The 72,089-nt window shown below is 33.4% G+C and overlaps 5 protein-coding genes across 9 annotated transcripts; all 5 read right to left on the bottom strand.

Annotated features, from left to right (window-relative positions):
• Positions 1-12,808: 12,808 nt before the first annotated feature.
• LOC148191222 ((+)-neomenthol dehydrogenase-like) lies at positions 12,809-15,183 on the bottom strand. The gene is made up of 5 exons (XM_088102188.1): positions 14,988-15,183; positions 14,652-14,898; positions 14,134-14,208; positions 13,554-13,730; positions 12,809-13,368 (listed from the first exon to the last, which is right to left on the bottom strand). Exons 1-5 carry the CDS (start codon positions 15,005-15,007, stop codon positions 12,988-12,990), a joined length of 900 nt encoding a protein of 299 aa, XP_087958314.1. The 5' UTR covers positions 15,008-15,183; the 3' UTR covers positions 12,809-12,987.
• A 624-nt stretch (positions 15,184-15,807) lies between these two features.
• LOC124828181 ((+)-neomenthol dehydrogenase-like) lies at positions 15,808-23,382 on the bottom strand. Its single transcript, XM_047301408.2, has 6 exons — positions 23,226-23,382; positions 18,125-18,179; positions 17,757-18,003; positions 17,221-17,295; positions 16,684-16,860; positions 15,808-16,341 (listed from the first exon to the last, which is right to left on the bottom strand). Exons 2-6 carry the CDS (start codon positions 18,142-18,144, stop codon positions 15,961-15,963), a joined length of 900 nt encoding a protein of 299 aa, XP_047157364.2. The 5' UTR covers positions 18,145-18,179; positions 23,226-23,382; the 3' UTR covers positions 15,808-15,960.
• Positions 23,383-26,949: 3,567 nt separating this feature from the next.
• On the bottom strand, positions 26,950-29,295 carry LOC124828183 ((+)-neomenthol dehydrogenase-like). Its single transcript, XM_088102180.1, has 5 exons — positions 29,103-29,295; positions 28,767-29,013; positions 28,249-28,323; positions 27,669-27,845; positions 26,950-27,483 (listed from the first exon to the last, which is right to left on the bottom strand). The coding sequence occupies exons 1-5, from the start codon at positions 29,120-29,122 to the stop codon at positions 27,103-27,105; spliced, it is 900 nt and encodes a 299-aa protein (XP_087958306.1). The 5' UTR covers positions 29,123-29,295; the 3' UTR covers positions 26,950-27,102.
• Positions 29,296-37,693: 8,398 nt separating this feature from the next.
• On the bottom strand, positions 37,694-45,993 carry NAD-ME2 (NAD-dependent malic enzyme 2). The gene is made up of 19 exons (XM_047301412.2): positions 45,663-45,993; positions 45,030-45,126; positions 44,726-44,844; positions 44,434-44,601; positions 42,757-42,885; positions 42,318-42,378; positions 41,480-41,583; positions 41,284-41,367; positions 41,077-41,183; positions 40,846-40,948; positions 40,438-40,545; positions 40,194-40,259; positions 39,953-40,025; positions 39,772-39,858; positions 39,626-39,680; positions 39,461-39,532; positions 38,872-38,934; positions 38,363-38,477; positions 37,694-38,144 (listed from the first exon to the last, which is right to left on the bottom strand). The coding sequence occupies exons 1-19, from the start codon at positions 45,792-45,794 to the stop codon at positions 38,073-38,075; spliced, it is 1,815 nt and encodes a 604-aa protein (XP_047157368.1). The 5' UTR covers positions 45,795-45,993; the 3' UTR covers positions 37,694-38,072.
• Positions 45,994-54,623: 8,630 nt separating this feature from the next.
• Positions 54,624-71,670, bottom strand: LOC124828185 (P-loop containing nucleoside triphosphate hydrolases superfamily protein). 5 transcript variants are annotated; one of them, XM_088101727.1, is made up of 17 exons: positions 71,335-71,670; positions 69,723-70,207; positions 69,213-69,482; positions 68,849-69,027; positions 68,583-68,765; positions 67,721-67,897; positions 66,835-67,226; positions 66,273-66,453; positions 59,014-59,136; positions 58,825-58,941; positions 58,556-58,660; positions 58,084-58,224; positions 57,924-57,989; positions 57,172-57,330; positions 55,305-55,386; positions 55,129-55,210; positions 54,624-54,988 (listed from the first exon to the last, which is right to left on the bottom strand). In XM_088101727.1, the coding sequence occupies exons 2-16, from the start codon at positions 69,898-69,900 to the stop codon at positions 55,155-55,157; spliced, it is 2,409 nt and encodes an 802-aa protein (XP_087957853.1). In that variant the 5' UTR covers positions 69,901-70,207; positions 71,335-71,670; the 3' UTR covers positions 54,624-54,988; positions 55,129-55,154. The 5 variants fall into 5 exon arrangements, with proteins under 5 accessions (XP_087957853.1, XP_087957854.1, XP_087957851.1 ...); XM_088101728.1 differs by having other exon boundaries at positions 54,624-54,975; XM_088101725.1 differs by lacking the exon at positions 54,624-54,988 and having other exon boundaries at positions 54,990-55,210; positions 69,723-70,210.
• Between the last annotated feature and the right edge of the window lie 419 nt (positions 71,671-72,089).

Genomic DNA, 72,089 nt, shown 5'->3' with positions numbered 1-72,089 from the left:
ATATGTCAAATAATAATTAAAAGTCCACACTCTTTTTCCCTTTTTATGCTTTAAGGCAGGTCCAATGTTTTAAGGTCTAAGCATTGTATATGCAACCTCATGTTTTAAGGTCCAATGTTTTAAGGTCTAAACCTAAAATTAAGGCCACCAAAGTTGTGGTCCTTTTCACAACATTTTCCACAACAGTTGAGACACAACTAGGAGTGAAATTATAAGTGAAGAGAACAAACTCTGGTTGGGGTTCTCACGATAGCCAAACAGGATATAGTCCTAAGTGACACTGCTAGACAATCCCTCTAATTCTATGTTACACTCAGACCCAGGTACATGGTTCCACTCATGATATGCAAGTAATAATTATTTCAATAATAAAAATAAGAATACGGATAAAATTATAAAAATGAATAAGAACCAATCATATAGACAAATAAAGTGAAAATGAAAATATAAAGAGAAATCACATCAATTTGCACATCTAATTAGCGATGTATGATTCTCTAGCATCCTTAGTAGAGTCGCAATCGGGATCACGACGGGACGACAAACAAAAAATAAACGAGTTTAAGAAGAAATTAGGAGTCACCACCATAATTTATTCTATAAAAACAATGGAAAACCATAAAATAAGATATGATCTACAAAAACTGAATTTTGGATTCGAAAATCAGTTACGCGTAAGAAAGGTATTAGCACTCTATCGCATTTGTCCAAAGGCAATACCTTTAATTAACTATACAAAGTTGACATGGTTTTCAAAATATTTAATTTTCCCTAAAAGTAATACTATAAAGAAACAAAAATATTTTTTTGTTTTATAGGCCCGATAAGGATTAACCTCGCTTCTACGTATTCTAGGGTTATGTAGTTCTTAAAAAAAATTAACAATATTTATGTTTTTGGTTTTAAAAATTTTTGTACTTTTTTTGGTATGTTAGGAATGGTGGGAAAAAGAAAATAAATAAGTAATAGACCGACGCGAGTGCTCACATGAGTACTTATCCCTTTTAAAACAATATTTAATTATTTAGAGAAAATAAACACTAGGATGTCGATATATATATATATGAAAACATCTTTATCTCTTATTTTATGATTTATTAACTTTTTTTTAAATAGAAAAATATGTAATAAGAAAATATTCTTTATTTTTTCGAATTGTTTATTTAATATATATTTTTTAAGAAAATTTGAAAATAAATAGCACGTGATACAAGGGATCACAGGAATACCAAAAAAACGAAGACCCTTTTTTTATGATTTAAAACAAGATATTTGCGAATAGTAAAAATAATATTCTTAGAAGAAAATTACCAAAGTGATAAAAGAAAAGTGCATACAAAATAATATAATATCCAAATCAAAAGAAAAAGAATGGAGATGACATACTTTCCTAGCTTTTGGTACTCCCTCTAGTTCTTCCTTAGTAGTTGTAGTTGACAGAGCTCCTTTTTTGTGTGAGAATTTATTCTCCTCTATACTTTCTTTCTATGTTTCTATCTCTCTATTATTTTTGCGTTTCTCTCCTTATTTTTTGCTTCCTTTTTTCTATGACAAGATGCGTATTTATATACACATATTGCAATATTACGGTAATCTAGTTTTAATTGTGAATTAATTGACAATGAACAAAATAGGGAAAGCAATGGTCTTCCATTATATTTAAAAAAAAATTCAAATGATATAATATCTAAGACATTAATTATAATTATTGTTAGAAATCTGGTCAATTTTTAGGATCATATCGTTATCTTTAAAAAAGAAAAAGAAACTGACGCAACAAATTATAGTATAATACCAAGATATTATTTCTAATTATCATCAGGAATATTGGTTATAATTATTGACATAATATTTATTCAAACTATTACCATATTAGAAAACATTCATTTATTTAGAAACAATATTTCAAACATATTTTCTAATGATTGTCCTCTCAGGGGTATGCATAAAACTCTTGGGCTAAATTAAAATTTGAAAATTTATTTTCTTTTTTTCCTTTTTTTTACCCACTATTAATTATTATGCTTTTATTTTTTTTATTTTCTTACTTTTTATTTTTATTGACTTATGCAGATGAAATTGAGTATTGATAAACACGCAGACTATTAATAAGTGGATTTTAAACTTAACTCAACTCCACACAACTCGTTTGTAAGGTAAGGTTTGTACCCACTTATATATTATAAATTGGCCTCATATCGAGTTAATGTGTGACTTTCAACACACCCCCTCACGCCAAGATATATACATCTCGAGTGTGAGACTAGACATTAATGGGTAGTCTGATAGTGGCCCGATAGCGGGTAGAACAATATGTACACAAATCTCGCTAGGATAAGCTCTAACCTAGCTCTAATACCATGTTAATAAGTGGACTTTAAGTCTAACTCAATCCTACAAAACCGACTTGTATATATATTATAAATTGAACTTATATATAATCGATGTTTAACTTCCAACACAAACTCTTTTAACTCTGATGCCAATTTGTTAGAAAAATGACACACTCCTATATTCCGAATATGCTTTATGTGTGTTATTTCATTATGTGTCAACTAGACACTTACCATTTATAGACTTACATCTTGACTTTTCATCTCCAAAGTCATAAACTTTACTATTAAGAGATCATTATTATTTATTATTGTCTAATAATCACACATTAAACTCTAAAAAAGACAAAACTCCTAAAAAAACAAACAACTCATTTAATCTTGTTACATCTAAGTTTATCCTAATAGTAATTTCATGACTATTTTCTTATTCGGTACTCTTTGTTTGTTTTTGGAAAAAGATTAAGCACGGATTAAGGTGTTATTATTTCTCTAGAAAACATGAAACCTTTTTCGTTCTTGAATTCTCACTTTTTTTTTTATATTTTATTTTCCAGTTTTATGAATTGTAGTTCAATCCATTGATTAAGGTATAAACTCTCTCAGTTCTTTTGTTTAGGTTGTTGTTGGCCAACAACATAACCATTTTGTTTTTTTTTTCATATTCAAATTGAATTGTTATTACTTTTTTGTTGATAAGATTGTTTAAATACCTTTTGCCTCTGCTCATTATGCAAACAATACTTGGTCAGATATATATTGTACGATGTTCTTTCTTTTTGTGTTTGAAATTTAAAATTAAAATTCTGGTACAACATTCTCTTCGTTCCATTATTTATGAGTCCTAAATGATCCTTATTTGAGGATAGTCTTTATATGTATTCTTCTATTCTTGGTCTATATTCTTTGATGCGGGAATATGATTCTCTTGAAAATAAATTTATTTATCAAAGAAAATGAGATATCTTTTTGGACAAAAAGCGGTCAATGGTCATATGAAAGCGGCTGAATTTTATCCATTTTTTTTGGTGTTACTCCCTCCACCACCATCACTTCTCCTTCCACCTCCCAACCTTCTCTAAAAAAAATTTAATTACAAAAATAACCTTTTTTAATTACAAAAATAATCTTTATTTTATTTTTAATCATATTTATTTACTTTGAATTCAAACCTATTTTTCTACGGGTGTTGCTCCCTCCACCTCCCATTTACTATTTTGCCCCTAAGTAAAATTTTTTTTAGGGTTATTTTTTAATTTTACCCATTCACAATCTATTCCACTAATAACTTATTCCAGTCCTTCGTATATGAGTAAAATATTTTTCTTTTATTTTAACATTATATGTCTTCCTCTCTTTCTTTTTTCGGTGTGAGATACTACAAGTTGTAAAGGTTGATGGTGGTGGAAAAAATTATCAAGTAGTCTCCCTCTCGTGGTGCAGTGTCGCTCTCGTGGTGCAATGTGTGGAGTGGTGCAGTGCGTGTGTTACTTCCTCAAGGTGCGTATTCGAATAAACCTTCAAATAAAACCCTAAAATAAAAAACGTAACCTTTAAACAGAGGTGACATCCTTCAACGGATGTCAAAATCCTTCAACGGATGTCAACATCCTTCAACGGATGTCACCTACGTTTTTAATTTTAGGGTTTGTTTTATTAGTTTATTCTTTATTTTAGAAATATTTTAATAATTTAATTTAAATGTTTTGATTTATTATTCTTGAATATATTTTTAATGTATTTTAATAATGTAAGGAAAATGAAGAAGAAAGAAACAGATGAGGAGAAGTGAAACGAAGAAGACAAATGAAGTTGTAGAGTAAAACTGAAGACAAATTGTTAAACGGAATTGAGAGATGGAAAGATTGAGTGCATGGAGTAAAGTAGGAGAACTAGGTTTGAAATAAATTAAAATAGTATAAGTAAAAAATTTTAATTTGAGGATATAATTGGAATTAAAAAAAGTTGGGGAGGTGAAGGGAGAAAGGTGTGGTGGTGGAGGGAGCAACACCCTTTTTCTACCCACTCACTTTTCACTCAGCCCCACCACCAACTCTCCTTCTCTTTCTTTTAGATTCCCCCCCCCCCCCCCCAACTCCACCACATCCGTCTTCTAAAAACTAATACATCAAAATATATAAATTACATTATTAAAATATCTTTAAAATTAATATAAAAAATAAATTAATAAAAATAATTGGAAAATAAACGTATAATCTTTAAACGGATGTGACCATCCGTCAACGGATGTCAACATCCGTTTAAAGATTATACGATTACTTTTTAGGGTTTATTACGCACCTCCTTCACGACGAATCTTCCCACACCACTGCACCCCACCACACCGATCTTGCATGTTGATCAATTGCTTCCACCACCACTTACAATCTCGCACACTAACTAATGAAAGTCCACTATACTCTCAGACCACAATTAGAATGAGAAGAAGTGTGAAAAAGAAGAAGAAGAACATGAAACAAAAAGAGGAGGAAGAAGAGTTCCCACCGCATGGAGGATTAGAGTGATAGAGGTTGAAAATTATTAGAGTGGTTAGAGGTTAAAAAATATTAACCCTAAAATTTTATTAAGGATAAAATAGGAATAGAAAAATAAAGAGAGAGGTAAAACAGGAATGGGGTGGTGGAGGGAGCAAAGTGTAGTGGTGGAAGGAGCAACACCCCCATTTTTTTAATGGCTTTTTTAACTTTTGGTCCTCCAAAAGTTTGTGGTGCTCAGTGATTGTGTAATTGGAATGGAGGCTTTTTCCTTCTACTTCCAAGTTTTCTTTTTGCACCTCTAAACTTTATCTCAATATTTACCTTTTTTTTTTATAAGGGTAATTTTTTCTCTCTTATAATTATCCCACTTACCTAACATTTACTTTTTCTTAATCTAAACTTAGCACCACACCTCCCTTCACTTAACAGGTTTTTAAAATCCAACTTAAAAAATCATAGAATTTCCAAATTCAATTTAAGAGTTTACTAAATTTTGAAATTCATTTTAACAAGTCACTCAATTTTGAAATCTAGTTTAAGATTTTAAAATTCATCAAATTTCAAAATATGGTAAAGGAACTTACGAATTTCAAAATTCAGTTCAAAATTTTAAAACTCACCTAATTTTAAAATTTGATTGAAAAATTTATCAAATTTTGAAATCTAGTAAATAAATTCACCGAAATCTAATTAATAAACTCACTAATATTTTGAAATCTCCTTAAGGAACTAAAATTTTGAAATCTCCTTAAAAATTTCCTTAGATTGCGAAATTCACTTAAGAAACTCATTTTGAAATTTGATAAAAATATTTTTTAATTTTTGAAATTTGATAACCATTTCTTTTTTGAAATCCACTTAACATTTCGCCCGAATTTCTAGATTTGATATTGATACCTCTATTCAATTCGTACTGCATCCCCAAATTTCAGCAATAATAATAAATTATACTACTTAAAATTATACTAATTAACATGCATTAAATAATAATAATAAAATATAATAATAACAGTAATAATAGTAAAATAATAATAATAATAATCTTTGTTCAAAACTTCACCAAGTATATATATATATATATATATATATATATATATATATATATATATAATTAAGAGGATTTTATATTATATATTAACTAGATTTTATTTTTTAATATATGTTTACATATAATATACTGCAATTTGAAAAAAAATGTTAATGGGATTTTAAAATCTGAAAAAATAAATATCAGATTTAAAAAAATTTGAGAGTAGTATTTATTCAATTTTGAAATTTAGTGATTTTTTAACTAAATTTCGTTTGCTTTTTAAATTGAATTATGAAATTTGTTGGTTTTCTAAATAGAATTTCGGTAATTTTTTAATCAGATTTTAAAATGTTGTTAGTTTCGAAATTTGGTGAATTTTTTTAAGTGAGTTTCAAAATGAAAGATAAGTATCGACTAAATTTTGAAATTTATAAGAATTTCAAAATCTAGTGAGTTTATATTTAGATTTTAAAATTTAACGGATTCGATTTGAAATTCGATAACTTCTTTAACTGAATTTCAAAATCCAATAATTTTCTTAAAATCCGATTAGTTTTAAAATTTGGTAAATTTTTTTAATAGATTTTGAAATTTAATGATTTTCTAAACTAGATATCAAAATCTGATTTTCTAAAATAGATTTCAAGTAACTTTCTAAGTCTGGTTTCAAAATTCAGTAACTTTCTAAATTGATTACGAAATCTCGTTTGTTTCCTAAACGATTCAAAATCTAGGACATGACAAATGAAAGATAAACTTGAACAGAGTAAAGCATTGGAGAGGTCGAGAGGTTTTGTCATTGACAACTACCAAAGAAACAAACAGGAAAATACAAAACACGTGAAGACTTGGGGATAGATGACACACTAGATACGATTTTTACTAAAAGGCAAATCTATGAACTTAGTAATACAGAGAGAAACCTTGAAGATACAAGGAGAAGCCTCATTGGAATGTTATTTAGTTGTCAAACTGGTCATAAAATTAGTTCTGTAAGAATGTTTTTCTATCACCTATAATCCTCTACTTTTTCTTTCCTATGCCGAATACAACTTGGATTTTTGCAGGTTGTGTTGCAAAAACTTCTTCTAGATGAACACAATGCTATTCTTAATGTAAAGTAGGAATTTAAGTTGGAATTGAATGAGAAAAGAAAATTCTTCAAAATGGATTAAAGGATAAATTGACAGAATTGGAGAAAAAAGAAGCTGAAATGAAACACATGGAGGAGAAAATTGGAAGATGGGAACAAGTCTCGGAAGAGACAACAGATAAGTTTGAAGAGGAAAAAAGAGTGTGTGAAAAAAAGTCAAAGCTTTAAAGTATAAATTTTAAGGACAATGATACTTTACAACAACATTTGACAACATTTTGACACTAACCACGTGTCAAAATGTGAGTGGTCCACGTAGAAAACAATATTTACAAATGAGAATGACGTGGAAAGAGAATTGGGAGAAGGGTTTGAAAGTGAGGAGGTTCATTTTCTCTCTTCAGAATTTGAATCTGAGGCAAGGTGTGAGAGAGAACCCAAGCTTAGAGAGAGAAAGCGAACCCTAGAGTGAGTCTCGCTCCCTCCCACCCAGCCAACCTGCCTCTTCCCAGAAACGTGTCGGTGCAAGTGTGGTCCGTCGGAGTTCCGCGTGAGGAAGTGGTGACCGTTCTGTTGATCGGCGGTGTTGAAAGCTTTGATTGGAACCGCCACCGACAAAGGCGTGTTTTGAGCTACTGCCGTTTACGTCTACTCACCCACCCAGTCATTGTGGTTCGTCTTCCAATCAAAACTTCCCCCAATTCTCTTTTCACGTCATTCTCACTTTTAAATATATTTTTTCACGTGAACCACTCACATTTTGACACATGATTAATGTCAAAATGTTGTTGTTAAAGTATCATTATCTTTGTTTTATATACGTTGACATATAAATGTTCACATGATGTGATCAAAACCATTCTAAAACAACCAAAATCAAAATGAATATGATTTTCAATCATAGGGTTGCTATATGAATAAAAACTCAGATAAATGCAATATTTTTCATATTTCATGCACAATCAAATTTATAATGAAAGTGCAACCATGCACCTCGCACATTTTGTTAGTTAGTAAAACTTGAAACATTTATATACATTTATATGTAACCTAAAAATTTATGTTTTCTTAATACTTTTACTATTATTTTTCTTTGTATTTTTGAAGTAAAATTGATCGCCAATTCTTTTTAATTAAGATCCGGTTAAAAAATATTTATTAATATGTAGGGAACATGATTCTAATAACTTACCTATGATTTGCATTGCCAAAGTCCCACATCGATAGAAATTGAAAGCTAAAATACGTTTATAAAGTTTTACGCCTGACCCAATAGTAACTCTGGATTAGGGGAGATGTGATTGGGCCTTTGCTTCTTGCTGGGCTTAGGAAAGTCCTCGGGCCCTTACTGCAGAAATGCAGGCCCTGTAAAGGGTCTCTACGAGCTGGAACTATGTGTGGAGCCCGTAGTAATTGGCCAATTTCACAGTCATCCACATGGTCATCATGACCCCCCGAGTGGGGCTTATTCCCTCCTAATGCCTATTTTAATTTTTTATTTAAATTAACTTAGTTAAAAATAAAATTAATTTATATTTTATTAGGTTAAATTTAATTTATATTTAATTTATTTTTATATTATATTATATATATTTTTTACAATTTTATTTAAAAAATATTTTTTTTTAATTTTTTGCGGGAATCTGCGGGTACCTACGAGTTTTAAAATATCTGTGGGTATTTTCTAAGCGGGTAGCGAGTGGATTGTGGGACGAATATTTTTTTGCGGGTCGGGTTGCGGGTAGGCACTATCCGTACCCGACCCGACCTGTTGCCATCCTTAGTTATATCATTATATGTATATCAGGTCGAATTGGTAAGTTTTGTTAAATTTAGCGTAAGAATGCAAACAATGTGAACCGAATTCACATTGGTTGCTTGTAAATTTTAACGTTTTTTTATATGTTGTCGTGGTGATATATAGGATGTCGTAATATTTTTATAAGATGTGAAGTTATAATAATAGTGTTTTTATAGGAAATTATAGTATTTTTATTTGAGGTTGTGATGTTTCTCTATAAAGTTGTTCTATTTGTTGTTGTGTTATTTTATATGATGCCATGTGGTATGAGTTGTGGTGGTGGATTGACATATTTGTTGTATAAACTTGGTTAATTGTTGGTCAAGTTATTATAAATGTTCTATGTGGTGTTTGATATGATTATCATGTTATTGTGATTAGGTGTTGAATTTTTGTAGTATTTATCGTGTTAATTAGATTATATTTTAAAGTTTATCATGAGATAAACATTGTCATGGGGATTGTTCATGAGAATGAGTTTTGGACATAAGACGTTACACATGTGTAGTGTATATTGAATACACTTTTGAGTTTGGTCATATTTATTGTGGGTGTATATGCACGAGGCAAGAGACTTGTTTTGAATACACATTAAATCATCCGTACTAAAATCTCAATAATCATTATCCAAATTAAGATGTTAACACACAATCATCCAGAATCATTTCATCATACATATATGATCCCTCAAAAATCAATTAATAGAATTTATCCCTAAATGTTTGACCCCTAATATAAAATTTATTAATATTAGGGTTACTACTCTGATGGTGTTTCATTCTTCACACTCAAGAATGGTTTGAACATTAACAGTATCCTAAGTCCTTCAACAACATTCAGGGCCAGGAACACTATATGGGTGCCTGTAGTTAAATGTAGAAAGTGAGTTTCTGTTGCATTGTCCAAAAATACTAAGCACAAATGAAAATGTTAGAGTAGACTTTGCTTCTATGGCATATTATGTTCTTGTTTTAGTTAAGGAAAAAAAAAGTGAAACAAAAATAACTAAGGATTTCATATTTAACATTTGGAATAATAAGCATACATGGAAGAAAAGAACCATTAACATGCTTTTGTGACCAAGATAATCTACATTGACCAAAACAAAAAATTAGAAATCTAGTAGATTTATCTATAGAAGTATGTAACTCAGAAAACATGAATTTCAGAAACCTAGAATCAATGGATGACAGAACCATGTCCCATACTTCTCCCTAACATGTTGCAATTCCTCCTGCAAAGAGATAAATGCACAACATATCAATAAAATGAAACATCTTCTATCAAAGCTCCAAAAATGAAAATTTTTATAACTTACAGTTGCATAGGTGGACATTGTGTTGCCTTCGTATTTCTCAACGCCATCCCAAAACTCCATAAATTTCAAAACAATAACTTCACTATCATATCTACATCAAACAAAGTCCAACATAAAAATAATGTTATTTAACATATCAATGAAACAATAAAATTTTTTATTTTCAGAAATAAACATTAAAAACTTACAAGTTTGGTTGGCTTGGAGTGTGCAAGTGTTGTACCTGCAAGTAGTTGACCTAGTTGTGCAAAACATTTGCTTGAAGTCCCCACTTATTTTGCCTTTGCTACCATTGCAATTTCTGCACCATGAGTTTTACAAAGAATGGTTCCTTGGACATGAAATTGTATATAAATGGCATAATAATTGCGTCGAAAGAACTAAACCAGTAAATGGTCAAAAAAATTAAAAAAGAATTTCATACTTTCCACCCAAAAATGCCATCAACCACTAAATCTTCTACACAACTACAACCCACACTAAACCATACCTTGAAAAATACCCAAAAAACACAACAACACATAAATGCCCTAATAAATTTAAACAAACTAAACCAACTTTTAATGAACAAAGAGAGTCCGACCACGCTTTAATGAACACCAACGCCTCTCGGTGGGTGGCACAGAGCAAGATGGGTGGGTAGGTAAACGTCGACGGCGGCACTCCGACAGACAAAGGACCGCGACACTCCGAGGAAGACGAACCACAATGACTGGGTGGGTGAGTAGACGTAAAAGGCGGTAGCTCAAAACACGCCTTTGTTGGTGGCGGTTCCAATCAAAGCTTCCAACGCCTCCGGTCACCGGAACAGACACCACTTCCTCACGCGGAACATCGGCGGACCACGCTTGTACCGACATGTTTCTGGGAAGAGGCAGGTTGGCTGGGTGGGAGGGAGCAAGATTCACTCTAGGGTTCGCTTTCTATCTCTAAGCTTGGGTTCTCTCTCACACCTTGCCTCATTAAAATTCTGAAGAGAGAAAATGAACCTTCTCACTTTCAAACCCTTCCCCCAATTCTCTTTCCACATCATTCTCATTTTTAAATAATTTTTTTCACGTGAACCACTCACATTTTGACACGTGGTTAGTATCAAAATGTTGTTAAATGTTAAAGTATCATTGTCCAATTTTTAAAGCTTATATATCTAGTTAAAATAACTTCTTAGAGTTTATAAATTAAACCACTACTTAAATATTGAAATTAGTTTTATTTTTAATTTAAAATTAAACAAAATACTTAGTTTAAAATTATAATTTTTTCAAAATTTGATCAAAAGGTGCCATGTTTATCTTATCTGATTTGACATTATTGCTTAAACAGTTTAGACTTTAAGATACAAACAACTCAAGTTTAATAACACATAATATAATGTTTTTGAAATAGGTTCAACAATTGAGAAGCAAAAGCACTCGTTTTGTCCTCAAATCAGGTCAATTATGAAAATGACATTCATTTTAAAGTGCACAATTCTTTTGTTTATACTTAATGGACATATAAGTCATGTTGACGCATTCATTGAGACTTAAGCCAAATATTTTGCACCTTTCATCATTTATTCTACACAGAACCCTGTATATACAAGATTTCCTAAATAATGACATCCAAATTTCGTGGGGACTACAACGCATACATCTAAACAATGATCATTCTCATCTTTAAATTTGATTATCAATAAATGTAACCAATACATTTCTTTGAACATTTCTAACAAAAAATATGTACATTTAGACCTCATCAATACATATTCAAAAAGTTGTAAACAAAACATCAATCACATTGCAAAAATCCATATTCAACAACATCTACGGAATGCCTAAATCTTGCAACACTTCATCCCTCCGCACATTGTCCACATACAAAATCCAATCACAAACATACTTCTTCCTAACCTGTTCTTGTTCCTCTTGAAAAGTGATAAATGCACAACATATCAATAAAATGCAACATCTTCTATCAAAGCTCCAAAAAATGAAAATTTTTATAACTTACAATTCTGTAGGTGGGCATTGTGTTGCAATCGTATTTCTCAACGCTATCCCACAACTCCATAAATTTCAAAACAATAACTCCACAATCATATCTACATCAAACAAAGTCCAACATAAAAATAATGTTATTTAACATATCAATGAAACAATAAAATTTTATATTTTCATAAATAAACATTAAAAACTTACAAGTATGGTTGGCTTGGAGTGTGCAAGTGTTGTACCTGCAACGTAGTTGACCTGGTTATGCAAAACCTTTGACTGAAGTCCCCACTTATTTTGTCTTTGCTACCACTGCAGTTTCTGCACCATGAATTTTACAAAGAATGGTTCATCGGACATGAAATTGTATATAAATGGCATAATAATTGTGTCAAAAGAACTAAACCAGTAAATGATCAAAAAATTAGAAAAGAACTAAAACACATCGAACAAGAACAAACGAATTCCCAAACGAATGCTCCAACAACGACGGAACGAAGAGAAAGCGTCCCATTCGGTGCTCGTTGCTTCCAAAGGTTCCAACGGCGGTGGATGTTCAGCCGGTGAACAACACTTGTCGACGAACTGGACCACTCAGATTTTGACACGTGTGCGCGTGTCTAAATGTTGTCAAAAATGGTTGTTCAAGTATCATTTTCCTAAATTAAACCACTACTTAAAATTAGTTTTATTTTTAATTAGTTTTATTTTTAATTTAAAATTAAACAAAATACTTAGTTTAAAATTATAGTTTTTTCAAAATTTGATCGAAATGTCTATCTTATCTGATTTGACATTATTGCATAAATAGTTTAGACTTTAAGATACAAACAACACAAGTTTAATACAACATGATATAATGTTTTTGAAATAGGTTCAACAATTGAGAAGCAAAAGCACTGGTTTTGTCCTCAAACCAGAAAATTGCATATCACCGGAAATCAAAAGGAAGCGACATCAGTTCTGAAATAGAAGAGACCAGATGGAGAACCATTGGGAAGAAGTGAAAGCTTGACAGGACTAGCAGCACCTTCTTCAACTGTTAGAAAACCAGTGTTTGATGTTATATCTGTCTTCACGTAACCAGGGCAAACACTGTTTATGCAGAATGAAGGATGTTTCTTAGCAAGGATTCTCGTGTACCCATTCATAGCAGCTTTCGACACAATATAGGCACCTAGATACCTTGGCCACCCTTTACTCTCTAATGAACCTTCTTTGTAATCACTTAGAAATTTCTTCACTATTTCATCCACTTTCTCTTCTGTCAGCTTTTCACCATCACACAACACTCCTCTTGCCCATGATTCTTTAGGGAAACTCTGAATTTTACATCAACAAGCAACAACACCTTCAGAAAATTAAAGGAAACAAGATGCAATAGTAAACTAATATCTGTTACAGGAAAGTTTTGAAACACTCAAGGTTACATTGCATAACATATGATTGGCTATTCATTAACTATTCAGATGAGATGAAGTTATTTGCAGAAGAAGTTGTTGCCTACCTCTAATTGCCCGAGAGTGGATGATACATTCACAATTCTTGGAGAGTCAGATAATTGCAAGAGGGGCATAAGGGATTCTGTAGTTATTTTAGCGCCATAGTAATTTATTTGCAAGCATTCTTCTGCTAATTCATATGTTTGAGTCACTGCCCTTGTTGCTTCCTCATCTGGTATCACCTGAAAACAGTGGCAGCTCAATGACTGTTTGCAAATCCTACAATTACACATAACTTTTTAAGTCTCTTGTACATTCAAGAAATCTATGGAGTTGTAGTAACAATATGCAGGATAACCTAATCATTAACACTGCAAAAGAAGAGCCAATTCCAAAATCCTTAACTGTTGTTAAAATGCTTTCATAATTCCTTGACTTTGTGTTGGGCTTAACAACAAATGCAAGTTCATGAGATGAGAATTTTCCAAGCCTTTATAAGCTCTACTTTTACCATTTCGGTAGTTGACATGGGATGGGATCTAGATTTTCAAATTGTCTAGAAAAGTTGCAGACTTTAGGTCACTTTTAGACACTGCAACTTTCCATGTCTATTAATTAGATTTCAGAACACGCTTATATTCTTACCCCACGATTCACGATGACTGCAGTAATTAAGTCTCTGTCTTCAATTACAACTCCATTGATTCCCGCATTGTTAACCTGCATAGAACAACATTTCATATTGAAACATGCTAACACAAAAAGTTACCATATGTAAAGAATTGATTCCCTTCAAGCCGTTACAAAAATTTATCCTAATCAAATGACTAGATGTAAAAGGAATCTGTCAAATTGATTCAATGAAATCTCTTTTTAACTTCTAGTGCCTCTACTATCTTAAAAGTATCATTAAAAGTAATGGTTAATGCACTCACCAACAGCACTGAACAATTTCTATCCAAATCCGATGAATTCTTTTAACAAATGAGCAAAAACAGAAAACTTTTGTTTGAGATGAGATAATTATGGAAATTTAGAAAGAGGAATAATAAGAAATATTCAAAAGTCTTTCACTTTTAACTGAAGCCTAAGCACGGAAGATTTATGAGACAAACTTTAACTTAGAACAAACAAAAGAGAGAAGCATGAAAGTCTGATTTTACCAGAATATCAAGTTTACCAAATTTGGATTTGATAAAATCTGCAAAAGCAGCTACACTTGCAGCATGAGCCACATCTAGCTGATGAAACAACAGTAGATGAGAAAGACCAGAGGCTTTGAGTGTTTCCAATGCTTGAAGACCCCTCTCTTCATTCCTTGCAGTGAGTACCACCTTTATTCCTTCTGAAGCTAACTGCCTAACTATCTCTAATCCAATCCCTTTATTTGCTCCTGTCACCACTGCATACCTGTTAAATTCAACCACATCCCAAAGGTCAAAAGGACTCAGAAAATGTAAATTGGTATTTGAAACTTGCGAGAAAAAAAGCAAGAATACCTCTCTGTAGCTTCCCCCATCTTCAGTTTCAACTCTGAACTGTGGTATGCAGCTTATTACAAACCTGTTATGGTTACCAAGTTGTTATTTATGCATATCTTTGAGCTCTGAATATGAATTCCACAAATTATGGTTTCCTATTCATTACTAAGAATACCAATGCTCAAGCCGGCGTGTCTGTAACTACAATATTTACAGTGCTTGTCGATTATGTCTTGCTTCTTTCCATGCCAAATGAAAAGGACAAAAAAGTTGAAAATAAATTTCATAGAAAAAGAATAAAATATTTACTATTTGCAAGAAAATTTTTTTGTTATATCCATGTATAAGATTATTTTAACTTATGATAATTTATTTAAAATATTACAATTTTAATTTGAACACGAAAATAAAATATAAGATAATAAAAGTAATCAAAACAATTAAGAGTATTAATTTGAGTTGGTGGTAGAAGAAAGTGATATGTGGATGTAACCTTTTGATTAGATGATAAATCTTGACGCAACTCCTTACTTTTTCTTAAAAGATACTAATAAGCCTATTATGAATTAAGATGTTCCAATCTATTTACTAAGCTCAAGTGAGTGGTTCAAAGACTTCACTGAATGAATTTGGAAAAGATAAACAAATATGGATGTATATTATTTTTTATAATTAATATTACTATTTAGATATTTTATGTGAACTAATATTTTTCACAAAATTTGATGTATATTTATAGTGAAATGATATCTTGCTTTTATATCTAAAAATAAATCTACTTTTATTCCTCAAATATTCAAAAAATATTTTGATGTCTCAAAAGTAAAACAAATGCCTATAGTACTTAAATATTAACTTTATTGTTTAGACTTTAAGATACAAACAACACAAGTTTAATACAACATGATATAATGTGCTTGAAACAGGTTCAACAATTGAGAAGTAAAATCACTGGTTTTATCCGCAAACCAGAAAATTGCATAAATAGAAATCAAAAGGAAGCGACATCAGTTCTGTAATAGAAGAGACCAGATGGAGAGCCATTGGGAAGCAATGCAAGCTTGACAGGACTAGCAGCACCTTCTTCAACTGTTAGAAAACCAGTGTTTGATGTTATATCTGTCTTCACGTAACCAGGGCAAACACTGTTTATGCAGAATGAAGGATGTTTCTTAGCAAGGATTCTCGTGTACCCATTCATAGCAGCTTTCGACACAATATAGGCACCTAGATACCTTGGCCACCCTTTACTCTCTAATGAACCTTCTTTGTAATCACTTAGAAATTTCTTCACTATTTCATCCACTTTCTCTTCTGTCAGCTTTTCACCATCACACAACACTCCTCTTGCCCATGATTCTTTAGGGAAACTCTGAATTTTACATCAACAAGCAACAACACCTTCAGAAAATTAAAGGAAACAAGATGCAACAATAAACTAATATCTGTTACAGGAAATTTTGTATAATGTTAAGAAGAGATGGATTGGCTATTTATCAGATCGATATAGACTTAACTAAGATTTTAAGTCAAGAAGAGGAGGTATTGTAAAACTTTAAACTTAACTTTACAAAATTAGTTTATAAGATAAGATTTACTCCGTTTCAACTATAAAATTAAGAATTTCAAAGTTCAATCTCCCGTTATCCTTTCCAGTCAGATTTCATGCAAAACCATTAAGAATTTATTGGCACAAGAAGCTATTATTGCCTACCTCTAATTGCCCCAAAGAGGACGAAACATTCACAATTCTTGGTGAGTCAGATAATTGAAGGAGGGGCATGAGTGATTCTACAGTTATTTTAGTGCCATAGTAATTTATTTGCAAGCATTCTTCAGCTAGCTCGTATGTTTGAGTTATTGCCTTTGTTCCATCTTCTTCTGATACAGCCTGCAGAATATTCACAACACTCTATCAAGAAAGTTTTTCAAACCTCTAATAATGTCCCCTGATCCAATATAAAACATATCACAACCTTTCTAAGAGCTACATTTCTAATGTTCTATGACTTCAACATTGCAAAAAGGGGAAACTTCAACATTCTGAATACTATCAAGATAAGCATGATAATCTAAATTGAGAAATTAATCATTTCTGAAATGCCTAAGCTCCAGCCAGAATTGATAGAAGTTTTCACCATGGTATCAAGTTAAGAATAGGCTGTTTAATAGATAAATATTGTAGTTCAGAGAGCTTGAACAGTATAAAGTCTTCCATTAACTAGCATTTGGAAAAGGCCTAGACACTCACCCCGCGGCTAAGGATAACTGAAGGCAATAAACCAACGTCTTTGGTTACTGTTCCACCAATCCCTGCATTGTTAACCTGCATTGTACAATTTTCCTTAATGAAATATGCAAATATCTAAAATCACAGATTATGAGATTCCCTTTGAAGCAATCAAGAAAATTTATCACTACTCAATAACTAGATATGAAAGAAATCTTTCAAGTTGGTAAATCGAAACTGAATCATACTTAACACATAATGGAAGATGGAAAAGAGCATAACCTGATGCATAATGAAGACGGTTTACATCAAACAAAGAGCAAAATAAAACAATATCTCATACATTCTTAACATCCAGAACCTCAACTAACATTCTAACAACGAATAACAGCCGTAGCAACATGATTACACCGACATGCAAATGGAAAGAACTATAAAAAAGTAAATTTCATGTTCAGAATGATACAAAAAGAAGAACTAACTGCATACATTTCTTTGACAGACTTTCATTTACAACCAAACTAAAAGGGGAGATGAGAATCAAAGTTGAATTTTACCAGAATATCAAGTTTTCCAAACTTAGATTTGATGAAATCAGCCAGATTAGCTACACTGGTTGCATCAGCCACATCCAGCTGATGAAACATTACAAGGTGAGATAGAGCTGAGGCTTTTATTGTTTCCATTGCATGCAGACCCCTCTCTTCATTTCTTGCTGTGAGCACAACCTTGATCCCTGCTGAGGCTAACTGCTTAACTATCTCCAATCCGATTCCTTTGTTTGCACCTGTCACAACTGCATACCTGATAAACTCAAACCCACAAAGATCAAAAGGAATTCGCAAAATGTAAGATTTCAGTTCAACAACAAAATTGAAAGTTGAATAACAAAACTGAAAAACAACAAAGAATGCCAATGTTCTACCTTTCTGTTGCCTCTCCCATCTTCAGTTTAAACTTTCAAGTCTGTTGCTGCAAACCTGTTGAGCTTGTTAATGTCATATTCTTTTTATAATGAGAAAATTTTGACGGTAATAATGCCCCATCAATATGTCTGCAACTCTTGTTAAATATGAAAATGACAAATGCTGCATTTCCTTGTAATTTGTGTATCCTTGTATTAATGATTCTCTTTTTGTGTAAAGATGAAAATACAGAACAGAAGGTTGTGAAAAAGAAAAATTCTAAATTCAGAAGGTCTTTATTTTATTTTATTATTATAAATGAATGAATGAGTAATGAACACAGAATAAATCTAAGAACGATTAATACCAATTTTAGTTAAAAAAAAAGAAAGAGATAGTCTATGATTTATTTTGAGATAGAGAATTGTGAGGGCACTAAACAGAAAAGAAATGCAGCAAAAGATTAAGAAAAACTACCAAATTTTGATTCCTGACTTTCTACTCTTCTAAATTGATTGCCAGTTTTTATAGTATTTCTTAGTGCAAATTTGGCATGCCAATTTTCAAATTAAGGGAGCAGAATCTTATGATAATAATTGTTGAACTCAATTTTCAAAGTTATGGGGGAATATTGGAAAAAATGACTATGAAGATGAGTATGTCGATAACTAGAGGACTTTGTCCTCTTTTTTTGTTGACTTTTTCACTCATGATGCATGAATTACATAGAATAAAATCATATCAAAATGCTTATTTATACTAAATGCTTGTCATTTCAACTCATGTGATATTTAACTCTTCAACTTTTCAACTTATGTCGACAGTGCACACAGTAAGAAACTCCTACTGAATCATAATTATAATTGTAAATAGGTTAAAAATTATAATAAATTTAAATATTTTTAGTAGATTTTTTGGTTTATTAATTGTTTCAAATTTTAATATTTTTTAATAAAGTTTCTACTGTTTGACTTATTTTGTTAATTGAATGATGTGGTGATTATGGCATATTTTGTGATTAATATAAACAATGAAATGATAAATAACTTTTATTGTTATTATTAAAAATGCATTGACTAAGAAGATCTTCATGTTTTTATGATTTTCATGTTATAATGATCCATAGAAAATGTAACATCCCAAAATATAGTGATCACCATAATCAGAAGTAATTACATTAATCATTAAAACAGTGCAGTCTTTACAAAAAGATACGAGGTTCAAATCGTCGAACGGTTTAAAGTACAAATAGTAGTGTAGCCAGCGGTATTCCAAATTCTAAGACTAAACAAAAATACTAACGGCTACCACATGTCGAGCACTCTAGGGCTCGACCTTAACCCCTACTTCAACCGGATTGACATCTTCCGAAATTTCTTCTGCCAGCGCCTCTTCCAGCAGCTCACTTCCATCTGCTCCCATCCACATGGATGATCATCGCAAGGACAAGACGGACGTACAAAGACAATCGACAACACAAAGAAGAGAACACAGGGTAAGCTCATGTAATTTAATTCATACATTAAGTATCAATTCAATCAAGTCAAACATACCAGAATGATTCAACATAAATAAATAAACAAATATCCAACAACTATTTCTAGACGGACCGTCCGGACTGTATGATCTGTGTAGCTACAGGCGTCCTTGCACCCGAGTGGTGTAGTAACTGGGATACACTCAACAGCTGCCACTCGAGGTTAGTCCGTTCTTACGTCGCCCATGTTAACTTATGGACTAAGGACCTCCTGCCATTCCCACACATGAACTACTCTCCTCTACGTGAAGACGAGTGTCACGGAATATCAGGATGGACCAAGCCAGCATTAGCATGCCCACAGTCATACTTTACCAAATTCCACATTCAACATATGTGAGTCGTTCCTCCCTGGAACGCTCGTACAAAATTCATAAACGTTTATTCATCTCATATAATGTTCATCATTCAAAATCTTTCACTTTTATTTTCATTTTTGTCTTTCAGTCCAAGTACATAAATATTGAACTTTCAGCCCTCTTTATAACGAGGACAACCGTGAGGAACGAGACTAAAGAACTTACCCCGTTCCAAAATAAAGTAATACTGACTACCAGATAGATGAACGACCTGTATTAACACGGTGCTCGACACTGTTTGTCGACACAGATGAATGATCTGTATTACAAGGGGGTTCGACACTGTCGGTCGACACAGATGAATGATCTGAATTACAAGGGGGTTCGACACTGTTGGTCGACACAGATGAATGATCTGTATTACAAGGGGGTTCGACACTATCGGTCGACGCAGATGAATGATCTGAATTACAAGGGTGCTCGACACTGTCGGTCGACACAGATGGACGATCTGTAATATCAAGGGTGCTCAACATTGTCGGTCGACACAGATGAAGGATCTGTATTACAGGGATGCTCGACACTGTCGGTCGATACAGATGGATGATCTGTATTACCAAGGGTGTTCGACACTGTTGATCGACACAGATGAATGATCTGTATTACAAGGATTTTTCACGAAAAGAGTAAGAGCGCTTGGTGTAAGACCGAGCACTACCCAATACGATTACTATGTGTAAGATCGACACTGCTCATTATGAGCTCTAAGTGAAAGACCTACATAGCTCATGCTCGACCAGAATCCTTCCCAAATGAAAGTATTCCAATTCAAAGAAGTTTACTAGAACACCAAACGGTCGAGAACCGTTTAATGTCGGACATACGTTATCATAGGGAAGTTGATATTCAAGTTTCACTTACATTCACTCGCTTCTAAGCATGTATATTTCTTATTCACACGTATCACCCATATCATACATTTCAACCAACACATATCATATTCATTCAGTACAGCAACGTTCGATCAGGCATACTCAACCAGCATACATCTCATACATTCAGTTCATATCATGTTTACATACAACATACAAGTATAAATTAAATTACTAAGCTTCCCTTACCTGGATAGCAGTGTACTCCCGAAAAGCAAGGTTTTTGTTCGACCTCTAACAGCGTTCTACCCTCAGGTTTCGCTCAACAACTTTCACTTAATCTAAAACACCAGAAATCAGAAACAACTCAGACCTATAACCCATGCATGCAACTGAATCTTAGTTTGCATGTACTACAGAACAAACGTTCAGATCATCGTCCAGAGTCGAGTGACTTACCGGTTACAGAACTAGGATCTGTTTGGTTCGGATTGAAGCTCACGGTGCCAGGAACGTTCCTACGGTTCTGAAACGTGATCGGAGAAGAAGGTGATGAGTTACAGTAGAGAGAAGGTGAAGGTTTCTAGAGAGAAGTTGGAGAAAACGAAAGGTTGGGTTATGAGGAAGAAGATGAATGGTGCAGGTGAGTGGAAGAGTTTTTCGAAAAATCACTTTTGTTTCTTCCAATTCCAGACGAACGAGCGTCTCGTTTTCGGACACCTGCACTCCCATTCTGACTTCAGAACCTTCCAACGTGACAAGTGGCATGCGTGCATGCAATGCAAAGTGGGTTTTAATTACCCGGAGCAGTGACGTGGCGTGTGTATTAATGGTGATGCGACAGAGATTATCATTGCTAATTATCTAGGGTCTCACAGAAAACAACACTAAAGTTTTGTCTTAATATTTGATTGACAAAGTACGAATTGATAACCAATTCAAGAGAATGTTACCCAAAAATTAGAAGAGTCTAGTTTTTTATGTTAAAAGTAAATAAACAAATAGCTCATTTTTCTTGTACACAAAATTTTAAAAATAAATAAAAAAATAAAAAGTGTCATGTCCTATCCCTTTTCTAATTAACATTAAGGATTTAATAAAAAATTATAAAAACAAAATAAAAAACTAAAAAGATAATATTATATATATGCACCTAAAATTAGAGCTGTCAAAACGGGTAACCTGGCCCGACCCGACCCGACCCGACCCACCATAGGTTGGTCACTTAGTGAGCCAACCCAACTCGACTTATTTATTAGCGAGCCAAAAAAATTCGAACCCGACCCGACCCACCACGGGTTGGTGGGTTAAACGGGTTGGCTCATTGGTTCACTTAATTAACTTTTTTTCACCCTCTTCTTTTGAGATTCTTATAACATATTACTTTGATCGATTAAATTGAAATAGTAATAATTGGACCAATTGATATAAAAGAAAATGAAACAAAAGAAATATATTGTTATATATATTCTAAGCTATCAAGCATAAAATCTTGCCAATTTAGTTTAATGAGACATACACAACCGTTTGACCAAGAAACTACATATAATCGTTATATAGCACAAGATAAAACTGTCATGCTTCTAGATAGGTCTAAAAACAAGATAAAACAAATGATATATTCTTGAATTATCCAATCTATAATATTATCCATCTATTAAATTGGAGTCCTGAATAAATCCATAGTATTATGCTCTCTTGAAGCATTTATCTCCATCTATAATATTATCTAATCTATAATCTTATGGTTTTATTTGCACAGGGGAAACTTTTGGAAAGACAACAACACGAAAGACTCTATTACTAAGTAAAGGTTGTGCGTTTTGAATAATTAATTTAATTAATTTAATTTCAATAAAAAAATTAGATTTGAATAATTAATTTAATTAATTTGATTTAATTAAAAAAATAGGTGGGTTGGTGAACCAACCAGACCCACCACGAGTTCAACCCGTGTGAACTGGGTTCTTAGTTAGTCGGGTCAAAATTGACTCGCATAAAAAATTTTGCATTTTTTTTTCAACCCAATCTAGCTCAAACCCGTGGTGACCCGGATTGACTCATGGGTTTCAACCCATTTTGACGGCACTACCTAGAATGAATGCAAGAAAATATCCCAAATATATATATAAGTGTAAACTTATACATCAATCTACGTCAAACTTAATGAAACAACATTTGTTGCTCGAAATTTATCTCTCACAAAAAAAGAAAGAAATATCTTAGAAAAATGAGGAAAATAGTGGTCCTCGCAGAACCATTATTGAAAGTCATCTTATCTTGAAAGCAACATGAGAAGAACTAAGAAGCATATAAGCAAGTAATTCTAAAACTTTAGTATGAAACTATAAAGATTCAGCCATTGATACGAATATGTGCATGAATAAGAAGAAGAAGAACTGAAGAAACGTACCTTCTTTCCAATCTTGGAACCTTTATCTTCACCCTTTTCTCTTCTCTTTCCTTTCAACATCTTCGTTGTACCTTCTTTTCTTTTATACCACAAAATGAAACGATTATTCCTGCTTTTACTTCTGAAAGGTAAGCCTACTCTACCATTACCATATACTAGTCAGAATGGTGTAAAAGAAAGTCGAATTTAAATCAAATTGCGTACCATTCTTAACCACTACTTTTAATAACTTTCAATTTTTTTATATATATTTTAAACATTATAAAAATTTCAAACTTTCATATTAGATATTTCTACCATAAATAAAATTATATAATTTATATGATTAATATATAAAATTTAAATCTAACTCAAACTCACAAATTTCATATAAAAAAATAAATTTTACAATATATATATATATATATAGATATATTATATAATATAATATGGCCTATATATAGTTTGAATATTATTTTAAGAAAATGAAATTTAAATTTAATATAATTTTATAAAACTGTTTGATACTCAAATCTACTTATTGTGAAAATATAAAAATTTAGATAAGATATACAAGGTTGTTAAGAAGTCACTTGAATATTTTATTAGTGAGAGGCTAAACTATAAATGGTTTCATTATATAAAGTTCATATTAAAAAGCTTATTCATTTTTTTAAAACTATTTTTCCCTCAATCTTCTTTGAGTCTCTCTAAGCTCTCTCAGTCATACTTCATATGTTCTTCAATCAGAAATCACTTGATGATAAATCTCCTAGCCATGGTCAAGCACTTTCAAAAATGTGGAAGTCATCCACGAAGATAACATCAACTCTACCTTGTGGGTCACCTTTGGAGCCATCATAGAGCATGGACTTAAGAGTAGTGTAGGATATCTAGGCCATTGTATTTGGTCATGTGTGTAAGTTTGTTTAAAGCTTGTATTAAGGCCTAAGTAGCATAGGATTTTCCTTAAGTTAGACATCCAAACCAAGTGGAAAGTGTGTGCCATATGTCATGCTTCAGTTGGAGAGAATTTTCTTTTTATAAGTGGTCAAATGGCACCCTAGGAGTATAGATGACTTCTTTTTGGTAGTGGCCACATGTTCCTCTATCATTGGAGAGGATTTGCTTTTAGTAATGACCACATGATACTCTAGGAATGGAGATGATTGTGTTTTGTGAGTGTCCACATGTTCTTCCATCATTGGAGAGGATTTGTGGACATTTGTCCACTCCTTATAAGGCCTCATTTTTGGCCAATGAGAGCAAAGATGGAAGATCATGCTTTTAGGTTCTGGAGACACCCTTAGCCTATAAATAGAGGTGTCTCCACCCTTGTATTTCATCTTGGATTAATGTAATGTTATGCTGCCAAATTATGGTCATACACTTCCTAGATCAAGACTAGAGAAACCCTACGCTCCTCTAATCACCTTCCTCCTTGAGTTGGCCTCACCTTTCTTGGAGCCACCAAACACTACACCATCACCATCATACCTCCTAAAGGTCATGAGCTTCTACACCATCCGCACCTTAGATCATCATCCTTGGATCATTTACCACCACTTTTCCGCATCATCCATCCAAGGAAACACACCTTCATGCTCATTTCCTAGTTTTGGCCTAACCTAGCTAAGGAGGTTGCCATCACCACCTTTGAGTTCAATGAAGAATCTTACACATTCGTCTGATTGGAATAACAATTAGAGTAAGTTTTTCCTTTACCCCTTTTCTAGAAATTCAAACCGTTTGTTTTGTGCATGTGAGCTTGACAAGCTACATGTAGCTCAATCTTCCCCAATTTGGTCCTCTTCATACTTGTGATTCTAGTGGTAGTTTCAGATCATTGATATGAAGTTATTTTGTGTAGATTGAGTCGTCGATACAAGTGGACTGTGGAGGAAGAATCTATGGAGCAATAAGAGTCCAAATTCAAGGTAAGGGAAGCTAACATTGAAGGTTTTTCGGTGCCTTAATTGTGTTTTTTTCACTGATTGGTTTTCGTCCAAGGGCATTCCAAAGGCTTCAAGGTCACCTTCAAACAATGGTAACGAGGCTTAAAGGTGACCTTCCAACGACAACAACGAGGTTGCTTTCCTTGCTCTGGTGTCCCTTTTACTTTTTCGCTCAATACTTAGTTCTCATTAATTGATTTTTAATTATAAGGTTAGTTTTGGTTTCCATACATTTTACTTTGTCCCTTTTCTTTTCGTGTGATGGAATTTGGTATATTTTTTCTTTCCCATTATCTTAGATTATATATTGCTACTAACATATGTTTTCAATTTAATTAGAATTGTGGATAAGTCCAAATCAATGCAAATTCAAGTAATATGTCCAAAGGTCGGAATTCTCTTGATATGTAAGTTATTAATTTTGACACGTCAATTTATGTCCTTAATATATGATTATTTTCTAACATATTTAGTGTAACAAGCATAAAAATTGATTTGGATGTGGCTATTACGTTATGTTTAAGATGAAAACCATTATTTCAACATGAATCAAAGATGATTGGACAAAAATAATAATATATATGCTTAACATATTAGAAATTATATCAAACTTTAAATATTTATATATATATATATATATATATATATATATATAATGAAGTTATATAATTTTTTCAGCGATTCAAGAATTCATCATCTACAACAAACGAGATAATGAAGAAAATAAGACAAGAATGAGTAATATTTCTACTTGAACAATGAAGTTAGGTTTAAGTTTAACATTAGTGAATTTGATTGAAAACTGTCTAAGATATAAATTTTGGATATAAATTTTGGATTATGAAATGTACATTTTGTGTTACAATAGTTTTAGTTTTGAATTACATACTATTCTAGGAAATTTTATGAGATATATACTATGTTGGAAAATTTTCTATTTTTTAGGTTGAAACCAATTGTAAAGATAAATGAAACTTAAGAGAAAAATGCAACGTTTGTTAAAAACATTAACAAACACTAAATATTTACCAATTATTGTTTGAAGTGTCTCCAACTTGACATTGGTGCAATATGATGTCAACATTAAGTGACATCCGCCTTGAGTGTAATTGACATTAAAACACATTAATTTTTAACTCTAACCTCAATTTAATGTCACTAACTTTTATGTTAGTGGAATGATACAGTCAAATGTAAAATAAAATTAGATGTCAAAATATAATGAAAAAAAATCCATTTATTTTATCTATGGTACCCAAAATAAATTATTCATTTTCTTTTTGTTATATCCATGTATAAGATTATTTTAACTTATGATAATTTATTTAAAATATTACAATTTTAATTTGAACACGAAAATAAAATATAAGATAATAAAAGTAATCAAAACAATTAAGAGTATTAATTTGAGTTGGTGGTAGAAGAAAGTGATATGTGGATGTAACCTTTTGATTAGATGATAAATCTTGACGCAACTCCTTACTTTTTCTTAAAAGATACTAATAAGCCTATTATGAATTAAGATGTTCCAATCTATTTACTAAGCTCAAGTGAGTGGTTCAAAGACTTCACTGAATGAATTTGGAAAAGATAAACAAATATGGATGTATATTATTTTTTATAATTAATATTACTATTTAGATATTTTATGTGAACTAATATTTTTCACAAAATTTGATGTATATTTATAGTGAAATGATATCTTGCTTTTATATCTAAAAATAAATCTACTTTTATTCCTCAAATATTCAAAAAATATTTTGATGTCTCAAAAGTAAAACAAATGCCTATAGTACTTAAATATTAACTTTATTGTTTAGACTTTAAGATACAAACAACACAAGTTTAATACAACATGATATAATGTGCTTGAAACAGGTTCAACAATTGAGAAGTAAAATCACTGGTTTTATCCGCAAACCAGAAAATTGCATAAATAGAAATCAAAAGGAAGCGACATCAGTTCTGTAATAGAAGAGACCAGATGGAGAGCCATTGGGAAGCAATGCAAGCTTGACAGGACTAGCAGCACCTTCTTCAACTGTTAGAAAACCAGTGTTTGATGTTATATCTGTCTTCACGTAACCAGGGCAAACACTGTTTATGCAGAATGAAGGATGTTTCTTAGCAAGGATTCTCGTGTACCCATTCATAGCAGCTTTCGACACAATATAGGCACCTAGATACCTTGGCCACCCTTTACTCTCTAATGAACCTTCTTTGTAATCACTTAGAAATTTCTTCACTATTTCATCCACTTTCTCTTCTGTCAGCTTTTCACCATCACACAACACTCCTCTTGCCCATGATTCTTTAGGGAAACTCTGAATTTTACATCAACAAGCAACAACACCTTCAGAAAATTAAAGGAAACAAGATGCAATAGTAAACTAATATCTGTTACAGGAAAGTTTTGAAACACTCAAGGTTACATTGCATAACATATGATTGGCTATTCATTAACTATTCAGATGAGATGAAGTTATTTGCAGAAGAAGTTGTTGCCTACCTCTAATTGCCCGAGAGTGGATGATACATTCACAATTCTTGGAGAGTCAGATAATTGCAAGAGGGGCATAAGGGATTCTGTAGTTATTTTAGCGCCATAGTAATTTATTTGCAAGCATTCTTCTGCTAATTCATATGTTTGAGTCACTGCCCTTGTTGCTTCCTCATCTGGTATCACCTGAAAACAGTGGCAGCTCAATGACTGTTTGCAAATCCTACAATTACACATAACTTTTTAAGTCTCTTGTACATTCAAGAAATCTATGGAGTTGTAGTAACAATATGCAGGATAACCTAATCATTAACACTGCAAAAGAAGAGCCAATTCCAAAATCCTTAACTGTTGTTAAAATGCTTTCATAATTCCTTGACTTTGTGTTGGGCTTAACAACAAATGCAAGTTCATGAGATGAGAATTTTCCAAGCCTTTATAAGCTCTACTTTTACCATTTCGGTAGTTGACATGGGATGGGATCTAGATTTTCAAATTGTCTAGAAAAGTTGCAGACTTTAGGTCACTTTTAGACACTGCAACTTTCCATGTCTATTAATTAGATTTCAGAACACGCTTATATTCTTACCCCACGATTCACGATGACTGCAGTAATTAAGTCTCTGTCTTCAATTACAACTCCATTGATTCCCGCATTGTTAACCTGCATAGAACAACATTTCATATTGAAACATGCTAACACAAAAAGTTACCATATGTAAAGAATTGATTCCCTTCAAGCCGTTACAAAAATTTATCCTAATCAAATGACTAGATGTAAAAGGAATCTGTCAAATTGATTCAATGAAATCTCTTTTTAACTTCTAGTGCCTCTACTATCTTAAAAGTATCATTAAAAGTAATGGTTAATGCACTCACCAACAGCACTGAACAATTTCTATCCAAATCCGATGAATTCTTTTAACAAATGAGCAAAAACAGAAAACTTTTGTTTGAGATGAGATAATTATGGAAATTTAGAAAGAGGAATAATAAGAAATATTCAAAAGTCTTTCACTTTTAACTGAAGCCTAAGCACGGAAGATTTATGAGACAAACTTTAACTTAGAACAAACAAAAGAGAGAAGCATGAAAGTCTGATTTTACCAGAATATCAAGTTTACCAAATTTGGATTTGATAAAATCTGCAAAAGCAGCTACACTTGCAGCATGAGCCACATCTAGCTGATGAAACAACAGTAGATGAGAAAGACCAGAGGCTTTGAGTGTTTCCAATGCTTGAAGACCCCTCTCTTCATTCCTTGCAGTGAGTACCACCTTTATTCCTTCTGAAGCTAACTGCCTAACTATCTCTAATCCAATCCCTTTATTTGCTCCTGTCACCACTGCATACCTGTTAAATTCAACCACATCCCAAAGGTCAAAAGGACTCAGAAAATGTAAATTGGTATTTGAAACTTGCGAGAAAAAAAGCAAGAATACCTCTCTGTAGCTTCCCCCATCTTCAGTTTCAACTCTGAACTGTGGTATGCAGCTTATTACAAACCTGTTATGGTTACCAAGTTGTTATTTATGCATATCTTTGAGCTCTGAATATGAATTCCACAAATTATGGTTTCCTATTCATTACTAAGAATACCAATGCTCAAGCCGGCGTGTCTGTAACTACAATATTTACAGTGCTTGTCGATTATGTCTTGCTTCTTTCCATGCCAAATGAAAAGGACAAAAAAGTTGAAAATAAATTTCATAGAAAAAGAATAAAATATTTACTATTTGCAAGAAAATTTTTTTAAAGTAAAAAATAATTACTGATAAAGTTATAGTGCATAGGTTTGGAAAAAGTCACTATCCGACTTAAAATATATTTGAAGAGTCAAAAGTTAAATTTCTTTGTTTTTTTTTTTAATGTTAACGTCAATCCAATTCAATCTATTTTTGAGCGAATTGGACTATATCAGACAAATTGAACTAAGGTTTTGGAAAAAAAAATTGAAAATTACAATTTTCAAGTATCAATTTAATTAAAAAATAATATTGCTTTTTTTATCAAATTATATCACTTGTAACATCCCATTTTAATAGCATTCAACAATTAAAAGAATTTTATGATAGTTATCCTTATACAACTATAATAACAGAATTGTATGTTTACAAGGTACATACTACTAAGAGTTACATTGGACTGAAACTAGAAGTGTAATAGAGTTTTACAAAAATCACTATACACTGAAACTAAATATCCTACTCTATGTTTCAGCATCATCACCAACTAGCACCTTATCTACATAGATATCTTCCTCTGCTCAGACAATTAAGGTGATCATCAAAAATAAGAAAAAACAAACAAACATACAAACAAAGAAGAAATGGTAAGCTAATGTGCCAAAAGAGGTTTCATAACATATATATAGATTTTAACACACATAAACATCCATATCAATAAATTCTAACACATGCACTCACAAATACTAGACTTCACCATTTGGATACATGTATTGATGTCAGACTCTAACGAGTTCTGCACTATTTGCAAGAAAATTTATTCTCTCGAGAACATTGTGAATCTTTATATAATAAATATATAAATTAAAAGAAATATTTAATAATTATAATGTTTTAAAGTAAAAAGTAATTACTGATAAAGTTATAGTGCATGGGTTTGGAAAAAGTCACTATCCAACTTAAAATATATTTGATGGAGTCAAGTTAAATTTCTTTGTTTTTTTATGTTAAATTCAATCCAGTATAATCTATTTTTTTACCTGAGTGGAAATGGGACAACATAGCCATGGATTTTGTTACCCATTTACCATGCATGGTTAGAGGTCATGATGCGATTTGGGTGATTGTGGATAGGTTGACCAAGAGTGCCCATTTCTTAGCGATTAATTTGAGAATGTCGATGTCGAAGTTGACGCAATTGTACATCAAGGAGATTGTGAGACTGCATGGAGTACCTTCTAGCATCGTATCAGATAGAGATCCACGGTTCACATCTCGCTTTTGGCAAACACTTTAGAGTGAGATGGACAGTAGGCTGCAGATGAGTTCAACGTATCATCCCCAGACCGATGGACAATTAGAAAGGACGATCCAATCACTTGAGGACTTGTTGAGGACATGTATTTTGGATCACTTGGGAGTCTGGGATGAGGTGTTGCCGTTGGTGGAGTTCACCTTCAACAATAGCTATCAGGCCAGTATTGGTATGGCTTCGTTTGAAGCCCTGTATGGAAGACGCTGCAGGACACCTTTGTGTTGGTTTCAGGAGGGAGAATATGTGTTAACAGGGCCCGAGTTAGTACAACAGACTACGGAGAAGGTGAAGCTGATTCAAGAGCAGATGCAGCTTCTCAGAGTAGACAGAAGTCCTATGCTGACCAGAGACGTAGACCCTTGGAGTTTGAGGTTGGGGATCATATCTTCCTCTGAGTAACTCCTACTACTGGTGTGGGTAGAGCTATTCGTGCTAGGAAGTTCTCTCCTAGGTACCTTGGTCCTTATCAGATCCTGAGACGTATAGGGTCAGTTGCCTATGAGATAGTCATGCCACCCCGACTTGCAAACCTTCATCAAGTGTTTCATGTCTCACAGCTTAGGAAATATGTGCCAAATCCGTCTCATGTGCTAGAAGCTGAAAATGTTCAAGTTAGAGAAGATCTGTCTGTGGAAGTGTAGCCTGTCAGAATTGAGGAGAGCCAGAACAAACAGTCTAGTCAAAGTCGTCTGGGATAGTAGGACTGGTGACTCTACTTGGGAGTTTGAGGGAGTCATGAGGGAGTCCTATCCTCACCTTTTCATTGGTAAGTCTAATTTCGAGGTCGAAAATTTTTTTATGAATGGGAGAATGTAAGGGCCTAAAAATATATGGCAGTTGGGCCTTATGTTGAAGCAGTCAGGCTCATAACACTAAGGGCACTATGACCTTAGGAGGGACTTTTCAGATCTGAGTTCATTATCTCAGCTTCCCATTCTTTCTCTAAAAAGCTTGTTCCTTCATTTATCTCTGCCTTCTCTCTACCTTTCCCTCACGTTTAGTGGTTGCATGTTGGTTTAGGTGGTGCTGAAGTGACCGCGGCGTAAAGACCTTTGCAACCATCCGAATAGATTTTCATTCTTCAGCGGGTAAGTAGCTCTTCATTGTTCCCCGCTGTTTGGGACCTAGAGCAAGTTGCATGTGCCTAGTGTAACCTTCTTTATGTTTTCCTCCGTTCATTCTAGCTGTAAGAGCTGTTCTTGGTCACCGCATTGTGGGTTGTAGGGTGTTGTCTAGATTATGCCGAAAAGAAAGAGGACCTATTTGAGATTTCGGACCAAAATAGGGACCTACCGAGACATTAAACCTAAGATTTATTATAATTTTAGTTAAACATTGAGTGAACCTTAGTTCCATTTAGGATTTACTACAAATGATTAACCTTTTTTCATATAAGTGTTAGCAAATTACGAAAAAACATTTCTTCCAAATGGGTAGCGCCTCATATCGTAAGAGTTAAAAATTTAAGATTGATTGAATTTGTTATGAATGTATTATGAATCGAAGTTAAAATGAAGGTTTAATGTTTTGGTAGGTCCCTATTTTTGTCCAGAATCTCAAATAGGTCTCATACTTGTTCGGTGTCTCAATTGGGTCCTTATTTTATGAAAATTTTAACAATTAGACCCTTGCCGTTAAATTGGACTCAACGGCAATTAGTCTATGTTTGACGTGGCACGGTGGACTATGATTTAATTGAGATGGACTGTATTACTCGATGTATGTGATTTTGATGAGGATATTTTATTTTTTTTTAAAAGAAGAAATTGGAAAGAATGAATGAAATATTGGGAATGAATTAGGGATTTAAATTGTTTGAATTAGGGATTGGGATTGGGAGAACTTCGTTATGAAATTGTAGGGGTTCATGGAAATTAGGAATCAATTGCATAGATTGGACATTTAATTTGAAAAATTAGGGTTCATTCACAGCTAACATTGATACAATCGCAAAGTATGCATCACGATTTTTGCAGGCTGAGTTGACATCCTTGCTGGTTAAAAAGATGATTCGGGTGACTTGGAGATTGTTCTCAATGGTGCTTTTACCTTCCGCTCAGCTTCTTGTGATGTTGGTTCAGATCATTTTTTTCTTTTCTTCTTCAGAGGTGTCGTTGCCATCCCCAGTCACCGTGACCCATGGTCGCACCTACCAGCATCTCCATTGACGCCACCACCATCAACCACCACTGAGAATTCGGAATCGTGATAAATAGAACCCAAAATGTGAATCAAAAACCCAAATCTCAATTCGAAAACCAACCCCCAAATGCAAGATCAAATTACAAGCACAGAGAAACCCAAATAAAAACCCTAGCCCAAATCACGAAATCAAAAATCTGTAGAGAAGATTCAAGAAATCCAAATCAAAACCCTTGTTGCGACGTTGCCGGAAAATCAATCTCGCCGCTACAACACTCACTGTGAAATGAGAAGGGAGGACGCGTCATTGTCACGTCATCGTAGCGCCAGCACAATGTCGTTGTCGTCGGAGCTCGCCTCCCTCTCGCGAACCCAGCCCCAAAGAAGAATAAAGGAGAAATTTCTCCCTGTGTCGTGAGCTGGACTAGAAGGAATAGGAAGAAGAAAGTCCTCCCCTAAGTGAGAAACTTGCAGTAGACTAACCAAAAGAAATGACCCTTCAAAGCTGGTCCATTTACAAAAGAGAAACTCAAAGGAAAGAATAAATTCTCTAAATATGGTATTGTGAAAGTGATTAAAAACATGTCACATCAACCATGCCACCTCAATTAAAAACATACATCACCATGCCACATCAACCTTCCATTAACGTTGTTAGGTCCAATTTAACGGCAAGGATCTAATTGTTACAATTTTCACAAAATAAGGACTCAATTGAGACACCGAACAAGTAAGGGACCTATTTGAAATTCTGAACGAAAATAAGATCTACCGAAACATTAAACCTTAAATAAATGAAGATCACATTAGTGAAAAATTTAAAAGAGATTTCTAAGTTATTGCAATATGCTCAACAACACACAATAAAAAAACTCACCTCACAATCACAATGTATATTTAGTACAATACAAGTATTATATATATATATATATATATATATATAATTGGGTTGTTACTCTTTAAGTAATTAACCATTCTTTTAATTAAAATAATTATCTTATCATTTTTACTCTTATTTAAATTTAACCGTTTTGTAAACTAAAATATCTTATTATTTCATCCTTTTAAGTTATTGTTTATTTAAATTTAAATATTTTTAAACTAAATTAATTACATATAATAAGAAAAAGGAGACACACATACGTAGTACATGTATTTTATTAGTATATTATATTTTTATTTTTAATCCGTATATTTTATTGTATTATTAAGTTAGTTCAAATTTATCTCTCTTGTTTAACTTATAATAAATAGGTATATAAATATATAAATTCTATATTACATAGTATAATAATTCAAATTACGTACGTATATTTTATAATAATAATAATCTTGCAATAGCTTCATTCTGAAATATAGGTAAATACATACGAATATTTTACTATTTTGTCCCAATCTATGATGCTCAAATATGATACGACTATTAGGTACGACCCGTATCTCTTACGCAAGGAAAATGATATTTGAACAACCTGTTTTGACAACATTTAGACACTTGACGCGTGTTTAAATGTGACTGGTGCATGTGGAAATTTTTTTTTTTTAAATGAAAGAATGACGTGGCAATGAGAGAATTGGGGACAGATTCAAAATGTAGGGTTATTTCGAAAATTTGAGATTAAAATGTTTTCAGAGAGAGAAGCTGGAGAACATTTCATGGAGCACCTTCGAACCTTCGAACCTTCGAACTAGCCACCACAACTCTCGTCGAATACCTGCCGCCCCTAGACGTTGTCGTTTTCCCTCCATCCAATGTCGTCGTAGTGTCGCCAGTGTCCGTCGTCTTCCACCCAGCCAGGCAGTTCGGATTGCGGGTCGTCACAGCTCCGGCGTTGGCGACACTCCAGCGACACTCTGACGATGCTCCGGCGGCCACCGCAACGGTCCGGCACAGGGAAGGAAGCGAGTGGGAGGAATCGATACTCAAAACACGCCCTTGGTTGGCTGGGCCGGAGGGAAGACAATGTCGTCTTCGGTTCGTCTGCCAACGCCGGAGCTGCGGCGACCCGCAATCCGAACTGCCTGGCTGGGTGGAAGACAACGGACACCGGCGACACTGCGGCGGCACTAGATGGAGGGAAAACGACAACGTCTAGGGGCAGCGAGTATCTGGCGAGAGTTGTGGTGGCTGGTTCGAAGGTTCGAAGGTGCTCCATGAAATGTTCTTCAGCTTCTCTCTCTAAAAACATTTCAATCTCAAATTTTCGAAATAACCCTACATTTTGAATTTGTCCCCAATTCTCTCATTGCCATGTCATTCTTTCATTTAAAAAAAAAATTCCACGTGCACCAGTCACATTTAGACACGCGTCCAGTGTCTAAATGTTGTCAAAATAGGTTGTTCAAATATCATTTTCCCTTACGCAATATGATATACGATATGATATATGATATATGCGTATTGAAAAGTATACAATAATTCTTACTAACATGATAAATATATGATTGTTATGGTACGAATTCAAATTAAAATCATATGTATCAATGTTATCAACATAAAAAATTATAAATTATTGTCATCATAAAAGTATTATTATTTTATAGATTAATACTGATAAGTATTGATAAATCCTAAAGTATCATATATATATATATATATATGTGACACAGGTATGTTATCTAAATTGAAGTATTGATATATCATAAATCTCAATATGGTCATTACTTGAGTCTATAAATATATATTAGACATACATTAATTAGACGAGTCTAGCAATACACACTAGACAAATATACCAAAAAACATTATATGAGTTTAATAATATACACATTAGACGAGTTTGTACATATATTGATTAGACAAGTATAACAAAAACTATTAGACAAGTCTAACAACACACAATAAAGTAGTTTGTTCATACCTTAATTAAATGAGTATAACAAAAAATATTAGATGAGGTATTTCATACATTGATTAAACGACTCTAAGCGCACACTGATTATTAGGCGAGTATAAACAAATATTAAACGATTTTGTCGATGCACTGATTAGACACGTTTAACCGTATACATTAGATGAATTTATCCACACAATTACTAAACAAGTATAACAAAAAATATTAGATGAGTTATTTCACACATTGATTAGACGGGTCTAGGAATATTCGTTAAACGAATATATTCATACACTAATTAAACAAGTTTAACAACAAACACTAAACAAGTTTGTCCACAAAGTGATAAGAAAAGTCCTGGCAATATACATTGTATAAATATGTTTCTCCATACCTAAATTATATGAGTCTATTAATACACATTAGACAAGTTTGTCCATTCACTAGTTAAACAAGTCTTAAAATAGAATTAAATGAGTTTACAGATACATTGGTTGGACGACTATGTCCACACACTAATTAAATTATTCTAACAACAAACACTAGACGAGTATATCTATACATTGATTAGACAAGTCTAACAGTATACACTAGACAAGTTTCTTTATACACAAATTAGACGATTTTATTAATACACATTAGATGAGTTTGTCCACTCACTAATTAGACGAGTCTTGCAATACACATTACACAAGTTTGAATACACACTTATTAGGCGAGTATAACAATACATATTATACGAGTGTACTCATATACTGATTAAACAAGTTTAACAATACATATTAGGTGAGTATATCGATGTATTGACTAGACGAGTCTAGCAATACACATCATATGAGTATTTTCATATATAATTAGAAAAATATAACAAATAAATTACACGATATTGTTCGTACAATAATTATATGAGTATAAAAAAATATTAGACAAATCATTTCATCCACTGATTAGACGATTATAACAAAAATTATTAAATAAGTCTGGGAATACATTGATTAGATGAGCAAAGCAAAAAACATTAGACAAGATTGTCGATATATTGATTAAACGAGTCTAACAATACACATTAGACGAGTCATTCATATATTTATTAGACAATTTTAGCAATATACATTAGACAAGCCTTTTGACACATAAATTAGGCTAGTCTATTAATAAACATTGGAAAAGTTTGTTCGTTTACTGCTTAGATGAATCTTGTAATACACATTAGATGAGTTTATTCATATATTGATTATATGAGTATAGAAAAAAACATTACACAAGTCTAGCAATACACATTAGACGAGTTTGTCCATATACTGATTAGATGCATATTACAAAAAATATCATGAGTCGTTACATACATTGATTAGATGAATCTAAGAATACACATTAGACAAATATGTCCATACACTGATCAGATGAGTCTTATAACACACATTAGACGAGTTTGTTCATACATTAATTACATCAATCTAACCATATACATTGGACGAGTCTATTCATACATATACTAGATGAATTTATTAATACATATTAGACGAATATATTCATTTTATAATTAAAAGAGTCTTACAATATACATACACAAATTTGTCTATATATTAATTAGAGGAATCTAACAAAACACATTAAACAAATATGTCCATATACAGATGAATTTAAACATACCTATTACATAAATGTGTCTATATACTAATTAAACAAGTCTAACAATACAAACAAGTCTAACAATACATATTGAACGAATTTATATTGATTAGATGAGTCTAACAATTCACATTACATCATTATATTCATACACTAATTTATATTTTTCACGAGTCAACTCTACATATTTTTATATATCCTTTATACTTTTAGATAATTTACTTTATTTTTGAACATGTTTTATCCTTTACATTTTTACAAAGTATATTATTTATATTTTTATAAACATATTAGCTTTTTAAACCTATAAATTATTTTTAAAATTAATTATATTCAAAACTTAATTATAAACTTAAAAATATTTATTATTACTTTTCTCAATCTCTAATTCTCTTTTAGTAAAAACACAATCAAACCTCGAGACATAGAGAGACGAACTAAAACAATTATTGTACAAAAGATGTTACATTAGTGTCAAGAAAGAAACCATCCACCGAAGCAGTCATCAAAATTACACACACTAATATAACTATTAATACATGTCTCCAACATAAAATCTATAACACATACTGAACTTTGTAAAGTTAAATTTCAATACTTGTACAACAATTCATGGCAGAAACTAATGAAGACATATTTCCTCTTTTCGCTACTTGTCATCCAATACTCAAGGCTGCTAGTAATAAGCATGAACTAAGAACATAGCATAACATTAAAAAGCCACAGCTAGAAAAGGCTTGGCTGCAGCACTCAGAGACATGAATTGCATAAGTCCTCCAAAAAATTACACATACTGATGGGAAATCATTTCTCGTGAACAAGAGGAGAATACACAGGATACCACATATTACTTCGGACGTACTCCACGGCCTCATCCTGCAACAATAATCACCAGTTAGCAATGCCGCCAAAAAATTTCATTGTTCAGATCTCGATACATGCTAGGCTGGTAGGATGTAAAACTTATAGGTATAATCCATTAGGATTTGTTTCCAAACAGTTGTTTTTCTTCAAAACAGCTGAAATTGAAGGTAGGAAAAAAGAACTTTTCCAGACATGCTCTTGTATATCGTAAAGCATGAAACTTTTCATACTTTTGACATATGGGAAAGTTCTCTGGGCCCCACATCACCATGTCCTTCTGCCAGTTCTTCTTCAACTGCTGCTCGAAGGACAGCAGCCCCAACCTCGGCTGTAACATCTCGTATGCTGCATCAAGCAAGTTGCATTAATAGTGAGGGTCATCATATCAGTTCATGAGACTTTTTTTAGCTTCAAAACAAACAACCAAATCAACCAGATCATTTATTCTTATAACAAAAAAGTGTATATCTTTTAAACATTGTTACTGTTAGAAGCTTTTATATTTAGGAAATGAATGGGAAAACCTTTGACGAGAGAAATGTGTATCAACACTTATATATATTGCTAGATATTGGTGCCAAACTCGGCATCTGAATCCTAGATAATAGTATTCACCAGATCACAGTTTTAAGTTATAAAATTTTTACAATTTAATTTGTTTTGGTCATTACAAAAGGCAATAGGAAAAACAAAGCCAGAAGAAAATGAAATGCAAAAGATAGAAAATAAGGAATAACACCTGTCAACAGATGGGTATAAAACTCCGTTTGAGATATCTTCCTCAGCCATGTATGAAGCAAGGCTGTAAGGATATCAGTATGTCAGTAATTTATTTAAAACAAGCATCAACTGACATCTCGTCAGAGCTGGGAAAATTAAAAAAGATGCAATTTTACCAGATGGAAATAGTGATATATAATTTTCGTCATATTCTCATCATACAAGTCACAAAACATATATAAGTCACAATCCAAGAATTCATGAAGACAATGTGGGACTTTCCAAAAGAAACGCACTAAAGAAAAATAGTACTTCAAAACCAATGGTAAATACATGTGATTACCAAGTAGTAAACATGTTTATTTTTTTCTGGACAAGAACATAAAGAATGAATATCAAAAAAATGAAATGTAGAAAACAGGAAATATGTTGAGCAACACATAAGACAAGGACAAACAGTTCAATGATTATAGCAACCTAGTGAATTCTATTATGATATGACTACAAATGTCAAAAGACATGTTATTTTTGCCAAATTTCCACGGGTGCTAGCACCAATAGCTTTTGGTTAACAAAAAAAGAAACAATTCTCCAAATTAAAATCATACCATTCAGCAGCTGCCTGCAACATTCCATCTGTTATAAGGTGAGAACCTGACAAAAGAGTTCCCAAACCAATTCTGAAAGAAAATGGTTAAACTAGAAGTTACACCAGTAATTCAACTGACAGGTATAATGCACGAAAATATACAAGCCAAGTAGATCTACCCTACCCTGGGAATAGGTACATGTTGTTTGCTTGATTTACATGGCCCACTTTTCCGTTACCTGCACAAGATTTAAATCAATAAATTATGCAACACTCGAGGAATATCGGAACTATACAAGTTACTTCTAAATCAAAGAAAGTGATAATTACCAAGATCTACATTTTCGAAAGGGCTTCCACTGGCAAACACTATATTTTCCCCAGCATGCTTGAATGCATCAATAGCAGTGCACTCAGCTGTCCACATAATACATAGAAAAAAAAAGTCAATGAAAACACATAAACATTATTAAGGAATTATGAGTGCTTAATGAGCCTTGTACAAACAAACCATTCATGGTAGGGTTAGACATGGCAAAGATAGCAGGTTTTGTTGAAACAGATTCTCTCATTGCCTTAAGCACCTGAGTCGAATCTCAACCATTAATATTAAGAAATTCAATAGCAGAAAAGCTCATACAGTACTGAAGATGTCCACTATATATATATATATATATATATATATTTATTTATTTAATATTCCTTATTGAGGGATGTGACATGATAGAAGTTAGATTGTAGAAGGTAATTACCTCATCATTGAAAATGCCACCAACACCAGATAAACCAAGGAGAACATGTGGCTTAATCTTCTTAACCTAAATATCAATAGGTTTAAGAATTAAAGGATGTACAAGAAAGTATGCATAATCTTTAAAATTAGCATTAATAAAGTGAAGAGGTTTAATCCTTCTATATCAAAATAACTCTTTTCAGTGTTGTAAAGTAGATCCTTGAGCCAAACAAATTTTCCTACATGAATCCTGTAACATTTACCACTTCAATTATGCTAGAACCCTCAGTAAGCCCCTCTAACTCTCTTGGATTTTTAGCAAATGGAGCTGCAGCTGGATCTAGATTGTTCCTGTCAGTTGTGACTAGACCCTGCATACAAAAAATGGCAATGTTATCAGACTAAACCTAAGTTTTTATGAAATAAACTAAACCTCCTACCTACTAATATGAAATAGTAGCATAACAATTATATATGCACACTACTAGTAATTCTTTTCTTATGCCATCAACATTGATTGCAAAGACAAATCAAGACAAAGAATATGATAAAAAAAATATGCTTAGATTGAATGAGTTCGTTCAGAGTCACATCTGAAAGGGAATGGATAAGTCAAAACAATTATGTGACTTGCAGGACTAACAATGCTAGTAAAGTTCATGAAAGCATACGTCTTTATCGATCAAATAGAATAGGCTTTTGGCAGCTAAATCACTGCACCCAGATATCTTTGCAACTGCCTTGATGGCCATTTTTAGAACCCCAAGCCCAGCACTGCAATCCAGGCAAAAAAAGATGTTGAGGCAGAAAGTAGCTATAATGAAGGAGTGTAATAGACAACAATCAACAAAAGAAAATGGAAAATATGATGTTCGTCATAATCAATTTTGCTAGTGAATTACCTCCCAGCTCCAACCACAACTATCTTTTGGTTCACAAAGTCAGTCAATGGTCGACCTTGGGCTCTTACAGTTCCCAATAATCCAGCAAGTGCAACTCCAGCAGTCCCCTATAGGACATGAAGTAAATATGAACTTTCAGTAGATTCTTAAACAGTGCACTGTTAGGTTATACGTTCAACATTTTCTACATTAACATTACTTTCTCACCTGTATATCATCATTAAACATGCAAAACCTTTTCTGATATCTTTCCAGGGTTTCAAAAGCCCACTTCATTTGGAAGTCCTCAAACTGACATAATTAAAACAAAAATCTAATTACAAAATTGATAAAAGAATGTGCTAGAATAAATACAGACAAACACATATCAGTGGGGAAAGGAGAAAAAATTTAACAGACCTACCTGCACAATAGCCTTGGGCCATCGAGCGTGAACCGCTTCCATGAATTCATCTACAATTGATAGATACTCTTCACCTTCCAACCTTGGTTGACGTAGTCCTAAATCTGCCATGTAAAAATGTCAAAAAAAGTCAATTCCTTCTGATATCAACAATATGATATATTTGAATACTGATAAGAAAAAAAAAGATAAATTAGAATGCTAGCTGTTGGCCCAAACCTTCCATTGTGAGAAAAAATTACAATTCAATGATAAAATATTCAAGAACACATCCCAAAGCTCAAAACATAAAAAGTTTATTTAATTGATTGGTTCCTTTCCAGTGTTGAAGTTAGAGACAACTTAATGGCAGAAATGGCTATGTCCTATGGCAATTTATTCTTTTATAATTGTTTTAATTTTTGGATAAAGCTTTTGCATAATCAGAGTTTTAGTGGAGCCAAAACTCTGAATTTTCATAGCTAGCCAGGGTGAGATGAGCACATATGTGCAAGGTGAAGAGCAAGGTAGCTTAATTCTGAAGATTCTAAAGCTTCCAAAGTTTCTATTCTAGTTATTGTCGATGGAAGGTGATGATTGATGAGTCTGAATCTTTCACACTTGTTTGGCAATTTTAAAGCCTTGATGCCTATGATATGAAACTGTATTCCACGTAGTGTATTAATCCTGATCTTGGATATGGAAGCTTAAAAAGTCATGGTTCTAAATGAAAAAAATATATATTTGGTCCTCCCATTATGATATTTCTAGCTCCATCTTTGTCCCCAAATAAATTAATGACAAAAGTAAAAGCTATAAATAAGTAGTCAAAAGATTGAAAAGAACAGAGTTTACTCACAAAGGCGGTCTTCAAGTAGCTTTTGATTGTTGGTGCCAACGTCCAACATAACTGGAAGTATCTGCAGTTGGAAAAACATGAGTTAACAATAGAGAATTTATCAATTGTTATTAATGATCCTACATTAAAAGAATCAAAAGACATATCATTCTACATTAATGATTCTAATGAAGTCAGAACATCATGAACACATTGTCATGTAATTCATAGATGTCACATGTAACTACACATGATAAAATTGCCCGCAGTAACGAAATTGTATCTATCCTAGCATAATTATCCTGTTCACTGCTTAAATGTTAAGAAAGCTCTTAGCCCAAGCCTAGGCCACCAGCATAAGATCCATGGGTGACGATCAGATGTATATCAGCTAACAATGAAACAAAAACAGCAAGAAATTGGAATGAAAGTAGTTTGAGAGACAAAAGAAGAAGCATACTCTTTGTGGGTTGATACCAGCGGCAGCAACATACACATCAAGTTTACCTATGGGAATTCCAATTCCCTGAACTCCAAGGTCGCCTAAGCCAAGAATTCGACTTCCATCTGTTAAGACAATCATGTCTACCTGCAACAGGAGCAACAAAATGATGACCAAACATAATGAATGAACAATTGCAAGCCAATTTTGTCACTTAATGAACCAAAACACATCACACCAAAGTCGTGGCAAGGGTTTTGTTTGGCTAACAAATAGATAAGTTGGCTGATATCTTATATATTTGTTTAGGCTTTAGGAAAATGTTTGGTAAAACTAACCTTTGAACTGGCTGATAAGCATAAAATAATATTAAAAAAAAAACATTAATTACTTGGCCATAACCTGAAATTTGATAACCATGAGTTTTCAAATAATTATCATTTTTCAAATTTTAGTTCATTTCAAATAATTTAACATCTTAAAAGTTAATATAATGTCTTTTTAATGTTATTCTCATTTTTAAATATTTTCATTTAAGAAAATGAGATAATTAAATGGGTTTATATTATAACTGTGATGATCTTATATTATAAAAAATTATATTCCATCATGATTAGTGAGAATGTTAAGGATTTTTGCACATAAGAAGGATAAAATAGAATTTTAATAAGATAACGAACATAAAAATTAAAAGAAAAATAAAATAAATAAGGAAATTTAAGCTTAAATGCTACATAAAGTAGTGTTTAAAAAATGCTTCTGACTAATGCAATAAGCTCCTTTAGCAAACAACTCCACCTTATCCAAATAAGCTTATAAAAAGGTCAAATAGATGGTAAGTTATTTGTCTTGCCAAACACACGGTAATTGGTAACCACAATTAGAGATATAAGACCAAAACTTTTGAAAATTCAATACAAACTTAAAAATCAGTATCACTTTTAATTATATAAGAGTCTCCCTTTCAATAAAAGAAAAAAAAGAGCCAAATACTCCAACCTCCCCTGACTTTTTCCAGATGTTTCACAAACATATCCTCAAGTTAGAACCTTCAAGTTAAGAGTATTATTTACACAATGAGTTTCTTCTGTGGAAGTCCCCTCTTGTTCTTTGAGATCTATGGTCTTTGGCCACATCAATTAAGTCTTAATTTGTTCTCACTTTTCTATTTCTACACCAGCTTTCCATAAGAGGAAATATTTGTGAAAATTTTAAAAGAAAGTATGAGAACCTTTATGTTATAGAAAAAACAAAAATCATCAATGACAAACTAAACAAAAATACCTTTTGATAAATTAATCTGGATCCATACAAACTGTAAAAAGAAAACCATATTGCATTTTTGGATAAATTAATCTGATCAATACAAACTGAAACAAGAAACACATGTTGCATTATATAATTACCGTTCCTTTCCCATGATTCCAAATTTTAACTTAAAACATAACTGATAGTTTTCTTATACTGAACTTCAATAGAATAGAATATCAATTCCGAGCCAACTGAATATTTGTTTATCACTCAAGGAATGGAGATTGACTAACTCAGCGTTAAGAGTAAGACAATTCAAGGAGATCTTTCATTTTCAAAATGTCACAATGTGATTAATTAGAAGGGAAGAATATAAGGTAAATGGCTATTTCCAATAATGAGCAAAAGGAAAATGGTACTGAACTTTAAAAATTAATGCAATACCTCGTGAGCTGGCCAGTTATAAATCATAGACATCATCTCCCCTTTATCTTTGGCACTAAAGTACATCCCCCGTGGACGTCTAAATAACCCCGAATAATTTTGACACACTAATCCAACTGTTGGAGTATATATTATTGGAGCAAACTCTTTAATATTATCAATAAGAACCTGAAAAGAAAAAATGTAATATAGCAACGGATGAATCACATAACAGAAATTTGATCATATTCTTTCATAAAAAAAAAACAAAAGCTCAAAAACACAAAAAAGCAAACATCATGGTCTAACTCACTCTGTAGTACAAAGTCTCGTTCCTGTCATGCAGTCTATTTAAGATCCTCCATTTTGCCAAGGAAACAACTTTATCTGATTGCCCCTGAGTATTATTCTCCAAAGACCGGAATGAATTCACTGGAAAACAAATATAACAATCCAATATTACCAAACAATAAAATAAAACAGGGCAAAAAGCCTGAGAACCCAAACACACTACTCTAGCGAACTAAGTTTTCAGAAGTTAGGCAAAGTGACTAGTTCTACAACTAAAACACCCCATACCAATGGATAAATATAAGAAAAGTAGTTGTCAAACTTACTAAAGCGATCATATTGCTGCTCAAAGGATATAACACGTGGAGGAAGGAGGCCGCGAAGCCCCAATCTATCCCTTTCAGTCAAAGGAAACCCAGTATCCTGCATTCCCAGCATTAAAAAGGAGCAAAAACAAAAAGGTTCACAGATTCAGGATCCAGAAGAAGACCGTGAAAGAAGGTTTCATGACCAAGTTGAAATCATCCCAAAGATTTTGTAAGAAAAGAAAAAGACCCGTGAGAAGCCCCATTTTTGTCAAGCGTTCAACTCAACCAAACTCCAGTGACATACCATGGAGAATATCAATGACACCAAACAGAATTAGCTTCCATCATTCTTCCCTCCTATTATTATTTTTTTCTCTTTTGCTTGGAAGAAAAACCAAAAAAAAAAATCATATAACCATGACAAGCACATAAATCAACACTCTAACTTTTCGAATTATAGCAGCAAAAACAAAATTCCGGCTTTAAAGCACCAGTTTACAAACTGCGAGAACCTTCTGAAACTAAAAAAATTTACAAAAAAAACGGAAGCTAAACACTTTCTGCTAAATTAAAATGAATTAGAAACTCTCAAGATTGAGACACAGGTAGAAAAAGCGAAGCTAAAGTGTTGTGATGCGAATTATGAGAAACCTTGTTGAACCAAGGATCGTGGAGTATGTCAGCACCGCGTTTGTGGACAATGCACGGACCGGGAATCGCGGCGGAGAACCGCCGCGATCGGGCGATGTTGGAAGCTGCGGCGAATCGGGCGAGTTTCCACATCCTCCTTTGTTTTTGTCTGTATGTGGAAAATTCACCACTGTGAGCGTGTCCACAGAGTTGAGCTTAGATTTGTCGAGAAAAATCAAACACGTCTATAACTATGCTATGCTATTGACATTTTCTAAGGTAGAAGCACATTTTCCCGAGAAAATAAACTGTGAGAAAGCGGTAATAAGTGTTGAAATGAAGAGTCCGAAGCATTTATAGTGGAACCAGGTGCTGTCTGCTTGCATCAGTAGATGAATTCTGCTTCCGCTTCAATCAGCTCATTTTTTCCTTTTTCATCGTGTTAAAATAACTGTCGCTTTATATTAGAAATAAAATCAATATTTAATTAAGTTTTAATTAATCTATAAGTTTTAAGTCAACTTGAAGGTGTATTGAGATCTATTCTTATAAATATTTAAATATAGATCTAATAGTATAAATGAGATGAAATATAAATATTTCATTATTTAAATATACAAAAAGTTAATTATTTAAATTTCAGAAAAAATGTTATTTCTGTAAAAAAAAAAATTATTTTAACATGAGATATAACTAATGTGTTGATGTTATTACATAATGTGTTGTGAAAATGGATTCTAACCCGTGAGTCAACCCAGCTTACCCGTAAGTCAACCCAGGTTACCCGTGAGTTTGAGTGGATTGGGTTTGAAAAAAATGTAATTTTTTATGCGGGTTGGTTTTCAACCTAGTTCACTTAGAACCCGCCGGATTAAACTCTGTGGTGAGTTGGTTTGACTCACTAACCCACCTAATTTAATTTAATTATTTATTTTTTTGTGTAATTTAATTTTTTTTTTTGTTTCAATATTATTAGTTAACATTTTTTTATTATATTGTAGATGGGATAAAAAAATATGTAAGATAGAAAATTATTACACATTTATCTATTCTAGACTCTAATATTATAGATGGATAAGTGATAAAAAATTATCAATATTAAAAACTTATTTGTTTGACTTTAGTGCTTGTTTTTGGATTACGCTTGAATTGTATGATATTTTTTTATTTTGAATTATTTTTTAAATTTAACATCTTTTTAGAGTGAAATTTATTTAGATTTGAATTAAAAAAATATAATTTTTTTTATTTTAAAAAAACTTATAATTAAGTGAGCTAGTGAGTTAATTTGTCTAATCCATCAACTCGTGATGGATCAAGGAGTCGGGTTGGGTTGATTCACTAAATGATCAACTCATGATGGATCGGACCAAATCGATCTAAACTACCCGTTTTGATAGTTCTAATCAGACACTTGATTTTATTGTCAATTTATTCATTGAATTGAATTTGTATTATAGAGATGTGGTTGTAATATGTTTATAATTTGATATAAACATATGCCAATCTTTTAAAAATCATTATTTATCTTGTTTGATGTGTTCATACCTTGTTTAACAACTATGATGAAGCAGCCTGTGTTTGTAGATGAAAAATCTCTTAAACTACTAATTTTTTAACATAATTTCTTAAAACAATCACTTTCTAATTTAAGTATAAATTAATCATTGGTTAAGAAGAAGTTTAGTTTATTTTATTTTTTTTAATTATTTAAAACAATTTGTGAACATATGCCTAAGGACGAGAAATGAATTTGTCCTCATAGTATGTTCGTACGAACCCGTTTCAAGTTTTTATAGAAAATTTTCACATTAACTGAATATATGATCAATAACATTCAAATTTTTAAATTAAATATAAAAATAAGATGATTACATATATAGTCGTTTTATATCAATTAAATAAATAAATATGCAGCAAGGCCTCCTTTCATACAGCTAAAAATAAAACAAAAAAATTATATGAATTAAATATGAGATAAAAGTAACCTATTCCTGTGGCTTGATATTTTATGCGCACTTGAAGTCAAATTGAGAATGAGACTGTGAGCATGGGGCACACACGCTTCTCACGTACCAACCAACCTTCGTATAATATTTAATTATTTATGAGGCACGATGCTTTCATTTTTTTTTAATTTTTTTTATTCTCAAATTTTGTTAGTTCTAATGATATTGATTCTGAAAATTTCAGTTGATATTATTAGAAACATCATGTCATTGATCGAGACTAAAACTTTTAAAAATATATTTCTAGAATTTAAAATAAAAAGCGTTTTATTTGTGAAGACTATAGTAAAAACATTATATGTTTCTTTATATTAAGATTAAAATATTTATAGAAATTAAAAAAAAAACTATAGAATATTTATAAAGATTAAAAAATAAATATTTACAAAGTTATAAAAACAAAATAATATATAATATCTATATGTTACTCAAAAAGTAATTTATAACTATTAAATATTTTAAACATCTTATAACTATGAAATATTTTAAACATCTTATTTAATCCACTGTGTTACCATGTCCCCCCTCTTGCTTTCTTCAATTTGCAATTACACTATTTAACATATTCATATAAATTCATTTTCTTAAAGTTTTTATTTATTAAATGTGTTTCGGTATAAAAGTTGAGGCCGAGATGCAAACCGGATAATTCACGTTTTAGGATGTCGTTATCTTCACGTCCTCTTCCTCTTCAGCACGTTTCAGGAAGATTGGGGTGTGTACCTGCGATAGCACTCGACGCTCAAGTCAAAAAAAATGGAACCGTCGAACTCTCTTAGTTCACAATAGATAAAAATAATAATAATCTCTTGCTCCAGGAAAAACGTACATTTTTCTCTCTCTGCTTTTCATATTTAAAACGATAAAAATAAACCGTTTACCTAAAAATTCGGTTGGTTAAAGAAGTTGACCATTTGGAAAGCACAACCGTTAGGTCGTGTTTGATACTGGGTCAGTTAATCCCGTGATTTGTGACACTATGCAGATATTTCTTAACTGTTTATCTTTTAGTTTATTAAGATTTAATATGTTCATATTGACTAAAATTGACCGGATGTATTCCCTCTGGTATTTGACTGAATTGTCGTGACTTCGTTGTTTAGTCGCCGACCGTTTAGTGCCATTAACATATACATACGATCGCTATAACACGATCGTTTAATGGTTGATGCCAAGAGGGTGAATCGCGGGCAATCGACACACACATACGATCGCTATAGTACGATCGTAAGATGGCTTGACATTGTGTGTTCTACCAGTCAACTGTCGATTAACCCAGGTATCCTACAATACAAAATGTAATATTAATCTTTTATGAAAATTTAGATTTATATTTCATTATTGTTGTATTTTTAAGTAGTCCTTCTATGAAAGATCCGTCATTTATTTATTATATTTTGTGATGTTATGGTAAAAAACAAAGTGGTGACCCACTTTTTCACCTTCAAATATTTGCTTTTTGTCCACTTGGAAGAGATATTCGATTTGTTAATTTCCAAAGGATGAAGTTAAGAATATGCCATTTCCACCTTACATGGCCGCCAACAATATGAACTTGTTGGAATAGATGTCACCCATAAAATTATGCAACAAAATAACATATTTAAGTGACAGAATAATAAACAATTTTTTAGTTACATAATTAAGAGAATTGAAATCAAAGAATTTGATTCCATATATGAGAGCAGTGGGTGGAAATCAATTGATCCGTTGGAACAAAATCCACAACTTTCATTCTCTTGGAAGGGCATCGATTCCTCTTATTACACCGCGTAATCTTTTCTTTCTAACATAATAGAAATAATATTCATATAAAAACTTCATATAATACTACTTTTCTGTTAATTTTATTTAATTATAGTTTATTACATCACATTCTAATAATATATAAAGAATTTGTATCACAAGGTAAAAACAGAGGTACAGAGAGAATCATAACAGGTTCATATATATATATATATATATATATATATATATATATATATATATATATATATATATATATATATATATATATTTATGGGAGTCATATTTCAATCTGGTTTATTTAAACTCGGTTCATGGAGGTTGAATTTATAGTAGATTGGGTTGGCTTACCAACCCACTTACCTAATTTTATTTTATTAAAATTTAATTTTAATTTTATAAAAAAATGTTTATTATTTTGTTTTTGTTTGAAAAAATTATTTAAGTTTTTTGTTTTAAAAATTAATTAAACACTTATTAAGAGTTAAATTTGGAAATGAAATTTGTTTAGATTTGAATTATAGGAAGTTTGTAATTTTTTTTTATTTAAAAAATTGTAATTAAGTAAACCAGTGAGCCAACCTTTACTCACCAACCCATAGTAGGTCGCTAATAAATGAGATGGGTTGGATTAGTTCACTAAATGACCAATCGTGATGGATCGAACCAGATGTCCATTTTGACAGCTCTAAATAATATTCATATAAAAACTTCACATAATAATACTACTTTTCTTGTTAATTTTATTTAATTATTATTTATTACATCTCAGGCGTATATGATAGTCAAAAAAATGTTTTTACAACAGACATATGAATGATGACAAAAACAAGAGGTACAGAAAGAATGATAAGGGGTTCATACAATAATATTGCATGATCTACAAGTCAAGTTTTTATTAACATAAAAATTAATAGCACCTATTTCTTGAAAAGTTGTGAAAACCTTTAATAGGTTTTGTCCTTAAATTATAATGTTATTTTGATTTTTTTTATTTTAAAGTTTGATTATGTTAAGTCTTTATTTTATTATTAAGAAATAAATAGTTATTTTCGCACAACGTCTCAATTGGTAACGTAATTTATTGTTTTTCACGTCAAAAAAACAGCTAATATCGTTGGATGGGAAGAACTCGTACATATTTTTAAGTATTAAAACATAATAGAATCAAAGTTTAATATAAAGAAAAACTAAAACTGTGTTATAGTTTGAATTAAAAAACTAGTCCTTTTATTTTTTTTTTTTTAAGACATAACATTAAAGCAATCTCAAATATAGAGCACATGGTTTTGAAATTAACTCTGAAATTGATGTGTAATAAATAAGATATTGCCAGTGGCGGAAGGCATTTTGTGAATAAGGAAAAACGCAGCATTGTCATAAATGGAGTTAGTGACCCTCCTTTTCCTTTCTTACCAACAATAACCTTCTACCCTCATGTTGGAATTACTTCTATTTCAGATCATATAGTACAACCTAAATTTGTTAACAGCAAACTTTAACAATTTCTTTTCTCCCCTGAACCTGGTTTCGAGCCAGCTCAATTTAAAAAAAATGGGGGATCTAAGTATAATTGAATCTTATAAAATTAATTTTTAAAATAAGATTTCTATCTACTTATATATGGTCGAGCGTCATTAGCGAGCGTTCGGTTCTTCTTGGAAGTGCATGGTCTTAACTGAGTTCTCATCCTTTAGGATATTGTCTAAGAGTCAGCCTGTAATACTCTGTAGGATTAGGTAAACTGTGACCGAGAGTTAGTATTAATCATTCAGTTTTTCTTTGAACGTTCGTCTATATTAAGTTCTTCTTCTACAAGGAAGTTCGTTAATGAAGATCGTGTTATAATATTAGTTATGTGTAAATGAGTGTTCAGCCAAAGTGTAGTCCTTCTTTAGGTTTCCTAAACAATTTAGTTAATGTATTATATACTACTTAAGGTCGTAGACGTTATCGTTCTTTTTCATTAAAAATAAGTGTGGCGCAACTGTATATATATACTCATTCGTGTTATGTAAGTTTATTAGTGCTCGGTCTTGGACCAAGCGTTCGATCTCAGTACCGCTCATTCCTGATAAGTACTTGGTCTTGGACCAGCGCTCGTTCGATAATGTTCGGTTTCTACAGGTCTTGTTTTCTGTAATATATTATTACCGTTTTTAGAATAAGAGTCTTCATTCAAACTCGATAGCATTCGTTACTTCATAGTTTCCATCAGTATTAGTATTGGGTGTCAAACAATGTTGGTCTTTAAAAGGTGTTCGGCCTAGAGTCTTAGTACTCAGTTTAGGCTTCGTGGCGTCCGTTTTGAATTCGTAGTGGTCTGTTTATTGAAGTGAATAAGTAACGCTCAGGCATGTTAGTCTCTAAGAAGTGTTATTCCATTCGAACTTATGAGATGATGAGAGAGTGTGATCGTATTTCAGTCGAATGTATTAATGATGAATTGTAAGGAAATTTGAAATGTGATGTGAATGTAATAGTTTGATTATGAACGAGTATTCTAGGGAGGAATATCTCAGAAAGTGGTTATTGATTGGTAAAGTATGAATGTGGGCAAAGCTTAGCGGGCGTTCATCCTAATATTCCATGATTACTCGTTCTCATGTAGAGAGGAGTAAGTCACGTGTGGGAATGGCAGGAGGTCCTAGTCCATAAGGTTAACTTGGACGGAACGGATCAACCTCGGATGACAGCTATTGAGGGTATCCCAGTTACTACATCACTGGGTGCACGAACGTCGTAGCTACACAGGATTCATACAGTCCGAACAGTCAGAGTTAAGTGGTCGTTAATTGCATGCATTAATGTATGAATTATGATGTGGTTGTTGTTGGTTTAATTATGAATGTTGTATGTTGTTATTGAATAAATTAAATTACATAAGCTTACCTTGTTTATCATTTTGTTTGTGTTGTGCGTCCTGTCGTTGTCCTGTTGCAATAATCATCCGTGTAGATGTGACCAAAAGGAGAAGAGCTGTTGGAAGAAGTATTGGAAGACGCGACAGAAGTGAAGGTCGAACCTTAGGGACATTCGGTATGTTATTAGCTTTATATTTTGTAAGACCGTTCGATATAAGTTATTTTGTAGAACGTTCGGTCTAGTGATAGCTAGCGTACAGTCTTAAATTTCCTACTGTTATGTAAGGTTGTTCGGCCATAATCGTATCTCGTTGAGTGTTGAATTGATCTGTAATATTGTTAAAATGTGATTATTCTTTTATATGGTTTTACATGTCCAACACAACCTCTCATTTTAAGGCGTAATAAGTCACTTATATATAGTATATAATTTTAATTTAATTTGTCTAACGGAGTCAAACAAGAACAGTTCCGATTATAAATGTTTCAAAAGACGTATATGGGAGAAGTAAACATCCAACGAACCCGGTAACACTGGCAATTGGGTTCGTAGGGCTTCACAACAGCTTAGTAATGGCGTTGTAATAAATTTTGATAGATAAACTTTTCAATAAGGGAAAGAAAAAGAAACTTTCTTAAAACGGTATATCTTAAAATCAATTATTTCTTTTTAAAAATTGTTTTTTATTGTGATAAGTATAAACTAACTTTACTTTTAATTTAAAAAAAAAATCCCTTGATGATTTCATATCAAAATCAACAAAGTGAGAAGCTAAAATGAATTGGACCACTGAACTAATTATCTAAATGAAATGTGTTACAAAATTAATGTATACACTATCTTAAATATTAAATTCACAATTCAATATATATTTTGTAAGATCCAAAACTAATGAAGGATTTCTAAGTATCTTTTGTTCGGGTGTGTAAAAGAGAAAATACCCTTAACATTCATCTCATTCTGTGTTTTGTTATTGGTCCTACCTTGTTTTCTTCCACGCATTTTGATGGAAGTTCTGCTCTTTGTAATAACTTTGCAATTGTGCAATTTAAAAATGACTTTTAAATGTCACAATCTAGAAGTTCTTTTAATTAAAAAAATGATTTATAAACTACGCATTTTGAAAGACATTGTTAAATTATATATTCTGGGAGTTTGTTTATATAAAAATGATTCTCGTATTATATAATTTAGTTTATTTATAGAAGTGAATTATAAATTATGTAATTTATAAATATATTTTTTTTTATAAAATAGAAGGTCAAACCCATTTTCATAAAGAAATCTCCCTTTTGCTCTCGTGGTGCTGGTCATAATGAAAGTAGATTGAAGGTGTACTAAATATAATAATAGTTAAAATCATGCTCTTAGTCATATATGTCTAATATGAAATGTTTATAAAGAAAGGATTTCCGTATCCTCCATTCAATCAAAATGCTGAAATTAGTCCACTGATCCCACCTCATCATCATTTATTTATTTTGTCCTTACTTTTACCCTAAATCATCAAAGGGCAACTCAATTCGTTCTAAAAAAGAAGGGTTTATTAAATACAACATTTTTAATGCAAACAAGTAACACCCTTTTGTCTAAAAGAATAATATAGGTTAATCTTCGCAGGACAACTTCCAAAATATAATTATGATTTAGATCATGTTGCATATTTGTAAAACTTACATAATAAATAAGAGCACATAACATGAAGTAGCAGTTGGTGCCCTGGAGGATTCAATGGAAGAAGCGATTGGGAATCCTCTTTGGGCTCATGATGAAAAACTAGGGGAATGATTTGAGGGTTGGTAAAGCTATAATTTGACCTTTGTAGGGGTTTTTAATGCCTACAATTTCCGATCAGAACTGCCAATGTAGTCTCTTCAAGGCTCTAAAGATGCCATTACCTTATAATGATAGAGTACATTTTCAGGATGAAAGTGTTCCACATGTTCCCTCTTTCGACCTACTTGAACCTAAAATAGATCATCAGGCTATAACTAAAAGGCTACTGGAGAGATTACTTATTTTAAGAACGAGACTTCGTGAGGGAAAAGGAATAAAATTTTGTCCATGTTTTAAAAAATAGGGTAAGCATAACCTTTCTTGAAAAATATCTGTAAAATTATACCAGAATAAACATTTTTTTTTCAAAATAAACTAAGCCTAAAATGCAGAATTTTTAAATTAATATATATTTTATTTTACTTTAAAAAGTAATATTTATTATTTAAATCTATGTCATGTTTTAGAGTCTATGATATGACATTGTTTTACAACTGATCTAATATGGAATGAACACTATCATATTTGTAAGCTGCCTACAAATTTGACCTGTGCAATATCTTTCTTTTCCAGTAATCCAGTAATCTAAAAAACTATAGCAACTTTAACAAATAAAAGAAGCTTTCACTTGTGTATGCTGGTTTACATGAAATGCTAAAGTAAGTTGAATTAACAAAACTGTTATTTCCAAATTATATTGCCTAGACGTTTCAGCTGTCTTACACGTACATGCATCTTAATTTTAGTGTGAACATGAAATATTTGTCTATTTGATTGGCAAGGAAAGAGAAGCTAAATATGCAACTTGCTAGTCTTTCTCCCTGGCCAAAATTACTTACCTAGATTTGTTGTTCAAAATATTCAGCATTTGCTTAATGAAGAGTAAACACATCAGGCCAAATTCCGAGCTATGTTAACCCCCCGAAGGTCCCAAGACTCTGTGCCAGCAATCTAGTCAGAGACGAAAATGGGTTTCCATTGAATAATATAAACTCAATCACATCACAGGATCACATTCACTACGCGATACAGGATATTGTACTAAATATATTCAACAACTTATGAAAATTTTGGTTAGTGCAAAATTTTACCTAATGGCTCTGTTATGTATACAATTCTATTCATCCCCGTATTTTAGCTTTTTCTTCTGCTTTCTACGCTGATCACGCAAACCTGGAACAACATGCCAGAATTTTTAGTTTTTTCCCTACCGTGAAGCATTAATAACTACTTTGGTAAGGAAAAGACATTCAAGATTAAAACTCACGTTTTTTCTCCTCTTTTCGCTTTCTTTTTAAATTCTCTATATTTCTCTGTTTTCCGGCCAACTCCTTGATATCCATTCGCACCTGCGAGGAAAAAGGGTGATGAGTAAAATTTCAATCAAGTCACAAGATAGTTGGATTTGAAGATCTGTTTTAGGCTTAGTAATTAACTCTAGTCCATGTTTTTTTCAGTTACAAGTTGGTGTGATGCCTTTAAATTTTAATGAAGTTACTGTTTATGATAAGAATCAGATGTGTGATTTTGTTTTAGGCAAGAAAATTACCAAGGAAAAGGTCGGAAGTTTGACTCAATGCCAAAAAACTAAAACTGGAAGCCAATTAAATTGAATTAAGTAGGGATTACTCTTCGCCTATTTTGCACATGGCAACCAAATCGCAATGCCATAACACACAACACGCATGCAAAATTTGTTTACTGACCAAGTACTATCTAGTGTCAGCATCCAAATGCGTGTCAGGGCAGTTACCTTCAAATTCACTATTGTGAAAGAGCAGGAAATAAATAAAAAATAAAAAAAGAGAAATAATTAGTTTCCCTATTGTTTTTGCAGCCTCCAATACTGGAATACACGTTTTAGAAACTCTAGTTTTGCAGTACCTTGAGCGTGAAGAAGGAAGTAGAAGAATCGCTCATCATCACTCATATTCACAAGGTTTCTTGTATTCATATTTAGTTTAAGCTCTCTTTACGAGGGGCATGAAGTTATTTGCTTATTGAAGATGTTTTAACCTTGATTGAATTATTCTATATACATTTTCCCTTGTTTTGGCTATCAATTGTTATGCTTCATGTTAAGCTAGGAATAGTGAGATATGAGTATGCTTGCATTTGGTGCCAGGAATGAAGTTAATCTAGGGATAGATAGCTGTGTGGTAAGGTATTTTATTAATTTCAATTGGATTTATAAACTTGTGTTGTTATTTTGACAAAGGGAATTAGGCTTGTTAACATAGTTTTGGACTTCACAGGTAGTTTCACCAAAGGAAGCGGTTCATAGCATAGTCAAGCGTAATTCAAATACTAATTTATCTATTATGAAGGCTTGGATCATAATCAACTAATCAAGTGAAATAGGACCCTATTATTTTTATCCTTATTAACGCCTTCTTATTGTTTGCTTAAATTCCTAAATGAAAATTTCCAAAAAGATGTAATCTTTTAAAATTGCATTTTTATGATTTGAGCTTCCTTCATACCAAACATAAAAGTCTGTAGAAAATTTCCTTAAACATAATACTTAAGGAAAATACTTACTACTAATAATTTTACTATACACAACTTTATACAGTTACCAATTTCCACATATTAACAGGGGGCAAAAGGATAAACAAAACGAACAAAAACATTAGCTCAATCTTAAAGTAAGCTGAACATTATACTACTACTATACATAAATTCCAGACATTTCTGACCCAAGAAGCTAGAGCCCACTCTTTCAAATCATTAAACTATTTTAATGATTTGGGTACGAAGCAAATGTTTGAAGGTTTGGAAGGGAGGGTGGGAAAGGTTGTGGGTTCAATTCCTCCTACTAACAAAATCTTACAACTAGCATTTGCTGTAAAAAAAAAATAGTCAAATCAAATTGTGTGTGCATCTACCATGCTTCCTAGAATTAACCACTTCACTAAAAAGCATTTCTTATATCCAAGAGTATGAAAAAAAGCCAAATGTAGACAAGGGAGAAGGGATAAAAAATACAAGTTTCAAAATAAAGACAAAAGAATCTTGAAATTTAGACATCAGGCAAGCAAATCTTATTTGATGTCAGAATTTCATCATCCACAACACAACTCAATGCAGAAAACAATTGTTAGAGTATGAAAATTGTTAAAATATTAGTCTACCTCTTCACCACCACTTCGAAGAGCTTGAAGTGCATCCATGCAATCTTGACCAATCACAACCAATTTTCCCTTTTTGCCTAGACTAGAACCCTGGTGATCACTTAATTTTTGCCTTGCTAACTGTTGCAATTGCTCCTGCATGAGGGGTGTGACACCAGACTGGGAAGAGAGTATTACATTAGAGTCTTATCCTAAATCCTTCAAGGTAAAAGTTGAAAGGAAAAGAAACTATGGAAAAACATGTTCAAAATAATATCTAAACAATTTTGAAATATTAAGGCATATATGACAATTATCAGTGAACACGCCAACCTTAGGCATTATCCGATTTTAAAGTGCCAACAATCCTTTTTCATTCTAAAATAATATTAAACCTATACAGGTTGAATACAGAGAGATAAGGTAACAAGTGGACTGGTATTTAGAATATAATTATAATTTTTTAAGACACTGGAACGTATATGGGCCACATCCTAGTAGCATGGTAGAAGTTTTTATTTAAGTCCTTGGATAAATAGCATCTTCCAACCAATTTGCAACTTCACCCATATTACCAGAAGCAGCCCAATCCAACTTTTAGAATAAGTTGAACTAAAACATATGATCAAATGCAATATAAAATTTTAAAATCAATATCCTCATGCTCACTACCTCCTGCCTTCCCGTTGCACCAGCCAGGCAATCACTATTACTCCTAAAGTAACATAAAAAAGCAAGTGCATAGTGAAATAAAAACAAAATAAGAATAATACCCCTGCTAAATACCGATGTGAAAATGATTTTGATTGTAATGGGCGAGAAATCAGCATTTTGAGCTCCTGAAATTTGTGAGATTTATAAAGCATTAAATAATTTGGAACACGTGGGGATAACAACTATACATAATTTCAATTTTTTAGGTGAGTTTCAAACCTCCTGCAATTTCTTCAATTGTCTAGAGCTGGCCTTTATTTCCTTATGTTTGTTCACTTGCTCCTCTTCACTGTCATAATTTTCAGTAACTAATTCAACTGAGCTAGCATTCCGATCAAACCAGTTTTTCTCAGCCTTTACCTACAATAAGAAAAATATAGGCAAAGATAAAATCCATAACAATGAAACATTGACAAGGATAAGATAACCTAATAAATCTACAACTATACTCATCATAAACTCAATATAGAGGGAAAGTAAAAATGGAGGTAACGAAGAAAAACATAAATTTAACTATTTAGCCAGGAAAAGTAATGACATGACTTAATTGAATTCAAAATCAATTTCAATCATATACACAAAAACGAAAAATTCAAAGGTGCCTTGACTTAATTTGTTCATGTAACTAACAGGAGTTGCATGAATAAGTCCAAAAACTAATCGGCGTGAATTTAGGTGAGAATCAGTATACCTGGGAATCTTTCCTTGTTATCTTGTCTATTTGTCGTGCAAGAGACAGTCTTTTTAGGACCTCTGGCATGTAAGAGTTCTCTAAAGGAAACCGCTGAAAGTTATCCTGTACATATATGACCGAGACCGTGAAACAGCATGAATTACTGACTTATTTCATGTAAAGGATATGTAAATTTATTTCATTTTCTTCAAAATCATTTCTTATCTAATTTTCATGAACTGTTTAGTGCCTCTACTATAGATGCTTGAATTTAAACCAAAAGGCACCTTAGAAAATGATTTGCACAGTGAAGCAAACTTGGACGTATCTTTTGGTGATATTAAAGCAATGCTACAACCTTCGGCGGAAGCTCTGGCTGTTCTTCCACTTCTATGAACATAAACCTAAAAATAAGAAACACGTTTGAGATATCACATATATAAATATAAGAATCAAAGAAACAAGGTATTGCATACCTCTGCTGAATGTGGAAGCTGATAATGGACAACAGTTCTAACACCAGGAATATCAAGACCCCTGGCAGCAACATCTGTAGCAACAAGTATGCCATTTTCATTTTCCCGAAAGCGATCAATGGCCTACATTAAACAAACATGCAGACAAAAAACAAAATGGTGAGGGAAATAAAATGCAATTCAATTAAACGGATAAATTACTCAATAATAAGATAATTAATTTCATAACAATTTCAAGGATCTAAGTGTCATTCCCCATGAAAGAACAGACAAAGTAGACCCACACAATGCTCATATGGATGGACAATACACAGTCAAGATACAATAACTAGGCTCACTTTATTTGTAGAAAAAAAAAAGGAAAATAAGTCAAAGAGCATTAGTTGATTAAATCCTCAAAACAAGAATTTGGACTTAGGATCTGTTAGAATAATTACTGTTACATATCATCATTAAGGCTAGTCTGCTAGACCAGTAATGAGTAGTACCGAGTTCTGTACCTAGAGGTCTAGTGTTGTACCTAGAGGTCTAGTGCAGACTCTTGGTGTTCCATGTACTCTTGCTTTTTCAATATATATAGAAGATAATGAGAGGGATCAGTTAAGCCCTCAAGAATATATTTTTACAGTTCTTAATCTCAAGTTGGTATCAGAGCAAGTTCATCCTGCTTTGGTTTCTGTCCCGGGTTGTCTACCTGCATTGTCATTGTCGTTCGCATATGTTCGGTGCCCTTTGCCGTTGTCTTGTCACTACCTGCAGCTGTCAACTGCAATTTAAAGCTCTTTAACTTGGTTCTCTGCCATCTCACATCTGTCCGCCGCCGTCCGACGTCACTGTTCCGTCCGGCGACCACTGGATCTGGTTCGTCTCTTCACGCGACGACCACCCCCACCGGTGCCGGAGTCTGATTCTCCTCCACGCACCGCTTCTTTGTGCACTGCGAACAGGCGCGTACAATTCACGTGCCGCCCTCTACCCGTCGGAAGGTCACCGCGACACCTCCATAGTTGTCGCCTGAGCCTCCTCTCTCTCTTCTGACCCTCAAAACCCTAATTCAGTGAAGTCCAGAAGCTCCCATTGAAGAAAACCCTAAGAAACCCTCTCGGTTTTTTGGTTCCTCACTGCCGCGTTTTTTCTTTCTCCTATTTTTATCAAGAATAGCGTCTGGAAGTGTTCTTTCTTTCTTTCTTTGGAAGTCCCTCCGTTACTTCCGAAAAGCTAAACGGAAAGAATTATTGTCTTGGTCTGCTGCTGTGGAAATGTGGTTTCTCGGTCAAGGACATTATGACCACCTTGAGCAGGATGGAAGCCAAGTACCTTCTGAAAAGGCTGAACAATGGAAACAAGCAGATTTCCAATTGTGTGCCCTATTGTGGCAATCTGTGAAACCCCGACTTTTGATATCTCTTAGAGCCTTCAAAACATGTCACTCTTTTTGGAAGAAAGCTCAAAGCATTTATGCTAATGATATTCAACGTCTCTATGATACAGCAAACAAGCTTGCATGTCTCAAAATGACGGACCATGATATGGTCTCCTTCATGACTGAACCCCAAGCAGTTGTGGAAGAGTTGAGAATGTTCTTGGAAGTGGAATCTTCGAAAGACATCAAGAAGAAGCTTGACAAGTATTATATGGTGATGATCCTCCGTGCTTTACATGAATCATATCAGAGATCAACTTCTGACAAGTCATGAGGTCCCTTCCTTGGAAGCCTTGACCACACGTCTTCTTCGTGTTCCAGTGCCTCAATCTCAGGAAGCTCATGAAACAATGGAACCATCTGTCATGGTTGCCACGCGAGGAAGAGGAGGACCTGGCACTAGAGGAGGAGGACATGGAGGTCGGGGACGTCCACAGTGCAATTACTGTAAGAGGGTGGGTCACACCCAAGAAAACTGCTACTCCTTGCATGGTTTTCCTTCAAAAACCACCAATATCTCTAAGGCTGAAACTCCCACTTCCGACTCCAAGTTCACTGACGAAGAGTATCAAGAGTATCTGCGATTAAAGTCTAACAGCTTAGCCCAATCATCTCAATCCCCAAGTACATCCACAGCCAGCAGTCAAAATTCATGGGTAATTGATTCGGGTGCTTCTGATCACATCTCTGGTAATACCTCAATTGTTCTCAACCCTTTCCCTCCAAAAAAAACCCCATTTCATTACCCTTGCAAATGGCTCTAAAACTTGTTCAAAGGGAGTCGATCAAGTCTCCCTATCTCCCTCTCTCAAATCTGTTCTTTTTGTCCCTAACTGTCCATTCAATTTACTTTCCTTAAGTCAGTTAACCAAAATGTTACATTGTTCAATAACTTTTGATTCAAAATCTTTTGTTATACAGGAGCGTGGCTCGAGGAGACAGATTGGAGAAGGATATGAAGCTGGAGGTTTATACCATTTTGGATCTCGTCCACGTGTATCCTGTGTTACAACTCTTCCCCCTAAAGTATTACATGACAGATTTGGTCATCCTCACTTGTCAAAGTTAAAAAAGATGTGTCCTGAACTTAGTGGTCTTCAGACTTTAGAATGTGAGTCTTGTCAACTAGGAAAACATGTTAGATCTATCTTTCCTAAAAGGTCTCAATCAATGTGTAATTCTAGTTTTTCTATTATTCATTCTGATGTCTGGGGACCTAGTCGCATCCCTTCTTTTGGTTTTAGGTATTTTGTTACATTTATTAATGAGTATTCTAGATGTACTTGGGTTTATCTAATGAAAGATCGCTCTGAATTGTTACTCATCTTCACATCCTTTTTGAATGAAATCAAGAACCAATTTGGTCAAGTAATTAAAATCTTAAGTGATAATGCTAAAGAGTATTTCTCCTTCACTTTTTCTGCAATCCTTAGCTCCCATGGTATTTTGCATCAGTCCACTTGTGCTCATACACCTCAGCAAAATGGTATAGCCGAAAGAAAAAATAGACACTTGGTTGAAACTGCTCGTACCCTTTTGCTTGGTGCCCATATTCTTGTTCATCCCTGGGGGATGTCACCTTAACTGCATGTTTTCTTATTAATAGGATGCCTTCCTCCTCTCTCAATAATAAAGTCCCTTTCTCCATTCTCTTTCCCAATGATCCTCTCTTTCACACCCCTCCTCGAGTTTTTGGTTGTGTCTGTTTTGTTCACGACATGTCTCCGGGGCTAGACAAGCTCTCCGCTCGTGCGATCAAATGTGTCTTTTTAGGCTATTCTCGGCTTCAAAAAGGGTACCGGTGTTATTCTCCTGAAACCAAGAAGTACTACATGTCTGTCAATGTTACATTCTTTGAACAAACGCCTTTCTTCTCTCCATCTGTTCCAAATGTTCATATCCTCCAACAGGTCCTTCCTCTTCTAATGGTTGAGTCCAATATCTCCAATGTCTCAGTCAATCCAAGTCATGCTCAAGGTCCTCCCGAACCTTCCTCTCCACATTGATATCTTCCGCCACAGTACCACGATGGGTAGTCCTCTTCCAGAAAATGGTGGATCTCCTCCTTCAGATTCTTCTCCCTCACCGCTTCTTGCCATGCCTCCTGGTGAAAATGATTCTAGTTGGCCCATTGCTCTCAGAAAAAGTACTCGTTCCACTCGAAACCCTCATCCCATTTATAATTTTCTTAGCTATCACAGACTGTAGCCCTCCTTTTATTCCCTTTTATCCTCAATGTCTTCTGTGGTTATACCCAAAAATGTGAAAGAAGCACTTGATCATCCTGGATGGCGACAAGCCATGATTGCTGAAATGCAAGCTCTTCACCATAGTAATACTTGGGAGATTGTGCCACTTCCCCCGGGCAAAATGGTTGTTGGTTGTCGATGGGTCTTTGCAATTAAAGTTGGCCCTAATGATGACATTGATCGGCTCAAAGCCCGGCTAGTTGCAAAAGGGTACACTCAGGTGTATGGCCTTGATTATTGTGACACATTTTCTCCCGTGGCCAAGATGATCTTGAGGAGGAAGTTTATATGGATATCAACAATGCCTTTCTCCATGGTGATCTTGAGGAGGAAGTTTATATGGAGCAACCTCCTGGGTTTGTTGCTCAGGGGGAGTCTGGTATGGTTTGCAAATTGCACTGATCTCTATATGGGCTCAAGCAATCACCATGTGCTTGGTTTGGAAAATTCAGCTGCATTGTTCAGAAATTTGGGCTAAAACGTAATGAAGCAAATCATTCAGTCTTTTATTATCACTCGTCTCTTGGGAAATGTGTTTACTTAATTGTATATGTTGATGATATCGTTATTACAGGGAATGATACTGCTGGAATATCTCAATTGAAGAAGTACTTGTGTAGACATTTCCAAACCAAGGATCTTGGAAGCCTCAGATACTTCTTAGGCATTGAAGTAGCTCAGTCAAAAGATGGAGTTGTAATCTCCCAAAGGAAGTATGCTCTGGATATTTTGCAAGAAACAGGCGTGATTGATTGTAGACCAGTTGAGAGTCCCATGGACCCAAATCAAAAATTAACAACAAAAGAAGGTGAGTTATTCTCCGACACGGAGAGATATAGGAGGCTAGTTGGAAAGCTAATCTATCTCACTATTACAAGGCCAGATCTATCTTTTGTTGTTGGGGTGGTTAGTCAGTTCATGCAAGTTCCATGTGTTGGCCATTGGAATGCTATCATTCGCATTCTAAGGTATCTGAAAAAGGCTCCCGGGCAAGGGCTGTTATATGAAGAAAAAGGAAGCCTTCAACTATCAGGATATTGTGATGCCGATTGGGCAGGTTCTCCTATTGATAGACGATCTACTACTGGATATTGTGTTTTCCTTGGAGGAAACATTATCTCATGGAAAAGTAAGAAACAGAATGTAGTGGCTCGATCAACAGCGGAAGCTGAATATAGGGCAATGGCGTCACTAACATGTGAACTTATATGGGTGAAACAGTTCCTTCAAGAGCTTAGCTTCTGTGACATCCAGAGTATGAAGATGTATTGTGATAACCAAGCTGCTCTTCACATTGCATCAAACCCAGTGTTTCACGAGAGGACTAAGCATATAGAAATTGATTGTCATTTTGTTCGGGAAAAGTTATTGTCAAAAGAAATATGTACCGAGTTTGTTGGATCAAATGACCAACTCACAGATGTGTTGACTAAGTCATTAAGGGGACCTCGGATCGAGTTTATTTGTTCCAAGCTTGGTACATACAATTTGTATGCTCCAGCTTGAGGGGGAGTGTTAGAATAATTACTAAGTCTATTTGATAGTGTAGTCAGTAGGACTAAAATAGGGGGTAGTGTGTTGGGTTATCTCTAATCATTGTACCTAGCAGTCTAGGACAGTGACTTGACCTTCTATCTCTCTATTGTATCAACTCTTTATCTATATAAATAACAGAACATGAGAGGTGTCTTTCAAGCCCTCAAGAACATATTTTTATCTCAAGTCAAATAAAATCAGAGGTGAGCCCAGGCAAGTGACAAAGTTGTGCTAACCGGTTGGTCATGGATTTAAATCCAAACATCCCCTTTGCTGTATGCAAGAGTACCACTGCATACAATGACCCTACAACATAGTGAGGAGCCTTCTAGCTGAGGGGTACATTAGTTTTTCCCATACACTAATAAAATCCAGAGCATTAATCCTTGTTTATGCTCTTAGTTAAATTCTAATCTAAATTAATTATGCAAACAAATCTTGGTAAGGAAACACATTAACCAATCCTAAAAAAAAGAAAAAGAGGAAATAGAACTAACCCTAGTGAATGTTCTAACATATTATAAGACATTTTTATATATTCTCCAGAATAATATTGAGGTTTTATCATCCCTTGGCATGTCATGTCCTACGTTAGAAGGGCTTTCAGTGGTACTAAAACCTTGCTATCAAGGAGGCCAAACTAGTGACAGCGAGAATAGTTTGGAGTCCTTCGGTACATTTAGTTGGAGTGGAATATTTACCCTTATTTGAAGATACCTTGCTGCTTATCAACTTTAAAGGAGACCGGATGTGTTTCTGACCTCTTTACCGATGTGCAAATGGTTTTTATTGAAGGAAGTTTCAATTTCTGATGAGTATAACGATTCACGAATCGTTTGACATCTGTTCATTCTTTTAATGGTATGTATAGTGCAAAAAATTAAAAATAAAATACAACTCTATTGCAGATGCAACTTTCAACCAATGATAAAATAGAACATTGCATTCTATTAAGAAACAGAATTGTACCTGATGACTCAAAGATTATGTATGCTGCTAAGAATTCAAGAGCATAACTCTATTGCAGATGCAACATTCAACGAACAACAAAAAATAACTTTTCATTCTATCAAGAAATAGAATGCTACCTGATGACTTAAAGCTGATCTATACTATCTAGACGACCTTGATGCATAGAACTTAGGTAGAATGGCAGGGATATGGGAGAAGATAGCCCAATCTTACAAGGAATATTTTGGCCATATTCCTATGCAATGTGAGGAGGGTTGCCTAAGGTTTAAAAAGAGAAACTGTCACATTCCAACTCAATGTGGGACATCTAAACACAGCCCTCTTACCCAAGCCTAGACACTGGGTGCTCTAACATTAAGACTGGAATCATATTATGAACCAACCAAGCTTGAACTATTAGGTTAAGACACAAATAATTGTATATTATAATTCTATCATGATGTAGAGCTTTTATTGTTTGAAGAATGAACAACAATAAAGGATCAACTTCTGGACAACCAAAAAGGTTCTAATACCATATTAGAAACTAACCAAGACTAACTCAAGAACGAAAGCTAGATCTAGGAGGTAGGATTGCTCAAGTCTTTCAAGGAGTATTTTGGCTGTATGCCAAACCAATGTGGAGAAATCTTATAACAAATATTTTGATTGCATTCTAAATCAATGAGGTTAATCTCAACACACCTCCTCTTATTCCTAGAATTTGGACATGTATGACATGATATTAGCAAAAATGAGAATCTGCAAATGACCCCATATCAGAACCAGATAGGCTTTATGCTAGATCTATGAGGTACGATTGCTCAAGTCTTTCAAGGAGTATTTTGGCTGTATGCCAAGCCAATGTGGAGAAGATCATCAAATCTTATAACAAATATTTTGATTGCATTCTAAATCAATGAGGTTAATCTCAACACACCTTCCTCTTATTCCTAGAATTTGGACATGTATGACATGATATTAGCAAAAATGAGAATCTGCAAATGACCCCATATCAAAACCAGATAGGCTCTAATACCGACCATCCCATAAACTATTTGGATGATGAGAATGGTTTAATATTACACTTAACAGGATACCTTCAATCGTGCTCGCTGCTGCATTTGAGCATGAAGAGTCCAAACATTGATTCCAAGAATCCGTAATATGGAAGAAATATGACGTAAAGCTGCAATTGACGTGCAGAAAACTATGGTGCGACCTTGTCCATGGACAGTCAAAATATAATACAAATATGCATCTTTATCTTCTTCTCTGCATCTGTAAGAAACAATTAATGCCGATCATCAAACAAAAACTGACATTTCATGTCATAGTAAACTTTACTTTTTGACTGGATCATGAATAATAAGGTTTAGCAAAAATGCTCAACAAGAGACTTTGGAATTTAGAAAAAATGCTCAATGATAAAGTAAAACTTTATTTGCACAAGGAGGAAAAAATAGCATGTGGCCCACCAGGTTATGTAATCCAACACAAGAGTAGGCATAAAATAACAGCACCAAATTCAATAGCAAATTCAGGCTGATGAAAAAAAAATAGCAAATTCAATAAAAAAATTATTTTATTATGTCACTAAAATAATATGTATTCTAAATAACTCAAGTTCTAGTTCTAGAGTTTAGATATGAGTCTACATACTCAATAAATGACTCCTCAAGCTTAGCTGCTAATATAGATGGATTAGTAAGATCAATAATTGCAGCATTGGATCTCATTCCTGCGCGCTCAGAAAGAGTTTCGATAGAATTCAATCCATCTGTTGATGATTGCTTTTTTTGACCTGAGCCACGTTTTAGCTTCTTGCGAAAATCAGCAGACAGTGCAACAGTAGCTGAAAAAACAAGTGTTTGTCTTTTCTTTCTTTGATAACTAGAAACTGTAACACAACCTTTTTGTACATTTTTAGAATTATCATCAGTAGAGATGTTGGACATGGGAAGCATATCAATTATAGACTGCAACTCCTTAAAATGACCACTTTGTACCATCCGATCGGCCTCATCAAGCACAAAGAAAGAGAGTGAATGTAACTGCAAATAAACATGGTTAACATCACAAATGACTTTCAATCAATACAATATGAAGTACATTAATACAATTTTTTTTTATCAGATTGCATCAATCCTGCAGCAGTCATGTATCAATAATGAAACAGGCATTTGTAAAAATGATATCAAACAACAACCAGCATGCAAAAATTGTCATCAAACAGTATAACTTTTAGCTAGGAATGAGCAACATACTACTCCTGCAATGATCTAAGTAATACATACTGGCATGCTTAATCATGGCTTGTAAGGATAAAAAAATTGTGCAAGAGCCTATTACTTAGGGGCTCTTTGTATTCTTTTGATTTCATTGTTTTTCTATTTAATCGTGCAGATAAGTATTTTACAGTTTTCTAAAGTACTTTTCCCCTTGTCAAGTATATAATGCATTATTATCCATCAAAACAATTATTTGATTCACACAAATACAAATGCAGTGATACTCTAACTTCTCAATGCATGGCATTGGCAGTTACCTCAACTAGATGTTTTTCTCCAGTTGACATAAGTTCCCATAACCTCCCTGGAGTTCCGACAACAATCTCAGGCTTTGCTTTTAAAAGTCTCTCCTGCTTTTCTGCTAAAATCCCCCCAACTATAGGGGTCACCCTAACATTAATATACTTTGCAACAGCTTTCAGATGATCAGTGACCTGAAAACAAAATTAAAAAATGAGCAAGCCATGGTCAAAGGATCGGTATACTATATATCCTTATCTTATCATGATTTGCTTCCCTATTTAATTGGGATTAGGGAACATATTGTAAGTAACTTGGGTTTTATGAACATAGTAAACAGAACAATACATTGTAACTTAGTTTGGTTACTATATTTCCTTATCTTTTCATCGGTGGCACTTAATTAAGCTTTTAAACATTTGAAATCCAATATACCAGAACTTTTGGATGACCCACATTTTAATATAACTAAGAAAATCTCCCACCAGTTACTACCAGTGTTCTTAACGTCTACGTCAGTATTCTTTGATTGAATCCAAATTCCAGATTACACAAATACCAGTTGCCAGCGACCAGGAGGCTCCATTTTGTTATATTCCATTAGATAACTATGACCCACCAACCCTAATAAAAGTTTTATAGTAAGGATTGCTATTAGTAAATCCCATCTGAGTTACTCCTTCTAACGGACATAGAAAATGCTGAGTTAAACCATATCAGAGTGTTAGTAAGTTTGTAACTACTACAAAACTACAAACCCAACATAAAAGTTCTCACTTCTCCCCTTATTAGTCCTATAAAACAAATATATAAACCTCACTGCAACAATCAAGTATTTTTTTGACAATTATGAAAAGTTGAGAAAAGCCTTGCAATTACCTGAAGTGCAAGTTCTCTAGTTGGAGCAATAATGAGAGCCCTCAAAACTCCTTTAGGAGAATACTTTCCAGGTTCTTCAACCATGTTTGCGTCCTTTTCTCTCTCCTCCAAAATGCGTTGCAAAATGGGCAAACCAAACGCTAATGTTTTACCAGATCCGGTCTCTGCAGCCCCAACAACATCCTATCAAATGTACACAGAAGAATTTTAATAAATTTAATTGGATCGAAACCAAAACAGCACCCTGAAGAATAGCTTCAAACAACCTTCCCTTGATGAGCAGCAGCTGGAATGCAAGCCTTCTGTATTGGTGTTGGTTCCTTGAAGCCAAGCTTGCATATTGCTTTCATTAGGAGAGGGTGAAGCCTCAACTCACTCCATGCATAAAATTCAGCTTCATCATTGTCCTCTTCACCTTTACCATCTTCAACATTAGCATCTAAACCTAGAAGCAGATATAACCATTAGCAAAATGCATCTTTCTTGTCTTCAATTTATAACATTGCACAAGCAATTCCAATTTCAGTAATCTACAAACACGCATTCAACCATTCTAACACATACACGTACACACACACATACATAGAATTTCAAATTAGTTGATTAATTTGAAATTAAACAAGAAAGTACCAGCATCTGGTTGCTCAACTTTCGGGCCATCCGTAGCATCCTTCTTTTTCGTCTTCTTCTTCTTCTTCTTTTTCTTCTCTTTAGCCTTCACACTCTCGTCCAACTCAGCTTCGACCTCGTCACTACTAGCACCATCACCTCCATCTTGCTGTTGTTTCTTCACATCTTCATTCTGTATAGACTTCTTCTTCGTCTTCCTCTTGCCATCTTCAGGCTCAGGAATATTCAAACCATACTCCGCCTCATCAATCTCCTCGAGCGAAAGAAAACCTGCACAACGAAAAAACACGAACAAAATAAAACAAGCAGAAAATCGCAAACCTACAACGAACACTGTTCTTACAAGGACACCAATGTAAAGAAACTAAACATTCCACTGAATCAGCTAGAATACAAATGCTTAAATCTCAAGCTTATTTAATAAAATCCACACATTAAATTTAAAAAAGTAAAAAAGAAAAACGATAATTTGAGAAGTGAAATGGAAGGTGATTGCTTATGAGAGCAAACCTCCTTCGAGTTCGTTGGTGCCAATGAACAAGGAGAAAGCGTCATCGTCATCGTTTTGAGGAAGAGAAGAGTTCCACGGAAGTGAGTTGAGTCGTTCGAGTTCAGGATCGCTTTTTGCCAGGTTGCGCTTCCGCTTCAGTTTCTTCAGAGAAGAGGTTGCTACCGTTGCTGCTTCCATGGCCAACAACTAGGGGTGGGCAAACTGTCCTATAGTGCACTGCACTATAAAAGTTTATAGTTAACTATAAACCAGTTTAGGAAAACTGCACTGAAATAAAAAATAGTTCAGAGTAACTGAACTGAACTAAATTTAGTTCAGTTATAGTACAGTGCGGTTGAACTATTTTTATAGTGCAATATACTGCTCACGGTCTAGCCAATTCTTTCAACACATCAAGAGTTTCCCTTCCTTTCAAGCTCAGTTCTTTCTCCAATACTGAAGCCTGCTCCTCCAGTGTTTCAGCGCTGAGCTCTGCTGAGTGCTGCTGCTAACAAAGATGGGGATAGGTGAGATACTTGAAAATTTAACTCAACCAAATACTTAAAAAGGAAATTTAACGAAAACCCAATATTAACAGATAAAGTAAGTATAATGCCAAGGACAAAACGTAGATAGAAATCCTTTAGTGCTTTTGGTGTTCTCTCATGAAAATTAAAGTTTCAATTTAGTAATTGGCATAATATATGTTTGGGTTGAAGATCAACACAGTTACTGAAGTATTTAAATTTTTTCCTTAAAACACCAATAGTTTCATTCCAATTTACCAATCAAGAAATCAATACAAAGATAGCATTTTTATCTTTTTTCCTTAGATTTTAACAATATTCTCCATAAATGACTTAAACTACAGTTCATGGGATCCAATCCTCGTACAACACGGATATAAAAACAAGGAAGGAGAGAGGGATTTGAATAAAATTTGTTGTTTGCTTCAAAGGTTTAGAGGGAAGGGAAAATGAGGACCTCAAATACCTCCCCTCCAATTAAGAGTTCTCTTCTCAAAACAAGATGCTTTTATTTTTTCCAGTTCCTCTCCTCACTTGAAACTAAACCATAAGTCCAAGGTTCTAAATTGCAACTACAGTCATGGTTTTGTCACAATCCATGACATTACCGAAAACTAAATAAATACAACAAATGCGGCCCCATTTATAACGCCCCATTTATAACTGGAGACCCCAAAAAGCCTTGAAATTGTGGCACAGTTGCAGCTGCAAATCATTTTTGAAACCTTGAAAGAGTCTGTAGATCTTTTAAAGCTTGAACAAGATTTTAAAAAAACAGTCCACAACCACAACTGTAGCTGCAATTTCCTGCAATACCACGAACTCAACAAAAATAGACTCTGGGACCACAATTTAGAACATTAATCTTCAAAGAGTTCCTAAATCTTAATAACCTAGAATCACAAAAAAAAAAACAAATTTTCAACAGCAAACATTAAGGAAACAGCCATACACTGCAACATATCACAACTTACCACACGAACAGCAAAAAAAACAAAAGAACCCCAGTTTCTCCCACTCCACACAAGTAAAACAACAGATACACCCATCAAAATTCCAACAAAAGAGGTACCACCTTTTCCACGGAAAAGGGAGAGGGACATACAAAAACAAAGAAATGGCAGCATTTCAGCTTGTGCGGTGCTATAAGTAGCAATGCCACAACTCAATTAGAGAGACAGCGACGAACTTTCGACGGCTGCGAGCCTTCGACAGCGGCGAACCTTCGACGATGGTGGTAAAGCCTTTGACAGTTCGGCAACGGCAGAATGCGGAAAAGCCTTCGATAACGGTGAGTCTTCAACGGCGACGAACCTTCAACTGCTACGAGCCTTCAACGGCGGCAAGCTTTCAACAGGGCGCTTGAGAAAGCATGTAAGAGGCGGGGAGAAAATTGAGATAAATTATAGTTTAGAGTTTTTCAATGAACTGTGCCTAGCCCTACCAACGACACCCCGTTCGTTTTTCGTAAGTGGTGAACAAAGCCACTGTGCATCAAGCAAAGTTGGGCCCTATATCTGGTTTTGGTCTTTATTGGGCTTTAATTCGTTGGCTACTATTTACACTTCCCTCGCAGAATGGGATGTATTGGAATAAAATGTGAGTGTAAATAGTAACACCCTCCACTATCTCTACCTACCATTTCTTTTTACGTCATATTTTTGTTTCCGACAATTTTTCCCTGCATTTCCATAAATTTCTTCTTGCAATCCCACAAATTTTTATATCTCAAATTGTGTGCAATTCATAATATTGATTTTGTATTTTGAATTATATAATCTAAATTTTATTCCTTTATTTTATATTCTGAAACATATAATCTAAAATATAACCTTTTGTATTTCAGAATATATAATCTGA

Source organism: Vigna umbellata, chromosome 11, assembly GCF_029865625.1.
Source record: "Vigna umbellata cultivar VRB3 chromosome 11, Vumbellata_1.0, whole genome shotgun sequence".
Taxonomy (NCBI): domain Eukaryota; kingdom Viridiplantae; phylum Streptophyta; class Magnoliopsida; order Fabales; family Fabaceae; genus Vigna; species Vigna umbellata.
This window is presented reverse-complemented; position numbering and strand designations above follow the sequence as displayed.

Coding starts and splice junctions, on each gene's coding strand:
- LOC124828181 (XM_047301408.2), bottom strand. CDS start 18,144: ATGGGAGAGGCAACAGAAAG. Junction 17,296..17,756: donor TTGGAAAACTTGATATTCTG/GTAAAATTCAAC, acceptor TGTACAATGCAG/GTTAACAATGCAGGGATTGG. Junction 16,342..16,683: donor CCTCTTTGGGGCAATTAGAG/GTAGGCAATAAT, acceptor TGTAAAATTCAG/AGTTTCCCTAAAGAATCATG.
- LOC124828183 (XM_088102180.1), bottom strand. CDS start 29,122: ATGGGGGAAGCTACAGAGAG. Junction 28,324..28,766: donor TTGGTAAACTTGATATTCTG/GTAAAATCAGAC, acceptor TGTTCTATGCAG/GTTAACAATGCGGGAATCAA. Junction 27,846..28,248: donor CAGTCATCGTGAATCGTGGG/GTAAGAATATAA, acceptor CACTGTTTTCAG/GTGATACCAGATGAGGAAGC.
- LOC124828185 (XM_088101727.1), bottom strand. CDS start 69,900: ATGGAAGCAGCAACGGTAGCAACCTCTTCTCTGAAGAAACTGAAGCGG. Junction 69,483..69,722: donor CACCAACGAACTCGAAGGAG/GTTTGCTCTCAT, acceptor TTCGTTGTGCAG/GTTTTCTTTCGCTCGAGGAG. Junction 55,211..55,304: donor GCGAAAAGAGGAGAAAAAAC/GTGAGTTTTAAT, acceptor ATGTTGTTCCAG/GTTTGCGTGATCAGCGTAGA.
- NAD-ME2 (XM_047301412.2), bottom strand. CDS start 45,794: ATGTGGAAACTCGCCCGATTCGCCGCAGCTTCCAACATCGCCCGATCG. Junction 45,127..45,662: donor ACGATCCTTGGTTCAACAAG/GTTTCTCATAAT, acceptor CTGGGAATGCAG/GATACTGGGTTTCCTTTGAC. Junction 42,886..44,433: donor ATAACTGGCCAGCTCACGAG/GTATTGCATTAA, acceptor CTCCTGTTGCAG/GTAGACATGATTGTCTTAAC.
- LOC148191222 (XM_088102188.1), bottom strand. CDS start 15,007: ATGGGGGAAGCTACAGAGAG. Junction 14,899..14,987: donor ATGGGGGAAGCTACAGAGAG/GTATTCTTGCTT, acceptor TGAATTTAACAG/GTATGCAGTGGTGACAGGAG. Junction 14,209..14,651: donor TTGGTAAACTTGATATTCTG/GTAAAATCAGAC, acceptor TGTTCTATGCAG/GTTAACAATGCGGGAATCAA.